Source organism: Mesoplodon mirus (genome assembly GCF_964341445.2).
Source record: "Mesoplodon mirus genome assembly, chromosome: 10".
Lineage (NCBI taxonomy): Eukaryota > Metazoa > Chordata > Mammalia > Artiodactyla > Ziphiidae > Mesoplodon > Mesoplodon mirus.
The window spans coordinates 16260070-16316265 of NC_138986.1; the positions used below are offsets into that span (position 1 = coordinate 16260070).

The window sequence follows — 56196 nt, forward strand, 5'->3', positions numbered from 1 at the left end:
AGCATCTTTTGTTAGATTTACTCCTAGCTTCTTTATCCTTTTTTTTTAGAAGAGTAATTTTATTTATCTTGTTTATTTATGTATTTATTTTTTTATGTATTTATCTATTTATTTTTGGCTGTGTTGGGTCTTTGTTGCTGTGTGCGGGCTTTCTCTAGTTGTGGCCAGTGGGGGCTTTTCTTCCATGCAGTGCGCGGGCTTCTCACTGCGGTGGCTTCTCTTTGTTGCAGAGCATGGGCTCTAGGCACGCAGGCTTCAATAGTTGTGGCTCGTAGGCTCTAGAGCACAGGCTCAGTAGTTGTGGCGCATGGGCTTAGTTGCTGCGAAGCACATGGGATCTTCCCGGACCAGGGCTTGAACCCATCTCCCCTGCATTGGCAGGCGGATTCTTAACCACTGTGCCACCAGGGATGTCCTAGCTTCTTTATCTTTTATGTTCTGTTACAAATGATACCTTAAAACATTTTTTTTCTTTTTCTTGACCTAAGAAGTTACATTTTTGACTACTCTTATATCCAGCCATTTTGCTAAAAGTCTTATATTTAAAATTTATAGGGTTTTCTTGTCTTTTTGGCCGTGCTTTGTGGCATGTGGGATCTTAGTTCCCTGACCAGGGAGGGACCCTGCACCCACCCCCTGCATTGGAAGCACGGAGTCTTAACCACTGGACCACCAGGGAAGTCCTCTTGGGTCTTTTATGTGGACAATAAGTGATAGTGGTGTTCTTATAGTGCTTGCTGGCTAAAATTTCTAGTACCATGATTAAATTGGCCTATAATCTTCCTTTTTTGTGTTGCTCTTGTCTGGATTTGATGTCCATGTTATAGAATAACTTACTGACTGTTCTCTTTTTTTTTCTATTGAAATAGAAGAGAAAGATTTAGATATCTCTTCCTTGAATATTGGATAGAAGGTGCCTATAAAATTGTCTGACATTTGTATTTCTTTTGTGAGAAAATTTAACTAATGATTAGATTTCAGTGATTATAGAATTGTTAGCCTTTCTATTTCTCTCAAGAGTTTAGTCAGCTTGGGGTTGACATATATACACTAAAATAGATAACTAATAACCTGCTGTATAAAAAAGTTAAATTAAAAAAAGTTCAGTCATTTTTGTTACTACGTCTTTCTGTGAATTTGTCATTTTCATGGAAGTTTTAAATTTATTAACATGAAGATGCTCACAGTACACGTAGTAGATTTTTTACTACCCTTTTAATTTTGTCTTACTTGGTCCTGATGTTTTAGTGTGTCCCAGAAACAGCATATAGCAAATTGGATTATATTTAATCTAATCTTAACCTTAACTGATGAGTTTAGTCCTGATTATTTACTGATATATTTGGATTTATTCCTATCACCTTGTTTTGTGCTTTCATTTTTGTTTGTTTTTGTTTTCCCTTCATTTTCCTTTGGATTAATTTAAAACATTAAAAAAAGAAAATCTAGGGACTTCCTGGTGGCGCAGTGGTTAAGAATCTGCCTGCCAATGCAGGGGACATGGGTTCGAGCCCCAGTCCAGAAAGATCCCACATGCCACGGAGCAACTAAGCCCGTGCGTCACAACTACTGAGCTTGCGCTCTAGAGCCCACGAGCTACAACTACTGAAGCCTGCGCGCCTAGAGCCCGTGCTCTGTAACAAGATAAGCCACCGCAATGAGAAGCCTGTGCACCACAATGAAGCGTAGACACTGCTCGCCGCAACTAGAGACAGCCCACGTGCAGCAACGAAGACCCAAAGCAGCCAAAAATAAATAAATAAATAAATAAAATCTACCCTCCTCCCCCCCCATCTTCTTTGTTTTGGGAAATTGCTTTTGAATTTACCATCCATACTTAAAATGTAATGGTAATATCTTCACCTTCCTCTCTAATTGAAGATCTTAGAAATCTTTAAGTTTCAATCACCCCTCTTCCAACTTTTGTGCTATAATCCTCCAGTATTTTTGTCTAAGCTTGTGATTTTTAACCTTAGCAATTAGACCTTATTGTTATTACTCTTTTTATACAGGTAGTTGTTAGATTTACCCATGTGTTAATCGTTTCTTTACTCACCATTCTTCTTGCATCTCAGATCTTCCACATAGGATGTAATTTTCCTTCTTTCTGAAACACGACATTTGATATTTCTTCAGTGACAGTCTGTTGACGGTGAACCCTTAGTTTCTGCTTATCAAAAATGTTTTTAGTTCACCTATGTTCTTTAAAGTTGACTTTCTACATACACAATTTTAAGTGGACAGTTATTTTTTTCTCAGCGCTGAAGATGTTCTACTGTCTTTCGTTATTGCTGTGAAGAAGCCCAGTGTTATTCCTAATGCCGTTACTTTGGAGGTAATGTGTCTTTTCTTTCTGGTTGCTTTTGTAGCCATTGTTGTTATATTTAGTATAAATAGTCTTTATTGACTGCACTGAGAAGATTGCATCTGCATAAGCATAAGTTGTAACATTTCACAACTTCTAAAAAGAATGTCAACAATTAGAGTGCTTACAATCACATTTAAGAAGCATATGCAACCATTTCTAAAGAAATGCTTTAACATTGTTATATTTGTTGTTATTAGTTAAACTTTTCACGTTGTAGATTCACATGCAATAGTAAGAAATAAACAGAGATGCTGGTACCCTTCACTCAGTTTCTCCCAATGGTAACATCTTGTAAAACTGTAGTACACGGACTTCCCCAACAGTCCAGTCGTTAAGACTCCATGGTTCCACTGCAGGGGGCACAGGTTCGATCCCTGGTCGGGGAACTAAGATCCCACATGCCGCACAACACAGCCAAAAAACAAACAAACAAACAAACCAAAAAAAAACTGTAGTACAATATCACAACCAGGATGTCGACGCTGACACAATGAAGACGCAGAATATTCCCATTACTACAAGGGTCCCTCCAGTTGCCCTTTTATAGCCACACCCACTGCCCTGCCTCTCCTACTACCTCCTTAACCTCTGGCAACCCATTAATCTGTTTTCAATGTCTGTAATTTTGTCATGTCAAGAATTTTATATAAATGGAATTACATAGTGTGTATCAGTTTGAGATTGGCTTCTTTGTCATTCAGCCTAATTCTCCAGAGATACTTACAGGTTGTTGCATGTATCAATAGTTAATTTGTTTTTATGGCCGGTAGTGTTTCCTGGTATGGATGTACCACAGTTTAACCATTCACCCACTGAAGGACAGTGGGTTATTCACAGTTTGGAGCTATAATGGATAAAGCTGCTATTGATTTTTGTGTGAACAGGAATCTTCATTTCTTTTGGGTAAATGCCCAGGAGTGCAATTGCTGAATCATATAGGAATTGCTTGCATAAATTTTTAACAGACTGCTAAACTGTTTTCCAGAGTGGTCATACCATTTTACATCTCCAGTGTATGGGTGATCCAGTTTCTCTGCATCATTGCCTATTTGGTGTTTTCACTATGTTTTATTTTAGCCATCTGGTAGATGTATAATGATATCTCACTGTGGTTTTAATTTGCATTACCCTAATTGCTAACGATGTTGAACATCTTTTCATGTACTCATTTTGTCATCTTCATATATCCCCGTTGGTGAAATGTCTCTTCATGGTTTTTTGCCAATTTCTAATTGGATCTTTTCTTTTTTTCTTTTTTTTCTTTTTTTTTTTTTTGCGGTACACGGGCCTCTCACTGTCGTGGCCTCTCCCATTGCGGTGCACAGGCTCCGGATGCGCAGGCTCAGTGGCCATGGCTCACGGGCCCAGCCGCTCCGTGGCATGTGGGATCTTCCTGGACCGGGGCACGAACCCGTGTCCCCTGCATCGGCAGGCGGACCCTCAACCACTGCGCCACCAGGGAAGCCCTGGATTTTTTTACTTTTAAGTTTTGAGAGTTCTTTGTATATTCTAGATACTAGGTTTTTGTTGGATATGTTGTTTGCAAATACTTTCTCCCAGGGTATTGCTTGTTTTTTCATCCTGTTAACAGGGTCTTTGCAGAACAAAAGATTTTAGTTTTATTCAAGTTCAGTTTATCAATTTTTCCTTTTATGGACCGTGCTTTTGGTGTCAAGAATAAGAATTGTCTAGCCCTGGATCCTGAAGTTTTTCTCCTACCTTTCTTTTTCTACAAGCTTTGTAGTTTTAAAATTGAAGTCTGTGATCCATTTTGAGTTAATTTTTGAGTAAGATGTAATACTTAGGTTGAGGTTCTTTTATGGATATCCACTCACTCTAGCAAGATTTGTTGAAAAGGCTCTGGCAGCTTTTAAAGGTTTTTCTTTGTCTTTGGTATTCTAGAGTTCCACTATGATGTGTCTAGGTATGGATTTTTTAAATTTATCATTCTTGGTATATAATTTCTATGTTTGATGGCTTCATACTTTTCACCATTCTGGAAACTTCTCTACCATAATATTGCCTCTCCTCTATTAATTCTGTTCTTTCCCTTTGCAATTCCAATCAGTTTTTTGTTAAACCTTCTCATTCAGTTCTTTGAATCTTAACTCTCATTTTCCATATGGTGTTTTCTGAATAATTTCTTCGGGTCTATATTCCAGGTCACTCATTCTTTCTTTCTTCCTATAAACCTAATCGGCTATTTAATCCATCCAATGAATTTTTGATTTCAGTGATTCATTTTTAGAAGTTCCATTTAATTCTTTTTCAAATTTGTGTGGTTATTTTTATTTATTTATTTTGATAGGTGAGAAGTGGATTTATTTAGAGAGAAACACTCCACAGACAGAGTTTGGGCCATCTCAGAAGGTGAGAAAAGCCTGTATGGTGGTTATTTTAAATTTTCCTTGCTTATTTATTTCCGTTCTGTTTTGTTTCCATGGTTACTTAATATTGTGTTTTTGACAATTCCAATATGTAATTTTTTTGAGAATTTGAATCTTTAGTTTTTTTCTGCTAACTCGTGCATAGTGGATTATTTTATGTGTTTCTGATGTTTTTTTAAATGGGGGATACATAATTTGGGACTCCCAAGCTATCTAAATTGAGGATGCTTTTCTCCAAAGAAGATTTATGTTTATTTTTTAGGCTCCAGGTGATGGTATCACCTGGGGCCATTTTAATTTCTTGGCTTACTATTTCCATGTGCATACATAGTGTACTTTTGAACCGCAGAATACAGTGAGAGTTTACAAAATATTAGGGAAGATAAGTCTATTATTAGGATCTATCCCCATCTCCATCATTGCAGAGCTGGGAAGATGCCTGCAGATTTTTTTTTTTTTCTAGCCTAGTCCTTCTCTGATGGTGAGCCCTTCTAATCTCCTGGCTTCATGTGGAAATCTTAGATTCAGTTTCTGAACTTTCTTTCAGGCCTAAAGCCTAGTCTTCATCAATGTCTTTCATTACTGTGGCCTGAGGCTGTTAGTCTCCAAAGCTCTACATTGAGGGCTGGTGGTTTGCTTACCATTTTGTTCATATATTTTTGATCTTGAGGAGTTTCCCCAACTGTCTTACAATCTCATCAATGCATTTAAAGTATGACTGCTGTAACTTATCTGGATTTATCTTACATGTGGATTTATCTGGCATGTGTAGGGAGAGGGGAATGTGAGTGGTTACAGTTCAGAATAGCCAGTCCACCACACTGCTAAGAGCAGATGTCTCTCCGCTAGTATACATAATCCTTAGCCACCAATAGAAGAAAACTGTAATGACATTACATAAGAAACTATCACCCTGAATATAGAAAAATAAATATTGTCCACGCAGAAGATTCTAAAATGTGGTTTGAAAGATGAATGAGCAAGAGAAATGATTGTTGACTGTGGCAGGAGTCATGAGAAGAAATAACTTCCTGATAACTAAAACTTGAATTCAATAGGTTCAGTGGGAAGAATAAAAGTAGTAAAAATTTCTGAACCTATTGTTTCAAGGAAAAACTATCCTTAATTGCAATAGCTGATATCTTAGGTATGAAAGACTCTAGTTTTAACAAAGCTATATGTATGGAAACACTGAGTCCTATTAATCAGAAAGTGTTTTTAATGGTGATGACCTCTAATTACAGTGTCCATCAAGTCGCCTTGACTAGACACAGGGCAGCCGTGGTGCTATGTTAGTATTACTAACAAGTAGGGTAGAGTGACCATGTTTCCTGCTTCTTCTGTTTTGCTTCTCTAGGTTTTAGGCGAACTCTTAAAACCAGGCTCCAGTAATATCTTACTTTTGCTTAAAAAAAAAAAGTGAGCTGTAGGTATATATTTTTATCTTTAAGAGGAAAAAAATAGTTATTTTGGGACAAAATTGCTCATTCCTTGTAACTTTGCTGTAAAGTTTCAGGTTTGATCTCCCATACCAGTTGAATTTTCAAAGATTTTGATCAGAACTATTAAAGGCTAAAAGAAGAGAAACTTTAAATAGGTCCATACTTTCACAAACGTCCTTTAGTAAATTGCTTGCTTTTTATTACTAAAAGATATATTTCATACCTATGTTTTCCACTCATCATAAAATTTTTTTAATCTTGAATTTGACATTTCTTACCCACCTAGATCGAGTCACAAAGAATGCATTACAGATAGTAAAATCGAAATCACAGAAGACTTAACTTTCAGTAGCTGTTGCTATGAAACCATGTTTTGATGGGAAATTTTAGAGAAGCTTGTGCTTCCTGTTGTTAAATGATAGAATATGGAGATCCCCTTAATTTTCAAAATTGCCCTTTTTAAAAAGCAAGTAACCTCAATTATTCCTTCTAATGGGACACTCTTTGCTCTTACCCTATCTTACCCACCCAGGACTGCTAATTAGGTTTAATTTTATCTTTGCTTCCTCTCCTATTCCTTGTGCATTGACTGGGCAGATGGGCAGAGTTTATGAGAGATGTTTTATGTGCAATTACAAGGTTGTATTGCTATTATTTATTTTACCTGGGACACTAGGATGCTCAAGATACGTAAAGAATCAAAAATATGGTAACTTACGAGCAAGAGAGCTTACATAAAACGAGAAGTTAGAAAAGTGCCTCCTTGTTGTTGTGAATCTTGAAAAAGACCACAATGACCTCTGGTTCCTGAAAAAGAGAAAAATTTTGTTTAAGTTTGTTTCCTCCAGGCAGTGGGATCTGGTGGAGAGAGCTTGGGATGCCAAGTCAGAAAACAAGTCAAAAGGCAAGAGGTGGAGGGAGAGTAATATGGTGGTCTGACTAAAGCAGAGGACTGGGAAGCAGAGAGCCTAGAAAGGCGGGAGGAGATTAAGGAAGGGAGTGAGCTGAATGCAAAACTGGGAAGCTTGGACTTGATTTGCCAGGCAGTGGAAAAGTAGAACATATTCCTAACGAAGGAAGTGGCACTGGGATAGTTGCAAAAGTTACTCTGGGAGTTGTGTATAGTTACTCAAGGGTTGGCACCAAATTCCTCAGATGGCACTGCATATGATTCATTTGTCATCTATTGACACGTAGCCCCCAATCCAGATTTACATCAAAGCAGGCTTCCCAGGGGAGACGATGCATGTACGCTGACACCTTCTGCGTTTGATATCCAAGTTGGAGCAGAACGTGGAGTGGGCCGCCCAATAAAATTTGTAAAAGTCATACTATCTTGGCGACATAATCACCCATTGGGCATTATAGAAAACAATTCAAATATCTTTGGAATGGTGGTAGATGGACATGCTTTTAGTAAAACTTTGATACGGTGTAGGGTCTGAATGGAGACCCCCTGGCTGAGGGGTGCTCACTTTGTACTGCGTTGATGGGATGTGTGCGTAGGGCTAGCCTGGAATCGTCCTGAGAACAGGCACCTCATCAGATTTGACCCGCAGGAGAGTGCCTCACCTCAGTGGGAAACTAGCCCACAGATTCTGCGATCTCAGCAGATGGCAGTAATGTTTTTTTTTTTTTTTTTTTTTTCCGTACGCGGGCCTCTCCCTGTTGTGGCCTCCCCCGTTGCGGAGCACAGGCTCCGGACGCGCAGGCTCAGCGGCCATGGCTCACGGGCCCAGCCGCTCCGCGGCATATGGGATCCTCCCAGACCGGGGCACGAACCCGTATCCCCTGCACCGGCAGGCGGACTCTCAACCACTGCGCCACCAGGGAGGCCCAGTAATGTGTTTTTAACTTTATCATAAGTGGTGTTTCATTATTATGTTGATAATTATCTACTACTCATTCTCTGAAAATAAACCAGAGACACACATTCATGGCCTTTTCCCCTAGCGTGTGCTTATGGGAAAGAATGTGACAGGCATCCCCGTAAAACCTGCTTGATCTTCAGGCTTGTCTTAGATGTCTTCTCGCTGCACACCCCCAGCATGTGTAGGCACAGGCCGTGCTGCATCATCATGTGCAGACAGCCGCTCCTCGGCCGGCCAAGCAGCCCTTGGGCGCAAGGACTCAACTCTTCCCGCTACACAGGAAGAGTGTGCTTAGCTTAGTCAGAGGTTACCACGGCTAAGAGCCCCGAGGGAAGGCATTTTGGGGACTAAGGGGTGTATTCGTTTCTTAGGGCTGCCATTACATATTACCACCAACTGGGTGGCTTAAAACAACAGAGGTTGATTCTCACAGTTCTGGAGGCTGGAAGTCCAAAGTCAAAGTGTCAGCAGGGCCGTGCTCCCTTTGAAGGACCTGGGGAAGAATCTTAACTTGCCTCTTCCTAGCTTCTGGTGCTTACAGCTGCATCACTCCAACCTCTGCTTCTCTTCACCTGGCCTTCCTCCCTGCAGCGCGTCTGTGTCTCTGTATCCAGACCTTTTCTCTTATACAGACACGAGTCATTGGATGTAGTGGCCACCCTCATCCAGTTCAACAGCATCTTAGCTTGATTACATCTGCAAAGACCCTACGTCCAAGTAAGGTCACATTCACAGATATTGGAGGTGAGGACTTGAGCATATCTTTTGGGGGGGGGCACAATTCAACCCACTGCAAGGAGTGAGGTGTTGCAAAGTTCAAGAAAAGCCTCTGCAGCACTTTGGCCAGAGGCCAGAAAAGATGCTGTTAAGAGAATATGGAGCTGAGCCTTAGGGCCCAAGTTTCTAGACGTAGAATGTGTTGCAGGTGTTCAAATGTGACCACTTACATCTGCTGTCATTAGCCCCAGAGTAGTGCTTTATCTTAACACACGTATCATCACTCATTCTATGCCCTTAACCTGGGTTCCTCACACCGTTTGATTCACGGTCTCTCTTCCTTGCAATGGCTAGAGTGTTAGACCATCTCGTATTTCCCTCAAGGCTTTTTGAGAGAGAACTACGGACTCCAGAAAAGGTGGGTTCCCCAGAGTCAACTGAAACTGTACCTGTGGTTGCAGCAGCTTTAGGGAGCTTTTCCAAAATGCCAACTTATTATAATTACATAGATGCAATCTCACGATCTAAGTAGAGACTGTCTCCAGGACCAAACACAAAGGCATTCGGGCCCTCAGTCAGCGACTCAGACACTAAACAATAGGGCAACGAATTTGGCAACCAAGGTTGGAGGAAGAATAGAGGCAGCTGGACAGTGCCCTGGAAAACCGTTACTTTTCTTACTTCTGGTTGGTAAGAAGGTCTGAGATCCTTCAAAGATTAGACGACCTTTGAAAGGCCAGGCTCTTCTCTTGATAACTTCGAGTACTCTGATACCCTCGGTTTTCCCAACCTGGTAGCTTCATGACGGCCCAGAAATGGAAATCACGACAAAACAACCCATGTATGAAAGAACATATTAATGATTCAGTTAATTGTATTTTTAAAAATGAAAATGCTTCCTAAAAAAAAAAAAAAAAAAAAAAAAAAAACTTGTTAAGTCTTTCCTGAGCTGAGTTGTTTCCCCTTGAGCCTGAGCCTCAGCCCCAGGGAGCCGGTCATGCTTCCTGTCCCTCTGAGCCTCTGCCTAGATTTCCCTCCACCTGGAATATCTCAGAGAACACAGCCTTCTCTCGGGACACTCTGGCCTATCCTTCAAAGTCACCCAAGCCCCCCTCTCCTCCACAAGGCCTTCTCTGCCCCTCATGCAGTCAGTACTTCCTCTTTGACGGAACCTCTTGCCCAGGAGTTCTGAATCAGGGGCGATTTTACCCCCAGGAGACACTTGACAATGTCTGAGCCCATTTTTAGTTGTCACCATGTGGAGGGTTGTGCTGCTGGTGTCTAGTGGGTAGAGGCCAGATGAACATCCTACCCTGCACAGGGCAGCACCCACAGCAAAGGATTATCGAGCCCATGACATCGGTGGTGCCGAGGTTGCTTTAGTCTAACGCTGCCTCACACTAACATTTACAGTGTCTCTGTCATTCTTTGTTGACAGTCATGTCACTCGGGGCAGAAACTTTGTTTAGTTGGTGTTTATGTTCTCAGCCCAGTGCACGGAGTGAAATGAAACTGAAATGAACTTAGCAATTTTTTTTTTTAGCAATGTTTTTATTGCCTTCATCCCTGCAGTTGTTTATGGTAACATCTCAGGTGGAACTCAAAGACAGTGACACATAGGTTTTAGTTAATAACAAAAATTGTTTTAAATGCACAGTTGTTTTAAATTAGATGATTGGGCTAAGCCAATAACAACTGAGGTTAGATTATTGGCTAAGCGCTAGAACAATGACAGAAGCTTCCCCACTTGCTTCTGTGTGGATAGTGGACGTACACTTCCCTGGTGATGACCCAGAGGGTTGTTCTACTTGTCTCTGTAGCCCTCTGACAGTTTTGCAGTGTTCCCTGGGTGCTAGACTTTGCCATCATAAGTTCTGGTCATCCCATCTTCATTAAAATTTGTGCTCATAATAATAACATCTAACTATTAAGCACTTACTCTATGCCAAGCACTGTTCTAAGCACTCTATGTGCATTAATTAATTTAATTATCAGGATATCCTTGTGAGATAGGTGTAATTATGATCCCCATCTTACACATGAGGAAATGGAGGCACAGGGAGGTTAAATAATTTGCTCAAGGTCACACAGCTAGTAAGTGACAGGGCAGCCTGACTTCAAGCTCATGACACCAAACTGCCTATCCTGATAAGCTTAGGCCTTTTCTCATACAATTTGTAAAAAAAAAAAAAAAAATCCAGATTATGATAAAAGATCTGATTATAAAAAATAGAAACTTACAACTTTGGAGACAATATAGGAAAATATCTTTACAATCTCAGGATAGGGAAGGATTTCTTAAACAAGATTCAAAAAGCACAAATGATGAAGGAAAAGCCAGTAGATTTGACTACATGAAAGGAAGAACATCTGCAGGCCCCAAAACATCATAAACAAAGCTAAAAAGACAAGCATTTGACTGGGAGCTGAAAGTTACAAAAGATATACATATACAAAACATATACAAAAGATAAAGGATTAGTAGGAAGAATATATGAAGGTTAATACCAATTAATAAGGAAAAGACTACACGGTAGGAAAATGGGCCATAGAGGGAAAAAAGAAGAAAACTGTACTGTCCATGAACATGTGAAAAAATCCTCAAGTTCACTAGTAATCAGGGAAATAAAAGTTAAAATAACTGTGAGAAGTGACATACCATTTCTCACACATCAGGTTGGCAATAAGCAAAAAGTCTCACAGGCTCAAATGTTCATGGGGTGACAGAGAAACAAGAACTCCCACGCGCTGCCAGCGGGGCAGTCTCTGGGGAGGAAGCTGGGTGACCTCCAGCAGGGCTGAGCCTTTGCGTGCCCTAGCTACAGACAGCTGCACCCTGTTTCAGCTCACAGAGAAAACAGATCATACAATAAAAGACTGTTCTTGGTGCTCACTGATGCTATACATAGATGGGAGGTAGCCAAGCCAGGGGTCCTGCCCTGGGTCCATCTGCAGGCTCCCAGGGTCCGGGAACCACTGAAACAGCCCATGCCATCTGCCTGCGCGTTCGTGTGTTCCTCCGTGGGGAGGGTCTGTACCCCACATTTAGGAACACTGTCTCAACACCTCCAGGCTGCTTCCTGAAAGTACAGACCTCTGTCTCTTACCACAAGGGCCAGAGTGCAGAAAAAATAGCCTCAGGGCAGACTCAGTGCCAATCTTAAACAGAGCAGAAGAAGGAAGTGTGCCACTGTTCTCCAAGTCTAATAGCTTTAGAGACATGTAGACATGGACCCAGTTACCTCTGCAAGTGGGACGCTGCTGTCCTCTTTTCAGTCTATCGTAGACAGAGTCCAGTTTGGGGTGAGTGATACGGTACCTAAAATTGTAACCTCTGGCAAGTTACAACTGGGGAGAAATAACCTAAACAGTGGTGCAAATCTTTTGGCTTCTCAGAGTGGTGGCAGCTAAGTCATTTTAGCTGTAGAGGAATCAAGGTGAGATTTCTTTAAATCAGATTATGTTATGTAAAGTCACCAGATGGTGGCTCTTTTCTTAGGAAGCCAGCTAAGTAATAATTTTTCTGGTCTACATAACATCTCCAAGATATCAGACACAGAATTCTAGGATCTCTGCCAAATACTTACTTGTCTGATAGTTGAGCAGATTCAGGCATCTTTTTGGAGAAACTGTTTGCTGCTGGCCACTGTGGTGCCTGTCCTGTGCAGAGGTGCCACTCACCTGGGGTTGATACAGATCAGGATTCATAAGTTTCACCCAGGTTCATCTTTTATTAAGTTCACAGCATGGTGGCACTTGACAATCTCCGCAGAGAATTCCTCCCTTGATGGGTTTCTATCCTGTACGTAAAAATATTGTGGCTCAGAATCCGGTATTTGGGAGAGATGGTCCAGGGAGCCCCTTTGCAGTGTGTGGCTCTGAGTTCTATAGCTTTATTTGGCTAGACAGTCAGAGAGCAAGACTCTTGGACAGCGTTAGGTCATTTCCCCACAGAAACCCTCTCCTGAGTTGAGGTGTGACAACTCTGCTTTGACGGAGGCTTCCAGTAAAGAAGGGGCATTTGACGGCCCATGCCTCTTCTGTAGGACTTGAGCTGAAGATATTGTCTGATATGTTACTTAACATAAGGACTTAGATTGCTCCTAAAATATAGTACCAGGAGAATATTTACTTCTCTTGAAAACCGTGCATGCTTTACTAGGGGTGTGGGAGCTGAGAGGCTACACGTGACCATGTAAAGAGTGCATTTTGGGGATTTCCCTGGTGGTCCAGTGGGTAAGAATCTGTGCTCCCAATGCAGGGGGCCTGGGTTCAATTCCTGGTTGGGGAACTAGACGCCACATACCTGTGGCAACCAAGAGTCCGCATGCCCCAACTAAAGATCCCTCACGCGGCAACTAAACATGCTGCAATGAAGATCCCGCAACTAAGACCTGGTGCAGCCTAAATTTAAAAAAAAAAAAAAAAAAAAAGAAAGAGTGTATTTTGGAGCCTGATGGCCCTGGGTTTCAATCCTGACTCAACCACTTACTGAGTGATCTTGGGCAGTTTAGTTACCCTTCCTCAACCTGATGACCTCATCTCAAAAATGGGAATAATAATTCCTGTGCATAGAGCTATTGTGGGGATTAGGAAACTGTGATGGAAAGTTAGCAAATATACTGCAGGGGCTGAACAAATGGCAGTTGTTTTTAGAAAATCCATTGTGCCCAAGATTTCAAAGCTATGATTAGTGTTCAAATGAAGTGACTATTTTCATCCAGGTTCTAGTACATGTTCTTTTTTTCCTTGAATGATTTCTGATTGTACTTTTATTCTTTTATTTTTTATTATTTTTTATTTTATGAATTTTCATCATTTAAAAAAAATTGAAGTATAGTTGATTTACAATGTTGTGTTAGTTTCAGGTGTTCAACAAAGTGATTCGGTTATATATATATATATATATATATATATATATATATATATATATATATATATATATATATATATATATTCAGATTCTTTTCCCTTACTGGTTATTACAAAATATTGAGTATATTCCCTGTGCTATACAGTAGGTCCTTGTTGGTTCTCTATTTTATATATAGTAGTGTGTTGATGTTAGTCCCAAACTCCTAATTTATCCCTCCCCTCCTCTGATTGTACTTTTTTAAATTTAGATGATCCATTCTATAGGTGCTTTAATATTCCGGACTGCGTCCAATCTTCTGTGGGAGACAGATGGGGAATAAATAAAGAAAAGCAGCAGAAGTCTGGTAACCTGTGACTTTATTTCCTCAGCACCAACTCCCAGGATCTAAACTCAGCTTGACCATCTGGCTGACTGTGTATTTCTGGACAAGTCACTTTAGGGGCATTGTCATTTGCTGGCAGGTGGGCTGCTGTGGGACTTGATTGTGTTCCTTCCTCTTATTCTGACCGCTGATGGGCGTCCTCCAATGCAGGAACTAACCACAGAGCTCGGGGTCTGTTGCCTGTACCTGTTGACGCTGCAGCAGGCTGGGCCGCAGGACGCTGGGGTCACAGTGTCCAGGGTCAGGCTCCTCCTGCCACAGTGAGAGAGAAGCAGCCGCACACCCCATACAGGGCTGCAGAGAGGGGAGCCCAGGGTCATATAATCCCCAACAGAGGCCAGTGCCCTGATCCTCGAGCTAGAAGGACTTTGTGACCTGCCTGGGACGCTTGTGATGGCAGGGACTTGCCCACAGCCCCCTGCACCGAGTCTCCACAGCCATGTCTGTTCTCTCCCTGCCCTGCCCCCTCTTGGCTCCTGCATGCTGTAGTTTTTGTTTTTTTTTTGCGGTACGCGGGCCTCTCACTGTTATGGCCTCTCCCGTTGTGGAGCACAGGCTCTGGACGCGCAGGCCCAGCGGCCATGGCTCACGGGCCCAGCCGCTCCGCGGCATGTGGGATCTTCCCGGACCGGGGCACGAACCCGCGTCCCCTGCATCGGCAGGCGGACTCCCAACCACTGCGCCACCAGGGAAGCCCCATGCTGTCGTTTTGTTTGTGAAGTTGTGAGCACCCACCCTCCTAAGGAGCATCTAGGTTCAGATGCTCTTGTCCTCTGGAGGCATGAGCTATGTCCACTGTCGGAGGCCAGAGAGCTCATGCTTTCGTCTGCGGCCAGCCCTGCCCTCACAGAGTGAGTTTTGCATGTGGTTGTTGGACTTGGACTCAGTGACTCATGCTGAGGCTCAGGCTTTATCTCCCTCCCTCATCTGGTTGCTTTCTTCCTTTCCTTTTTTTTTTTTCAGTGCAAAGCAGAACTACCTTTGCAGCTGAACGTGACTCTGGTGAAAGGAAGTGGCGCTTTGGCCTGAAGTGGCTCCCCGGGCCTCGGGGACACCTGGCCAGCTGAGAGGACAGCATGTGACCGCTGCTGAGGGGAGCAGAACATCCACTGTGAGGGCCCTCGACACGCCCTGCTGGTGAGTGCATGTCCCCTGGCCATCCTTCAGTGTGACAGAACGCTGTCAGACGTGGGTCCAGGGGTGGGAGGAGAGAGATGGAGCGCACGGGGAAGTGGGGGCAGGACGGGGGGCAGTTCTTGGATGCGTGGCATCCTAACAGTATCATCTCCTTCAGTTACTTTGAGGGCTCAGCGGAAAAAAATTAGGTCAGCATCTTTAGTCTCCTTTGGGTGAAATCTTGCTCATTCTAGCAAAATGGTCGTTAATGTCAAGAGGGCTTTTGTGTACCTCCCTTGAAGGGTTGTCATAGGACTGAATGAGAATTTGTCAAGTGTGAGCACCGTGTCTAGCACATAAAAAAATTCTCAGTAAGCTTTCTGTTGTTATTTTTAAAAAGAGGGCTTTTGTGGGAGAAAGATTAATGAGAGGAAACTCTTCAGTTGAAGTAAAAACTCTTGCTGTGGTCTTTGAAGATGTTTTAATTTTATGAACTCAGAAGGACTACAGCTCTCGAGCACATCTGAAACCTGTCTCCGTGCTCCTGAAAGTATCTTCTAGACTAGATGTTTTTTGGCAGGTGTCTAGTTTCCTGGCAGATCAGGAACGTTTGGCAGTGGCCCCAAATGCCGTCTCCTCTAGAGGATGACCCTGTGGGCTTCAAGAAGGCCTATGAGGACATGGAAATAAGTCTTCACCTGATGGCAGTGAATGTAATTTTGGCCAGTTCCCTGGAGCCATTAGAATGCGTGGCCATGAACCCTAAGATATGACCTCTTCTCCAGGGCCAGACGTTGCCAAGATGGGAGTGCCAACACCTGGTACGTGAATAGGTTGGGAGTAGCATTTTTTTTAACATCTTTATTGGAGTATAATTGCTTTACAATGTTGTGTTAGTTTCTGCTGTATCACAAAGTGAATTAGCTATACATATACTTATATCCCCATATCCCCTCCCTCTTGCGTCTGGGAGTGGCATTTAGTAGAGGGTTTTGTTTTAAACTTTGCTTCCGAGTTGCCCTGGGATATCGATCAGGACTGTAAATACTTGTGTGCATGCCCGAAGCAACCTACGACAGCACACAAGAGCAGGAGACAAGTTTGAGGGGAAAACGAAAGGCCAAGCTGGTCCATCCAGGCCCATAGCTACACTGTTCACAACAGCCAAAACGTAGCAGCAGCCCAGGTGCCACTTGGGTTGCTTGAGTGGATGGATGAATGGATAAACACAATGTGCTATATGCGCACAATGGAGTATTATTATTTCCTTCCTTAGAAAGGAAGGACATTCTGACACCTGCTACAACATGCATGAACCTTGAAGGCATTATGACAAATGAGATAAGCCAGTCACAGAAGGACAAATACTGTATGATTCCACTTATGTGAAGTACCTGGAGTGGTCGAATTCATAAAGACACAAAGTAGAACCGTGGTTACCAGGGGTTAAGGGAGGGGGTGGGGACTTAGTGTTTAATGGGGAGAAACTTTCCATTTTGTAAGACGAAAACGCTCTGGAGATGGATGGTGGTGATGGTTGCGTAATGCCGCTGAAATGCACTCTTAAAAATCGTTAAAATGGTAAATTTTATGACTATTTTGCCACCATTTAAAAAAATGATAATTCCGTTTTCAAAAAAAAAGGCCAGACGCAAACCACAAATCTCATAGGCTGAAGTCTTTGCCTCTCTGTGACTTCTTCAAACTCTGACAGCTTCCCTGAAGGCCTCTAGATCTGAGCTGAACCAGAAAACTTCGGTGTGGACTCTGTTTAGAACTTTCTCCTCGGCATGGTGGGTGCCTTCTGATGGGTGTCTGTGGTAGGTTTCCCTGGAGCTGGCAAAGGCGACCCAGGAACGGACTTGGGGGTCAGTGTCATGTGTTGAATGAGGGCTGGCCCTGCTCTGTGGCCGCCGAGCGGCCCTGGACTGCACCCTGTGGCGGGAATTGGGACGCCCTTGGGAGTCTAGTCTCTCCCATCCATTAGCCTTGGGATCCTGGGTACACCATCAAAACTTCTCTGTCCCTCAGCCTTGTCACCTGCAACGTGAGGAGCTCTTTCCACGCCCCAGGGACTTTGGGATTTCCCAAAGGAGACATACCAGCAGGCACTTGTAACTAGAAAACACAGTGCCCATGTGAGCTGCTGTTTCTCTAACAGCTCTTATCCCTCTCATTTTCTCAGTCTCCTGTTTCTCATTTATTTTTTTCCTTAGGGGCTCTTCCAGCCAGAGGTTACAGCCTTTTTGGCCCAGAGCCCCTCCCTCTGGATTGGCTGATTCTAGAAGACCTGATCTGACCCCCGTTGTTCCACTTGTGAGGTGCCCCTCCCCCCCCTTTCCTGCTGTTCTGTCAGGTCCTGAACCCACCTCCACAGCCTTGACACTGAGCACAGAGCAGCTGTGCCACACTGACCGTTGTCAGAGCTCAGGAGACTTGGGAAGAGTTTCCAAGTGTTACTAATCATCTGTGCTGTTTGTGACTTCCAGTCAAGACTGAGGAAGAAAATGAAGATGAAATTGTTCATACTTTCAGGTCTTAAAAATAGAAAGGAAAAAGTAGCTTCTGGCACTGATGCAGCTCAAGGGCCGTCACAGCTGAAGGGGGAGGGCTGTGACCTGAGGCTGCGGAGAGCAGCCTCCCACCCCCGTGTTCTCCCTTATTTGGAAATTTTATGAGGAAACGAAGTTATTTTAAAGTCTCAAGGGGGGGAAAAAAGCCTCTGAAGTAGGTGAATTCTTGCAGTTGATTTCGTGTAAAAACAGCCCTCCTGTCCCACACATAGCCTTTCAGAAGTCTGCTCAGAAAAGGAGCCCTGTTGAAACTTGAGGGTTCTGTGGGGAGCTGCCAAGGTCAGGGTCCCACTCCCTCTCCCCCGCCCCAGGGGAAAGGGCCAAGTTTTTTCAGTTTGAAAATGTTCATGTTTCTGTCATACCAGAACGCAAAGTCACAAAACAAATGTGGACTCTTCCTCGTAGCTGTTACTTGGTGACCCAAGAGAAGTCACCTGACGCAGTCGTATTTTGGGTTTTCCATTTCTGTGATGGCAAGGTGTTGCCTCCGTCCTGAACACAACTCTAAGCAACCCATTATTTTGGGCATCTACTTACGGTCAGTCTCTGCCATTTAGTAGCTGTATAGCCTTTACTCTGTACCACTCTGAACCTCAGTTTCTTCATCTGTGAGAAGGCAGTACTTTTATCTACCCTGTCTAACCACCAGGGATGATGGGAAGTTCAAGTAAGGGTCTCCACAAGAAAGCGACGTGGAAACGAAGAACAACGTGAATACAGACTTTTACGTTCGTGTTGCCTGTACTGTCTTTCTTCTCTTTCCTTTTCTCTCGTCTGTGTTCCCTCCCTCTTTTCTTTCTTCCACCCGTCCTCTCAAGCCTCCCCTCTCTCTCTCTTCCAAACCCAAATAAGTGCTACAGAGCAGGCGTAAGCAGGGAGGGGTGGAGCTGGGAGCCACTGGGGCCACCAGGACTGGGAAGGCTTCTCGGAGGAGGTGACGGTGGGGTTCGGTCTGGTGGAGGAGGGGCAGGCGCTGTGCAGTGGGAAGAGCCCGAGGGGAGGCCTCCGGGCCTGAGAGACCAGGGTCTTTCAGGGACAGTGAACAATCCCTGGTGTGAGGCTGGCCTGCGGGGCGGGTGAGTGTCCCCTTCCTCCGTGGACATTGGGCCAAAGCTGGACCCCGGCCCAAGGGAACAACCTTTCTGAGAGAAAAGGACTGGCCACTGGTCAGGGAAAAGGTGAGACTGGACTAGAGGTACGTGGCCATCGAGACTGGAGAAGGAGTTGCAGCCATTGTGAGGGGGCCTTGCCTCTCATGCTGAAGGGTTTGACACCCACGATTAAGGACCCCAGAGAAATTTTGCTTATGTGGGCTATAGCCATCTATGCATATGTACCTTATTAGGAACTAAAGCTATGAAATTTTAAAATATTCATTTATTTTAAAATCAGAATAAACCAATTATATTAATATGAATGATGTATTTTATGAAAAAGAACTCTATTTTCCAAAACCCCCAAAATTTGTAAGAAGACTGGCACTGATTTACATTTTTTCAAATCTCTTTAATAGCCAGCTTAATAGAAGACCACTTGCTTCTCATATCTGCTTCCACATTCAAGCTGTCACAATATCACAAGGACACGTAGCCTCTGGGATACTTTATGGTACGCTCATGAGAGGATGAGAGTGAAAAAAACCCAAATTACACCTAAGCATGATTATGGAAATAGTTTTTACCTTAAAGACTCCCTGAAAGGGTCTTGGGCTCCCCCTGGACCCCACTTTGAGAACCACTGAAGCGGGCTCAGCAAATGCCTGGTGAGTGACAGCATTGTGAGTTCCCACAGCACTTTATCAGATAGCCTGCAGGGCATTTATCTCCTAGACTTACAGCTCTGTGTGCCTGGTGCTTAGCAAGAGGTCTGAGCCAGAAGTGCAGTTGTGCGCTCATGGATGTAGGGGCTGGTGGAGGGCCTGAGGGGGACGGAAGATGGCCTGGGCAGGGCCCTGACATTGAACAAGGGAGCAGAGGCTAAGGAAAGAGCTGGAAAGACGTAGCAGGAGACCCAGGCCAAGTTGTACAACCTAAGGGAGAAGAGAGTTCCAAGAAGGAGATGGTCCAAAACGTTTGGATTTAAAAATCACAAGGAAGGGAGCGGTCCACAGAGTCAAAAGTCGCAGAGAGTTTGCCTACGGCGAGGAGTGTGAAGGTGCTGTTGGATTTGGCAGTGAGGATGTCACGGTGACCTTGGGGGCAGTTTTGGCGTTGCAGCAGTCAGTGGGCCAGGTGGGTGGGAGCTGACCCGTGGAGGCTGCAGCAGAGACCTCTCCATCCAGGAGGCTGGCTCACAAATGCCCTTGACCTGCCAGCCCCAGGCATTGTGAGTCCTGCTCGGGTTCCAGCACCACAGGGAGAGACCCTGCAGGAGAGGGGGCGGCCATGCTGGGAACCCAGAAGAGAGAACGTTGCGGAGGATTCCAACAGGAGACTAGGAGCTGAGGATAAAGAACCTGTGATACTGAGAAGAGGATGAGGTGAAACGATAGCTGTGTGTGAATATGCGCTGAGCACGAAGTGTAACAGGGAAAGATCGAAGACCATCTACATTTCCGTCATGTGGCATATGGATAAACACCATTCATTCATTCATTCATTCAACAAATATGCATTGGGAGTCAGCTGTGCCAGGCACTGTCCTAAATGCTGGGGTTACGGTGGGCAGCAGAACAGGTAAACCGGCAGGGAAAGCTTTCCAAAATGCCTTTTTAGTAAGAAAAGTAAGTTGCTAAACAATAAGTCCAGAATGATACTATTTATGTGAAAACAACCTCCCTTAAACAGTATATGTGTGTATCTATTAGATATGCAAGTAAGTGCATAGAAAAAACTCTAGAAGGAGCCAGGAGAGGCAAGTGGGATTTGGGGTATGTATGAAGAGACTTTATATCTTTTTATTTGCTATACTTCTACATTGCTTCAATTTTTCACACTCAATATATTTTCATGATTATTTCTATATTTTAAAAGGTTTTTTGAAAGATGTAGGTCTCTGTGAGTAGAAAAGAGAGAGGGACCCAGTCTGTCCAGAGCGTTCCCTTTGGCTCAGTCATCTTTTTCTTGTAAACGTCTGTCAGGCTGCAGCCCACTGCCCAACACTACCCCAGAGGTGTAGGCCAGGCAGTGATGGCTGCGTGGAAAGGATCAAGTTTGGGTTAGGACCTTCTATTTTAGAGGCTCAGTACGATCTGAGTTAATTACTAGGGGAAGCTGTGCCAGTGCACAGAGCTGAATTTTGGTCAGAGCGTTGTGTTTCTGGGAATAGAATTCACCAAGGGGCGTATTCCCCTATTTAAGCCGAGGAGCTGTATTAGTTTGCCAGGACTGCCATGACAAAATACCACAGACTTGGTATTTATTTTATGTACGTATAATATGTATACAATCGGCCCTCCATATCCTCGAATTCAACCAATTGTGGATTCAAAATATTCGAAAACAAATCCCAGAAATTTCCCAGACCCAGGCCCTGGAAGGCTGAGCCCCTTACCTGCTCTGGCCCTGGAGAAGCTGTCCCCACACCTGTCCTCCTTCCTGGCCTGGTGGGGCCTGGCTGAGGGGCAAGACTGACCCACGGAGGAAGGGGGAATCTATACCTGCTGCTGCTTCCTCTGTCTTGGCTCACTCCCATTCCCCCTGAACAGCTAACCAAACTCAAAGAGTTCCCAAAGCCTGAGACCTGAGCCATTCAAGCAAAACTTAAATTTCCCACGCCCTGGCAACTATTTACATGGCATTACATTGCATTATAAGTAATCTAGAGAGGCTTTAAACTGTACCGGTGGATATGCTTAGGTTGTATGCAAATACTAAGGCATTTTATATAAGGGACTTGAGCATCCACAGAGTTTGGTATCTGCAGGGGTCCTGGAGCCTGCCCCCCGCCCCCAATACCCAGGGATGACTTTATAGGTGTATTTTTAAAAATTTAATGTATTATTATAATTATTATTACTATTATTATTATCATCACCTCCTCACAGTTCAGGTGGCCAGAAGCCTGAGGTCACAGTGTCGGTAGGGCTGGTTTCTTCTGAGGCCTCTCTCCTTAGCTGGTAGATGGCCTTTTTTCCCCTGTGCTTTCGCATGGCCTTCCCTCTGTACCCAACTGTGTCCAAATCTCCTCTTCTTATGTGGACACCAGTCTTATCGCATTAGGGCCCACTCCACTGACCTCCTTTTACCTTAATCACCTCTTTAAAGACCCTATCTCCAAACAGTCACATACTGGGGGGCTGGGGGATGGGCTTCAACATATGAATTTGGTGGGGGGAGACAATTCAGCCATAGCAGAGCCTCAAAAACATTTCTTTGGCCTGTGCACAAATGTCCCCAGGGCTGGGTGGCCTGCTCAGCGGCTGTGGGGACCGGACGTGGGGTGAAGGCCTGGGAGAATCACTAGTGCAGGCCCCGTGATAGCATCGCGGCTCTTCAAGCTCGCTGAGCCACTGCAACTCCTCAGGGGACCAGGCCCTGACGTGACTTCCTGACAGAGAAGCGGGGGGGGGGTGAGGGCACCCATAATTCACCTCCTCTGCCCAGGAAACACCTGATGGATGCCTTTTCTCTCTAGCTCATGCCGGTAGAGCTCTGCCAGGAGGAGGCCGGCGGCAGGACCCTCGCGGGGGCCCAGCTGGCACAGCATGGAGCGCTCGAGCAAGATGGAGTTCTTCCAGAAGCTGGGCTACGGCCGGGAGGATGTGGTCAGGGTGCTGGGCAAGCTGGGCGAGGACGCCCTGGTCAACGACGTGCTCCAGGAGCTGATCCAGACGGGCAGCCGGCCCAGCGCCCACGAGGGCAGCACCGCGCCCCTGCTCGTTCCCAGGGGCTCCTGTGGGAACCCCGACTCTGCCCAGCGCGGGCTGGGGGCGGACCCGGACGAGGACAGAGGAGGCCCAGCCAGTTCCTTGCGACCCATAGTCATCGACGGCAGCAACGTGGCAATGAGGTAGCTTCTTCGTCCCCTAGCCGCGGGCGGGCGGGGGGAACTGTCCCTCTTCTCGGTGGGTCTGTCCGAGGAGCTTTGGAGCCCATGGATGGGGCTTGGAATCCCCATTCCATCCCTCAGTAGCTGTGCGGCCTTCACCAAGTCAGTTAACCCCTCTGAGCCTCGCTTCCTCCACCTGTGACGTCGGTCTGCAACCTCCGTAGAAGGTGATTGCAAGAACTGGAGCTGCACAGAAATGCCTAGGGCACAGTGTTCAACAAACGGCAGCTCTTATCGTACTAACTCGGGGATAATCGGGGAAGAGTCCAGAGCTGGGCCTTGGTGCGCACGGCTTCCTGTCTGGGGTCTGTCCCTGACCCGCTGTGTGACTCTGGGAAAGCCGGGGTGTCTCAAGCTTCCTCCTCTGTGACACGGGTCAAGAGAGAACTCTTGACTCCCCTCAAGGTTCTGAGAAGCAGAGGGGAAGACGTCGTCCTTGAACTGCTCTGGAAGCCCTCTGCTGGGGGCTGGGAGCCGTGCTGCTGGCAGCCCCGGTGGTGTGGCTCCCTAGCTGGGCGCGGGAGCTGTGCTTGGGGCCCCTGAGCTCTAGAGGCAGTGTTCTGGTGGTGTATTGGCATCTTCGTGTGTTTCGGTGGTGAGAGCATCGCGCCCGCCTCATCTTTCCTGGAGAGGCCAAGTGCAGCTGAGAGAGAAGCTCTGTAGCCTCACCCACACTCCGCACCGGGCACGGAGGAGGCTTTGCCCTAACCAGCGCGTTAGTTTACTGTTTGGCTTAGCTGCAGCCCAGCAAAGGGCAGAGCCATAGGAAGTCGGTCACTCACAACTACAAATAGACGCACGACCCTTTCCGAAAGCTGAGCCACGGTGGGTGGAGGAGAGCGGCGTTATCGGCGCTGAATGTGTCAACAGGGTATTCTTTGGCTGACAGGCTGAGTGGTTTTCCCTGAAAATTCGGGCTCGCTTTTTTGTTTGTTTGTTTGTTTGTTTGTTTTTAAAAGGATCTTTTTTTTTTTTAGATGTTGGGGGTAGGAGTTTATTAATTAATTAATTTATTTTGGCTGTGTTGGGTCTTCGTTTCTGCGCGAGGGCTTTCTCTAGTTGTTGCAAGCGGTGGCCACTCTTCATCGCGGTGCGCGGGCCTCTCACTATCACGGCCTCTCTTGTTGCGGAGCACAGGCTCCAGACGCGCAGGCTCAGTAGTTGTGGCTCACGGGCCTAGTTGCTCCACGGCATGTGGGATCTTCCCAGACCAGGGCTCACTGCGCCACCAGGGGAGCCCTGTTTGTTTGTTTTTAAATTTAAAAAATAATTTATTCATTTATTATTTGGTTGCGCCGGGTCTTAGTTGCAGCAGGTAGGCTCCTTAGTTGCGGCATGCATGTGGGATCTATAGTTCCCTGACCAGGGATCGAACCTGGCCCCCTTGCAGTGGGTGGGGGGGGGGTGTCTTAATCACTGCGCCACCAGGAAAGTCCCTGGGCTCACTTTGGATTGGGCACTGCAGGACAGAAGTGTGGAAAGGTGAACTCAAGATGGCCCAGGCGTGGGGGCTGTTCCAATATGCCCTGCTTGGTGTGTAGGACAAGTTCATTCAAGCGTTCATTCAAGTTTTAGCCAGCCAGGTCTCCCTGGGCTTGATTATGTCAATAGGCAGTGGAGCCCTGCCTTTTCCCTGGGGCCTAGGAGCTGGTCCTTCGGTCTCTAAAGCATTCTCACACATGCTCTGTGGAGGCACCAGATAGGCGAGACTCTGAAATCCTGCTTAATTCAAGATCTCTGAGTGAGTTAAAGGGATTTTTTAGAATCCAGTAGGTTCTGAGCATCCTAGGAAGAAAGTCTGCTGGGTTCTGAGAGGGGGCCTGGCCTCTGCCTGGTCTGGATGAGGCATCTCTTCCTCTGGACATCAGTAGAAAGACATGGGTTACATGTAAAGATTTTTTCGATATGGACCATTTTTAAAGTCTTTATTGAATTTGTTACAATATTGCTTCTGTTTTGGTTTTTTGACTGTGAGGCATGTGAGATCTTAGCTCCCCTACCAGGGATCGAACCCGCACCCCCTGCATTGGAAGGCAAAATCTTAACCACTGGACCACCAAGGAAGTCCCTGGCTTGTATTTAAAGTAAGATGATAGTGCTTAAATCGAAGACCCTTCCGGTCCCAAGGTTATGTGAGCTCTCCGATTCCAGATCAGAAGAGCAGAAAGGCTGCAGGTGCTACAGGAAAGCATTCTCTCTTTGGGGACCAGACTTTTTTTTTTTTTTTTTTTTTTACTATTTGTTTATTTATTTGGCTGCACTAGGTCTCAGCTGCGGCACGCAGGATCTTCGTTGCCGTGTGTGTTCTGGCGTGTGGGATCTTCTTAGTTGCGGCATGCCAACTCCCAGTTGCGGCAAGTGGGATCTAGTTCCCCGACTAGGGATCGAAACCAGGCCCCCTGCACTAGGAGCACAGAGTCTTAGCCGCTGGACCACCAAGGAGGCCCTAGGGACCAGACGCTTTTTAGGAATGACTACAATAGGGTGATGGTAGAGGGTTTTCTTTTGATGAAAGTCTCTGTTGCTGCTTGGAATTTACATTTAAACCACGTCCTCTATTTGCACATGACCTAGACGTGTTCTGGGTAAATCCATTTAGTCCCACCCGGCCCTCACCTCCTACGATTGTAATTAGTCTGTGGCTTACAAATGGAAACCATCTCTCAGGCTTATTATTAAGAATGTGTCAGAACATGAATTCTTTCAGACTTGTGCTGCCTAAAAAGCACCTCAGATACCTAGAACACATGTATTTGTGTGTGTTCTCAGGGTGTGTACGTACATATATGCACATATACACAAACATCCCCTCCCCTGCCCCCCTGCATCTCCTTAGTTAGGAACAAAAAGAGAAATTTCACAGCTCCCCGATGGTGGGACTTAATTTGTTCAAGGGCACGTCTGGGAGGGAGTTGGGGTCTGATGTTCAGATCCACCCCCGCTCCTTCTCCTACAATAACACCTCCTGTGTCCTCCAGCCAGAGTTCCAAGAGGACCCCTGACCTCAGGCTCTGCCAGATCCTCGTTTGCAGAGGATAGCTCCCAGTGTGAGGCGCACCTTTAGAGGGGCCGGATTATTGAAACCCAGCATGGTGTCTACTTGTTATCTGCTGACCTCAAAACTCGGTTAAGCTCAGAAACATGGTTTCTGAAAATTCTCCTTCGCGGAGGTTTTGTAGTCTCGTAGGCATTGCCATTCTCTGTTTCTGAAGATGCTGCTGCTTCCTGTGCTGTCTGGTCCTGGAAGGAGTGGGGAGGAGCCTAAAAGACAGGTCGGGATGCATGTGCTTTCTGCCCTGAGCAGGTGAGAAGTGTGTCTTCTGTTGGCAGCAGCATCCTGTAGGGTGCCTGTTGCCGACTTCCCGACTGTGGCTTTGTCCCCTGGAGCCTGGACTGTGTCTGCCTTTGCTCACAGAGAACGAGAGCCTGACCTTTCAGCCATGTTTTGTTTTTCTTATTATCTTTGGGAAGTTGTGTTTCAGTGGATCTTTAAAGACCAAAAAAATCTGTATTCGTTTCTATTGCTGCTCTGTCAAAATTGCCACACACATGTAGTGATTTAAAACAGCACAAATGTATTGTCTCGTAGTTCTGGAGGTCAGAAGTCTGGCCTGGGTCTCCCCAGGTTGAAATTAAGGTGTCGGCAGAGCTGTGTTCCTTTCTGGAAGCTCGAGGGGATGATATGTTTTTTTGCCTTTTCCAGCTTCTGGAGACCACCTCCATTCCTTAGCTCATAGCCCCTTCCATTTTCAAAGCCAGCAGTGGCCTGAAATGATTTACAAGAAGTGGAATCTGTATACATATATTGGTTCCCTTGGGAGAAGATCCACAGCTTCCAATAACTACTTAGAAGGTCTGTGATCCCCAAAACATAAAGAACCACTGATGTAGAATGAGCAGTTCTAGATAATGTCATGCTTTATGGGAAGGCGCTAAGCCTCTCCATTAGCACAGAGAATGTGAGAGGGGGTCATCTGTCCTTGCCTCTGACCATCTGAGTCGAGAGAGGAAAAAGCACAGGAAGGGCCTAGAAGGGCTTGGCCAAGGTCAACACTGGCTCCATCAGACCCTGGCCTCCATCCTTGTGCTCTGACCATACCATCACTCTAGAAGTTTCCATGGGCTCCTCTCCCCAGAGCCTCAGAATGTGTAGCCCAAGTCTATTTGTAGTGGCTGAACCCAGTAGGCCTGGGGTGGCTGCTCTCTGGAGATGGGCAGTGAGGGTCACTGGCCAAGTGCTTTTTAAAATAAGTGGGAATGTATTGGTTCGGAGCACACATCTTGTTCAAGTCATTTCAAAAGGACCATACGACCCAATTCCAAGAACCTCCCATCTCCTCACTGTAACAACACAAGGAGTCTATTTGGTTCTTACAAGCAGGAGCAGTGGCTCCATTTATCATTTCCTAAGTGGTGGGTCAACTTCAATGTGAATTCTAAGTTGCAGTGGCGGGCGTGTAAGATTGGGACCCGGGAAGCAGACCTCATGCTCGTCCGTAGTTTTGCTGAAATCCTTGTATTTCACGTAGGAAGCTAGGGAGGTCAGAAGCAGGGGACAGAACATAGGGCTTAGAGTCCGAAGATCTGAGTTCTGACCTCTAGCCTAGGGCTGCCCAATAGAGCGGCTCCCTGTGAGGATGGAAAGTTCTTTACCCGCATTATGGTGGTCCATATGGTGGCCGCTTGCTACATGGGGCTGCCAAGCACTGGAAATGTGGCTGGCGTGGCAGAGGAGCTGAATTTCCAGTTTTATTTCTTTTGAATTAACTTGAAGTGTAAATAGCCACATGTGCTGAGTGTCTGCATAATGGACGGTACAGCTGTAGCTCCTCAGCTTACCTACTGTGTGACCTCCGCATGAGTCACCTGACCTTTTTTTAAAAAATTGTTTTTAAATTTAATTTTTTTATACAGCAGGTTCTTATTAGTTATATGTTTTATACACATTAGTGTATACATGTCAATCCCAATCTCCCAGTTCATCCCACTACCCCACCCCCCGCTTTCCCCCCTTGGTGTCCATACGTTTGTTCTCTACATCTGTGTCTCTATTTCTGCCCTGCAAACCGGTTCATCTGAACCATTTTTCTAGGTTCCACACATATGCGTTACTATACGATATTTGTTTTTCTCTTCCTGACTTACTTCACTCTGTATGACAGTCTCTAGGTCCATCCACATCTCTACAAATGACCCAATTTCACTCCTTTTTATGGCTGAGTAATATTCCATTGTATATATGTACCACATCTTCTTTATCCATTCATCTGTCGATGGGCATTTAGGTTGCTTCCATGACCTGGCTATTGTAAATAGAGTCACCTGACTTTTCTGAGCCCTGTTTATACAGTTAAGAGGTTGGACTGAATAATAATAATCTTATGTAGTTTTCCATCTCTAACATTCTAGGATGCAGGGTGATTATTTTATGCATGTGTGAAAGAAATAAATGCATTTTTCTCATAAAGGGATGTCTCTTCTCCTGCAGAGGTTCAGAGAGAGTAAGTAACTTGCCAGAGGTCCCAGAGCAGTAAGTGCCAGGCTCTGGATTCAGGGCTCTTTCCATGTCCCCAGCACTGTGTATCTTTGGGCTGCTAATGCCATGTATCTTTGGTCTCAGAGCGGGAGACCCTGACCCCATAGGCTTTTATTCCGGGGCCAGAGCCTGCCTGTGCTGCCCAAAGTCCTCCCCAGGCACGATGAGCTCCAGACGTGCCCGCTGCAGACAGGACACGCTAGACCCCCCTCCCTCACCAGGGGCCAGGATGCCCCTCCTGCAGCTGCCAGTCTGTTGGGAACCCTCAGAAGGTCACATGTGCATTGAATGGTGGCTCTGCTTGACCAGCAGCACAGAGACGGATTTTCAGGCACAGTCCCTACACCTTCAGGGGTGTGTGCGTACGCGTATGTGCAGGAAAGAGGAAGCTGTGAGCTGAGCACTGGAATCGCTGTACACTTGGCCTTAAGAAAAATGTCCAGAAGGTCTTAAAAAGGTGACTTCCGTTGAACGCACGTGACCAGCTGCACCGTGGTGTTTGGGAAGAATGTTGTTTCTCGCTGCCGACTCTTGCCAACATTTTCTTGCCTGGCAAACCCACACATACCCACATGTACTGACAAGTCCCAGTGGTGTATGTTCTGTAGGCAAATTTAGGAAAGGAGTGAGCTGAAGGCTTTCAGCCTGGGGAAAAACCACCTGATAATTTCACATCCTCTTACTGGCCTTGACAAGGGTTTCATTTGAATGTTTCCTCATTTGGGGATGTACAGGGTTTTTTGTTTGACTTGTTGTTGTTTACCTTTTTAAACTCTTAAAAACCTTAACAGAATCTTGCGTATTCTGGAGAAACAAACCTTCAGTGATGAGAGAGCTGAGGTTGGCAATGGGAGGTTTTCATCAGGCCCCTCTCAGTGGGTGTAGGGGGCACACTCCCGGGCTGGGGGTCCAACCTGCCTCTCAGCCTCTGAATGGACTCCAACCAACGTTGGCCTTGGGTTCCTACCTAAGTCTGCACCCATTTCTCCTTTTATGAGATGAGGGAGCACCCTCTCTCAGAGGTCACCCCCATCTCCTCACAGACCTGAGCTGGGGAGATCTCTTGGTGGAAGGGCTAGAAACTCCAGGTTCAGAGTGTTTGCAGTTTAACCCCAAGTAAGAAACAGAGTCAGTCAGTGTTGGGCTGACTGACACCTCACACTCCAAAGGAATCACCGCTTGTCTTTCCTTTCGTCCCACCCCCAAACCACCGCCTCGCTCTTCATAAGACCGTCTGCTGGTTTCTGCAGAGACTTCTTGGACGACAGTTAACGATACAGGGGCCTTCACTTAGATTGTCAGTTAGTGTAAATGGCTACGCACTGATGGTGGCTGCCCAGGCACACTTCGTCGGGCAGGATTTGCCTCAGGCACCTACCCACTTCCGTTACCAGCTCCCTTTGTTCAAATCCTACCACTCCTGTTTCCTTTTCCCGGGGCCTGGCGCTCAGCTCTCTGATAAACTGGTTCTCAGTGGCTGTTAATAAGCGCTGAGGTCCCTCCCCCAGCTCGAGCATTTTAACAGCTGGTAATTTTTTTTTTTTTTTTGCGGTACGCGGGCCTCTCACTGTTGTGGCCTCTCCCGTTGCGGAGCACAGGCTCTGGACGTGCAGGCTCAGCGGCCATGGCTCACGGGCCCAGCCGCTCCACGGCATGTGGGATCTTCCCAGACCAGGGCACGAACCCGTGTCTCCTGCATCGGCAGGCGGACTCAACCACTGCACCACCAGGGAAGCCCAACAGCTGGTAATTTTTTAAAGTTTTGACTGGAGCACAGTTGATTTACAGTGTTGTGGACAGGTGGTGATTTTTGCTCCGAAGGAGCTGCTGTCTGGGTCCCAGGAGCAGAGACTGGAGCGGGGCAGGAATAAATGCAGATGGGAAGGAAGAGTTTGCAGCCCAACAGATTAGGCTCTGAGATCCACTGAGAGATCAGCGAGCCAGCACATGGCTTTGCTTTAGTTTCCTCAAGGGTGAAATGGGGCCAAGGTCACTTCCTCAAGGGCTTCTTGCAATGATTAAATTAGGCACATGTGCAAAGTGGTCAGATACACAGGTCTCTGTTAAGACTGAGCTCCAAGAAGCTTGGGTGAGGTCTGCCTCGTTCACTGCTCCCCAGGCCCCCAGCACAGCGCCCTGCTGACGGAGACGTTCACAGCTGCATGCTGAGCGGGTGGAGGAGAAGCCCAGGGGAAGGGGTGCCTCTGGCTAACGTTCTTCCCATTTGTACGTGGGGTGTGGGCTTCCAGGGTGACTGCTGAACTTTATTACCTGACTGAGAGCTCTGACATCTCCTAGAAACAGAGCCCCACGTGGTGAGGGGGTGACCCCTGCTTGTGGCATCAACCCTGCCATTGCTCAGGGCTTTCTGTGGCCAGGACTATGGCAGCCATGATGGGGTTTTGAGGTTGGTAAAAAAAAGACATGGCAAGGACTGAACATAGATAATCTTCACATTTCTAGAGACCAGAAGGCTCATGAGGCTGGGGTCGAGTGTGTGCACAATGGTGGACCTGAATGAAAAGTCCTCCATTCCAGAGAGACCAACTTAGGGGTGCTCAGGGCCAGTCCCCAACCTCCTTGTGCCTGGAATTCAGGCTGGAAGAGAGGGCACTTCTGAGGGAGAGAGGGAAGATACTGGCTGCACTGATGGGAAGATGTACACTCCCTCCATCTTCCACTGGTCTGGGGGATACGTATCTGTCCTTTGGAGCCTCTTGGTTGGGGGTCTGCCATCTTGGAGTCCTGTATCAGAGAGGCCGTGGGGCCAGTTTCTGCTGCATGATGCTGATGGTGGCCCCATTCCTCAGCTCTTCTCTTCCTGAATCTCTGCACCTCCAACCGCCTCCCCTCCACCTGCCTCCAGAGTCTCTGGAACTTGTCACCCTGCTCACCATTGCCCACTCACAGGGATAGGGTGCCTGATGCCTCTGATGGGTGTGTGATTTATACCTCCCAACCCCCGCCCCAAATCACACACCCATCAAAGGCATCAGGGATGGAAAGTTGGCTTTTGAACAGTTAAAGACAGATAGGTAGTCACAGAAAAGAGAGCAATCAAGAAACAAATTTTAGGGACTTCCCTGGTGATCCAGTGGTTAAGACTCCACGCTCGCAATGCAGGGGGCCCGGGTTCTATCCCTGGTCGGGGAACTAAGGTCCTGCAACCCGCATGCCACATAGCACGCCAGAGAAACAAATTTTTTTTTTTTTTTTTTGCGGTACGCGGGCCTCTCACTGCTGTGGCCTCTCCCATTGCGGAGCACAGGCTCCGGACACGCAGGCTCAGCGGCCATGGCTCACGAGCCCAGCTGCTCTGCAGCATGTGGGATCTTCCCAGACTGGGGCACGAACCCGTGTCCCTTGTATCGGCAGGTAGACTCTCAACCACTGCACCACCAGGGAAGCCCAGAGAAACAAATTTTAAAAGAATTGTGGCAACGATATGTTTTCTTGAGAATGGACTGTGGGCAGACTTTGCTGTGGCCAAGAGACACGTGCTCAGTGGCGGGGTGGGAGTGTGGGTGTCATCAGATGTCCACATCACTGCTACAGTGTGCACAGAACACAGACCTTATTTTCTATGATAGATGAAATCTCTTCGCCACCTTTTAGGTAGTGGGAAGGAGCAAACTTTACACTTGCCGGTCTGGGATAGCTCAGTGTCTTCTGTCTCCTGGAGGACTCAGGCTTCGTGTTTCCTCTCCCTTGCCCTGCTCCTCTCCCAAATGACATCTGGAGGCTTTTGAGACCTGGTGGTGTCTGGCAGAGGGGTCTGGGACGCTCACCGGGCTCCTCTGCAGAGCAGTGGGCTGGCCTGGCTTCCGGAATGGTCAACAGAGAGGGTCTTCGGTCCCATTTGGCCTTTTGGGGAACCATGCTGGCTTAAAGTGCTGTCCATTCACAGGCTGCACGAAATCCTCCAGGCCTGGGGAAGCAAGGGATCCAGGGGTGTTGCTTCCGGTTCACCTATCCGCCACTTTCCTCCACGGCAGCCCTGCAGCCCTGCGGGAGGCTGCACCCGCTGAAACCAGGATTTCTCTGAGAGGCTTGCGACAGGCCCAGGCTGTGCTGAGAGACAAGCTTTCAGCCTCCTGTTCACATCCATCGTGGTGTTGCCAGCCCTCCCGTCCCCTCATGGCTCAGCGAGTGGGGCAGGCCTGGGGGTCAGGGTAAGGACGCTGTGAGTGGCCCCTCATTCTCCCTCCGTCTCCTTGTTTTGCAACTTCTGCTGAGGCCAATGGGACTAGCTTTCCATTTCCTCTTCCTTTTCACCACAGACGGCCCCATTGATTTTTTTAAAAATAACTTTATTTATTTGTTTGTTTTTGTCTGTGTTGTGTCTTCGTTGCTGCACATGGGCTTTCTCTAGTTGTGGAGAGTGGGGGCTGCTGTTTGTTGCGGTGTGCGGGCTTCTCATTGTGGTGGCTTCTCTTGTTGCGGAGCACGGCTCTAGGTGCATGGGCTTCGGTAGTTGTGGCATGTGGGCTTCAGTAGTTGTGGCTCGTGGGCTCTAGAGTGCAGGCTCGGTAGTTGTGGTACACGGGCTTAGTTGATCCGTGGCATGTGGGATCTTCCTGAGCCAGGGATTGAACCTGTGTCACCTGCATTGGCAGGTGGATTCTTTTATTTTGTGTGTTTTTTTTTTACTATTACCATTTTTATTAAACACTCTTCTTAAAAACATTCTAGTCTAACTAAAAATACTGAATTAGAAATAAGGGGTATTAACTGTAGGAAAAGAAGATATAAAAGTAGTATTATTGCTGTAATAATTAAAACAATATATTACTTGAGAACAAAAACCACCAACCATTGAAGAAGAAATGCCCCAGAAATAGACCCTTGACTACATAAGAAAGTAATATAAGATGAAGAAAGGGCCACCAGTCAATGGGAAAGAAATTGGGTTATTCAATCAATTGTGTACAGAAACCAACTATCTACTTTGAAAGAAAAAAAATTGCTTAGAGCTACATGTTACATTCTACCACAAAACAAATTCTAAAATACTAAAAAGATAAATATGAAAAACAGTCATGAAACTAAAGAAAACAAAGCTGATTATTTATCATATCCTGGAATCAGTAATAATGTTCTAAACTCAGTTTTAAAAAAAAGAAACTGCAAAGAAAAAGATTGGTACACTTAAATATGAAAAAATCTGAAAGTTCTGCATATCAAGAATTGTAAAATTACATGTCCAACAAAACTAGAAAAAACATTGGCAATAATATGACGAAAGCTTAATATCATTAATAGGTAAATGTTTTTACAAGTAAAAGAAAAACAGACATCCCCAAAGATACACAGTAGAAAAATAAGCAAAGAACGTGAATAGAAAATTCACAGAGAAAAAACAATAGCTAATGAACATATTTTTTTTTAACGTTCAATCTCATCAGTAATCAAAAAATGCAAATTAAAGCAAGATTTCATTATTTGCCAATGAAATTACCAAACTGTTGAAATGACGCAGTACTCTAATACACCACTGGTGGGAATGTGAATTGGTACAATCTCTCCGTAAGATAATTTAGCAATATGTATCAACACCCTTAATAAAAGTACTCTGTTCTTTGACCTAGTAATTCTAATTTGAGGGAATCTATCCTCACGACATAATTTTGAAATACAAGTAGAGTTTTATGCACAAAGGTGTTAACTATGTCATTATTTATAATGGCAGAAGACTGGGAATAACCTAAATGTTCAGTAATAATGGATTAAGTAGATAATGTAATTCTACATGATGAGATTACATTCACTACAAACTTTTTTTTAAACATCTTTATTGGAGTATAATTGCTTTACAATGGTGTGTTAGTTTCTGCTTTATAACAAAGCGAATCAGCTATACATATACATATATCCCCATATCTCCTCCCTCTTGCGTCTCCCTCCCTCCCACCCTCCCTATCCCACCCCTCTAGGTGGACACAAAGCACCAAGCTGATCTCCCCATGCTATGCGGCTGCTTCCCACTAGCTATCTATTTTACATTTGGTAGTGTATATATGTCCATGCCACTCTCTCACTTCGTCCCAGCTTACCCTTCCCCCTCCCCATGTCCTCAAGTCCATTCTCTACAACAGTGTCTTTATTCCTGTCCTGGCAGGCGGATTCTTAACCACTGTGCCACCAGGGAAGTCCCCCTGTTGATATTTTCTCCTTACTGTTTGCATAAGCCTCACAGCTCAGCGACAACGGCCAAAGGGCTATTATCTCTAAGCTGGAAGACCCTACAGATCTAGGGGGGTGAGGCCTGGTTCCTGATACGTCGCTGGAGCTACAGGAATCTAGAGTTCTCTTGAATCTCCACAAAGCCCAACTTCTAACACCATTGATTAGCATTTCTTTTTTTTTTTTAAAGAATTAATGACTTCTTACCATATGGTGTCACATAGTAAGACTTCATGATGTTTTCTTTTTTTTTTAATTTTATTTATTTATTTATGGCTGTGTTGGGTCTTCGTTTCTGTGCGCAGGCTTTCTCTAGTTGTGGCAAGCGGAGGCCACTCTTCATCGCAGTGTGCAGGCTCAGTAGTTGTGGCTCACGGGCCCACTTGCTCCACGGCGTGTGGGATCCTCTCAGTCCAGGGCTCAAACCTGTGTCCCCTGCATTGGCAGGCAGATTCTCAACCACTGCGCCACCAGGGAAGCCCCTGATTAGCATTTCTAAGACTCCCTTTTTTACTTTATAAACCTGGACCTATCCTAATCCTCTCTGAGAAAGTAGTGGAAGAAGCCACACACAAGAGAAGGCACAAATGTGAAGATCTGATGTGTTAGCCTTGCCTGGATGTGGAGAGGATGTGAGAGTCACGGGGACCCTTGGCTCTCTAAGCACCCAGCCTGCCCCTCCCACCTCCCCTCGGCCTGCTCCACGGGTTGCAGCCGCACTGTCCTCTTTTCAGTCCCTAGACACGCAAGCCTTTCCTGCACCAGTGTCCTTCCAGCCAACCCTTCCCTGTGCCTGGGCTGCTTCTCTTCCGGCTGCTCGTAAGACCTGTTTCTTCTCAGTCATTCATTTCTTCAGCATGTTTTTGTTGAGCCCTTACCAATTATCAGGCACCACCATGCTAGGTGCTGGGAATGACGGGCAGCCACAGGAACCTGTGCTCTAGAAAGGGGGAGGCCCAATTCATCCCGTGGGGGAGGGTGCATGTCCAACTGTGATAAGTGCCAGGAAGGACGAGGATGGTGCTGTGAGGACTCCTAACAGGGGAATCTGACGGGGTTTAGAGGCGAGGGGATGCTTTTCCTGAGGAAGTGACGATGAAGCCGAAGGAGGAATGGACTGGGCTGAGAGGAGTGGAATAGTTGGTGCAAAGGCCCTGTGATGGGAGTGAAGGGAGATGCATGGTCAGGGCAAAGGGCTGAGGGAGTGCCGGTGGCTGGGTGGAAGTGGTGAGCAGGGGGTGAGCTAGTCTTGAGGCCAGGCCATGGCCGAGTCCCACTGAGTCTGTATTCTCGGTATCTCAAATCTATGTACCTGTCTCCCTCTCCAGCAAAATGCTGCTGACCTCCACCGATGAAGTCTGAGGGATGTTTTCAGGCTTCACTGGCCCCTCAGGGCAGCATTTGGCTGCCTTCCTCCTGAGGCTTCCATGGTGCAGCCTCTTCTGCTTTACCCACTTCTCTTTTTTTTTTTTTTTTTTTTTTTTTTTTTTTTTTTTTTTGCGGTACGCGGGCCTCTCACTGTTGTGGCCTCTCCCGTTGCGGAGCACAGGCTCCGGACACGCAGGCTCAGCGGCCATGGCTCACGGGCCCAGCCGCTCTGCGGCATGTGGGATCTTCCCAGACCAGGGCACGAACCCGTGTCCCCTGCATTGGCAGGCGGACTCCCAACCACTGCGCCACCAGGGAAGCCCCTCCCTTCTCTTCTGAGAGATGCCTTTGTTTCTTTCGTTGGTTGTCCTGCTCTACCTGCAACCAGCTGCTCAGTTCCAGGGCTTCTCCAGGTCCAGCCCTTGGATGCTCACTCTCTGTCCAGGCAATTCTCTCCAACTGGTGCTTAAACAGATGACTCACATGTTTTGTCACCAGCCCTCTCTTCTGAACCCTAGCTGTTTATTTAATATTTCCACTTAGAGGTCAGCAAGCCTCCTCCCAACTCACCATGTGTCCACGACCAAACTCAGGATCATTTTCTTTAAATCCTGTCTTCCTCCCAAACAGGGTCTGTCTCAGGGAGCCCTCCATCCCCTTATACAAGTCAGAAGTCTCCTCAGTGCCTTTTTCCCTATCACCCCTGTACCCAGTCAAGCACCACATTCTGGAGATACTACCTTCTAACTATCTCTCAAGTTCACCTACTCTTCACCACCACCAGCTGGGTCCAGGTCACCATCAGGTTTTGCTTTGATGACTACAACTGCTTCTTAATTGGTGTCCCCCCTACTCTGCATCCTTCCAACTTAGTGTCCTCTCTGCTGCCAGGTTGAACTCTTTGAAACATACATCAGATCACATCTCATCACATCACATTTACCCCCAGTCTTAAAATCCTAAAATCCTTCTACGGCTTCCCATGCTTCTTTGGAGTAGACAGATCTTCTAGCTCCTAAGACCCTTGCCTGGTCTTTTTTTAAAAAATTTATTTATTCTATTTATGTATTTGGCTGCTCTGGCTCTTAGTTGCGGCACGCGAGATCTTCGTTGTGACATGCGAGATGTTTAGTTGCAGCATGCGGGATCCAGTTCCCTGACTAGGGATCGAACCTGGGCCCCCTGCATTGGGAGCACAGAGTCTTAGCCACTGGACCACCAGGGAAGTCCCCCTGCCTGGTCTTGAGCCTCCTCGCACACTACTCTCTCCTTCCTGCCTCCATTGGTGGATGATTACAGTGGAATTTGTGGGGCACACTGGCCTCCTTACTTGGACTTGGGAAGACCAATATCACCTTGACAACCCTCTCTTGATCCATATTAGCTTCAGTTAATAAGAGGATCTTGTCCATTAATCCTTGGAATGCACTCCCCTTGGAGCCCGAGACCCTCTACATATGATCACAAGCTAATTGGTTCCAATTAAGGGATATATTTTGTGCAAAGAATGACCTATTTTCAAAATGCAGGTTTGCCTGTTTCCCTTTGATTATGAGACTATGATCCAGGCTATTCCCAGGAAAAGTCACTCTTGAGGAACCCTTCCTGTTTCTCTGCAGATGTCTTTGTTTTCTCATTGTAGTCATGGAAATAAAGAAGCCTTCTCTTGCCGGGGAATCCAGCTGGCTGTGGACTGGTTCAGGGACAGAGGACACACCTACATCAAAGTTTTTGTCCCCTCCTGGAGGAAAGAGCCACCAAGATCTGATACCCCGATTAGAGGTATGCTGGGGCAGGTACATTCTCAAGAGGTACTGTACACCTTTCCTCCATGGTACTCCTGAAAATCACAGCCAATTATCTGCTTACCGTTTGTTTGATAACGTCTGTCTTCCTCACTGGACTATAAGCTCCATGAAAGCACTGACTATGAGTGTTCCCTGCCAGAGCCCCATCACCTAGCGTAACAGCTGGCATATAGCAGGTGCTCAATAAATAGTTGTTGATAGATAAATGAACAGAGTATTTACTCTTTTAGTGTGAAAGATTAAGTTCCAAAAATAATAGAATCTTATAACTTTTAACACTCTGCAGAAAGATTGGGTCTGCATCCCACCCCTAGTAGAATACAGGAACTGAAAGAGGCATCCATTCGGTCCAGTGATATTTACTAACTGAATATCTAGTTCAATCTCTTCATTTAAAAAAAAAACAAAGGAAACCGAGACCCAGGGAATTTTTTATTATTAATTCTTATATCAGCTAGGAATATTTTCAGCTACAAATAATAGGACAGGTGGTTTAAATAAACAGGGTTTTTTGTTTGTTTGACTTTCTTATAAGAAGAAGTCACATGCTAAGGCACTGTTGGTATCATGTCAGCCAAGTCCGCAATGTTGGGGCCGACCTCTTCGTGATCCTGGCAGGTTTCATTGACTTTTTCTTCCAGCCTTTTAACCAAATGTTGTTGGTTTTGTTTTCCGTTCTATCAGTGGTTACCAATTGCTTCTTCTTCTCTTTCTGATTCTATTTTTTAAGTAAAACGCTATTCTTGTTTTACAGATACGGTATCTCTTTGACTATTCCTATACTAATACAGACTTCTAAAAAGTTCTCTGAAGTTCCATGAATCATATTTATTTTTTCTGGGGTCAGTCCTCTTTGTTCATCTCTCTCTCTCTCTTTGTGCTGTTAAATCTTCTTCTCAAAAGTCTGGTGATCCTTTGCTTGTCAGTGTTTACTTGTGAAAAAAGAACCAGATTGGTTAAATACATAGCTGTGCAGTTGCCATGGGCTCCCTCTCCTGGTATTTGGATCTTTCCCTAAAAGGTAGGGCTGACCATTGGATGTGCTGATCAGGAGAGTTCACTTCAGCACACCCTGCGCAGAGCAGGCAGGCAGCTGGACGCCTCTGCCCACCACACGTTCCAGTGCCACGAGGATGATGGTCTTACTTTAGGAGGTCAAAGGCCACATGGGAACCTCCTCCTTCCTAGTTATATCTTCACTTCCCATACAGCGATAGGGACCGAAAAGGGTGGATGCAGCGACCCCGTGGTAGCCCTTCAGTTAATAATCCGACTTCTGCTGACTCGCCACTCCTGCTGGAGAGCACTGGGACTTTGCAGGGAGCAGGCTCTACCTTCTCTGCAGCCTCCAGGCACATTCTGGGCTGTGGTTCCCTTTGTACTGTAGGATCAATGTGATCCTACCTGCTTTCTTGCTTGCTTTTTTTTTTTTTTTGCCCCGTGGCATGTGGGATCTTAGTTCACCGACCAGGGATCAAACCCAAACCCCCTGCATTGGAAGCATGGAGTCTTAACCACTGGACCGCCAGGGAAGTCTCTGATCCGACCTGCTTTCTGTCTTCCTAAAATTTGTCAAAATCCTGGGTTTGCTGCTGTCCCCAAGCCCTTTTTTTTTTTTTTTTTTTTTTTTCAGTACGTGGGCCTCTCACTGCTGTGGCCTCTCCCGTTGCGGAGCACAGGCTCCGGACACACAGGCTCAGTGGCCATGGCTCACGGGCCCAGCCGCTCCACGGCATGTGGGATCTTCCCGCACCGGGGCACGTACCCGTGTCCCCTGCATCGGCAGGCGGACTCTCAACCACTGCGCCACCAGGGAAGCCCCCCAAGCCCATTTTTAATGTGTTTATGGATTCCCTACCCCTTCTGTACTGCTTCCTTTCTCTTTCAGTGGGATTATGAGAAGGAGCGGGGGATGAACACTTGTGTTCATCATGGACCAGTTGTCCCAGATTATTCTTTATGGTCTGAACATGGAGAATGGTGGCTCTCAACAGCTGTGCAATATTGTGCAATATATACTGTGCGATACATAATGGGTAAAGAGTAGGGAATTCACTTTGGGGTAGGGAAGAATTTTTAAACAAGCCACAACAAATGCAGAGAGACAGCGGAAAGAGTCATAAATTTGCCTACATTACAGTAAAAGCTTCTGTTCATTAGCCGATACCACAAACACAAGAAAATGAAAAGACAAGCCTCAACCTGGGGGAGGCCATATATCACATATCCCTGATGAAGGATTCCTGTTGGAATCTATAAGGAACTTATCCAAATTAATAAGACCAAGACAAAGGACAAATATATAGAAAAACATGCTAAGGCATGAATAGGCCTTTGATAGAAGAGAAAACACAAATGGCCAATAAACATATGAAGAGATGCTCAGTTGTATTAGTAACCAGAGAAATGCAAAATAAAATCACAACAAGAGGCCACTTTACACCCACCAGATTGGGAAAAATTTAAAAACCTGCAAATGCCAAGTGCTGGCAAGGTTGCCTTAGATGCTGTGTTGGGTAGTTAACTTGATATAACTACTTTGGAAAGTAATGCAGCATTACCTTGTAAAGTGCCTTTCCCTACAACTCAGCAATATCACTCCTTAAGACAGACCCTAGAGAAACCCTTGTCCTTCTGTAGCAGGAGACTTCTGTGCAAAACTGACCATCATGACATGGCCACACCTCATGCACACAATGCTCAATGAGGAAAGAAGTTGCCCAAGAATATGTGTAAAGTCTGGAGGCTCATAATCACATTGGAAATTGTCCTTTTGAAGGGTACATATATATGCATTAAAAAAATACAATCAAGGGAATTATAAACACAAAGTTCTCAAAGTTGGGTTATCTTAAAGGGAGTGGAGGGAGATGCAAACTTCGAGGGGCAATGGGGGCTTCAAAGCACAGGCCGTGTTCTATTTCTCAAAGGGAGTACCGCACACAGGGCATTTAACTAATGAATTGTAGTTTTAAATTGAAGTATAATTGACTTACAGTATTGTATTAATTTCAGATGTACAACATAGTGATTCTGTTGCAGGAAAAATGGGGCACAAGAGGATAGTCATGTCCGAGGTCTTGAGTGAGTCCCTGGGACACACTACCAAGTGAGAGTCCTTGGCTTTGGGCAGGAAAGAATTCTAGAGTGAACCATAGTGAAGTGAAAGCAGGTTTATTTAGAGAGCTACACACTCCATAGACAGAGTGTGGGCCATCTCAGAGGGGGAGGGCCGGCCCTGCGATACGGAGTGGTTAGCTTTTATGGGCTGGGCTAACGAGTGGGAGGAATATTCTGTCTTGGAGAAGGGGCAGGGGTTTCTAGAAATTGGGGCACCCCTACTTTTTGGCCTTCTATGGTTAGCCTTGGATCTGTCATGGTGCCTGTCATAGTGTCATTTAGCTAATGCATTACAATAAGGGTATAATGAGGCTCAAGGTCTAGGGAAGTCTAATCTTCGGCCATCTTGCGCCTAGTAGGTTCTAACCAGTTTTTGTGGTATCCCGTTCTTCTTAATGGTTGTGTCATTCTTTCAGTAGTTGTACCCTGTCTCCTTCCTTCCTGTCTCAATTCGAGATTTTTATACATTACAAAATGATCACCACACACACGGCATTTAAAAAAAATTCTTCTTTTTACCATACATGCATTATGCACTTTTAAAAGGTCTGGGAACCATGTCATATAGGAAAGGACTGAGACATGGGGGACGAATATGCTAATAATCTTCCACATGTGGATTAACTGTTTCGTGTGGAAGGGATTTCTTTTGTCTATGAAGGCAAAAGTAAGATCAAAGAGTAGGCCATCCAGGGATGCAGATTTTAGCTCCTGTTAAGAGACCTTGTAATGTCTCCCGGGACACACTCCCTCCTCCCAGGCTTCTTGGGGGCGCCCCCCACATGCGCTGGTCCAGCCGCCCCACAGATGCTGTGGTGCAGGTGCAGGTATCATCCTCCTCATCTTATAAGTGCAAAACCTGATGTTCAGAGAGGGGTGAGAAACCCGAGAGCCGGAGCTGAGAGCGGAACGCACGCTGCAGATTCCTCATCCCGGCCTCTGCGTGACATTCTTGTGTCCCTCAGAGCTGTCAGTTGTGGGCTGCTCCGTCCTGAAGGTGTCCCAGCAGACTCCTGTGTCATGGGTGGGGGGGGTTCTCCGCTAAGGGCCCCGGCGGCACTCTTCCAGGTGGATGCGGGGCTCCTGGTAACTCCTAAGTGCCGGGATTCTAGTTAAAATAGGGATGTCTTTCTCCAGAAGAAGGCCTCTGTGTCCACCGTGGGAGGGGCACGGGGCAGGTAACCGTCACAAGGACAAGAGCTGTGGCTTCACTCTTCCTTCCAAAGTGTGTCTCCCTGGCTGGGCACCATCCTCGGGACTCCTGTCATGACGCAGGCAGGACAGAAGCCAACAGCCCACTTGACCTCAGGCTGCTGGCAAATTCCTATCGAGACCTCCCTGCTCCTTGCCTGCTGGGCTGGGCCATAGGGGAGAGGGGGAGGGGGAGGGGGGAGAGGGGGGAGGGGGGAGGGGGAGGGAGGCGGGGACGGGGGGAGGGGCGAGCTGATCGGAGAGGAGCCCTGAGCTGCTCCGGAGTTCAGGGCGGCTCTGCGGGTGGAGCGTCCGTCCGAGGAAGCGCCTCATGCGGCCCCCGCCCTGCGGCCCCCAGAGCAGCACGTGCTGGAGGAGCTGGAGCGGCAGGCGGTGCTGGTGTACACGCCGTCCCGCAAGGTGAGCGGCAGGCGCGTGTCCTGCTACGACGACCGCTACGTCGTGAAGGTGGCCTACGAGCAGGACGGGGTCATCGTCTCCAACGACAACTACCGCGACCTGCAGAGCGAGAACCCCGAGTGGAAGTGGTTCATCGAGCAGAGGCTGCTCATGTTCTCCTTCGTCAATGACCGGTGCGTGGGGCCCGTGGGGTCCTGGGGCGGGTAGGGGGCGGGGCGGTGACGGGGCCCCCGCGGGGCTTAGTCACGGGCTCAGAGCCCCCTGCCGCGGGCCGCCCGCGCCCCTTCCCCGCCGCACATCTCTCTGCTGGCCCTCTCTGTCTCCTCTCTTTCGTAACCAGATTTCCCCCACGGGGCTGTCTTGTCCCAACTGTCCTGTGACCTTTCTGTTCCCGCGCCCACATCCAGCTGAGCCAGCACCCAGTTGCCTGATGAGTGGGCCAAGCATGGCCCTGGGGGGACCTTTCTTTTGTTTTTATTTTTGAAGAATTTAACATTTCAAATAAGAGCACTGGAACTGTCATCCTCGGGTGAGTCTGAACTTCGTTGCACTCCCTTTCACTTATTTTACGCTTCTGTCTTTTTTTTTCAAAGTTTTGAATTACGGATGGGAGTGGGCAACATCGCCTTTTCTTTGGGGCTGTAAAGATCTTGGAACTGTCTCTGTCTTATACGTCTTGGTTGACACTTTCAAGAGAATCTGATGGGTTCATCTGTCCCCTAGGGTGTTTCTCCTGGGTTGGGTCCCCCCTGGACCAACCAGCTACAGTGAAAGCAGGACGAAGTCAGGGTCACAAAGCACAGAGCAGTTAGCAGGTGCTGGGTGAGGGCCCCTAGACGGAGCTGAGGTGGGCAGGATGCGATGGCTGGTCCACTGCCCGCGTCCTCAGGCATGCTGAAGAGCCTGGCAAGGGGGGCACGGTCACAGGGTGGGACAAGATGGGGAGGGCACAGCAGGCTGGGATGTCACTCCCATTCCAATTTCTGTTCCAGGCACGATAGCTCGGTCCTCACTCTGGGCTCTCTCACTGGCTTTTAGGAATGTGGTTTGGGACAAGCTCCCCAACTCTGTGAGGGCAGGGACTGTATGTGTCTTATCTGCCACAGCTCCAGCCAGCCTGGCGCATTATAGGCACCCAGTGACTAGTGGTAGATTACTGAGGGAGTGAGTGTGAATGGCTGCAGAGGCCACGTGGCCGCTGTATCAGGCCACCTGCACACGGCAGACCAGCTCCTGACCCTGGAGCCTGCGGGGCTGTGTGTGTGGTGGAAAAGGGCTAGGGCTCTGGGAGCAGCAGATGAGGTTTCAAACTGAGGTTCTGCCGTTTACGGGCTGTGCGTGGTGAGGAAAGCTCTCAACTTGACTGGGCTGAATGTTCTTCACCTTGAGTACTCTGCCCTTGGATTACTCACACTTACCTCTGAGATGGTCGTGAGGACCAGAGCGGACTGTGCCCCTAGCGGTAGCGGTTGTTCTCAGGCCAGGCCAGGTGCCTCCAGGGCATACTGCTGCTCCCACTACCCCTTGGCCCACAGCCAGGGAAGCAGAGGCACCCTCCTGAGCCCCGGGGCGGATGGTCACAGCAGCTGCCCCGCAGTACCCCCCATGGTCATTTCCACATTCAGAAGGCTGATGGCTCCCTCTCTCTGGCTCAGGCCCGGAGGAATCTGGCAAGGCTGGCACCATCGGATCCAGAAAATCCTCACTGAGGTCTGATGGATCATGGCCGCCTCTGACCTGGTGACAGCCTGGGGTCCAGGCCAAGTCGTCTTGACACACTGGCCTCTGCTCAGGGCCTGCCCGAAGGTCCCCCGACTGCCAGAGGGCAGAGCCTGCCACCTGCCTGTGGGCAAGGACGCTCACCCTGTGCCCAGGGCACGTCCATAGGGCCCTCTTGGCCCAGCTCCCGGCTGTGAGGCCCGGGAAAGAGCAGGAGGTGAAGCCTTTGGGAACTTTTAATAACTGCCCTGGGTGGCTCCCCAGATTCTTGGTCAGGGCCCAACTCTGAGAAGCCGGCTGTGTAGCTGGGATCTGAGCCACGGAGGCTACCCGGGACCAGGGATCACCCAGCTTGGGGCCGGCCTGGTGGATGTGGTCTGCACAGTGGGACCCCAGCGTGACCCTTGACATTAAGGGGGAAACCAGCCCATAAAAACAAGCCCCCGATTAGAATCCACTCCCTCTCTAGTGGAACCTTTGTGTGACCTGGAAGTGCCCCCTGGGAACGAAAGTATTCATATGAGAAGTGGATTGTGCTGAACGAGGGAGTTTTCCTTCTGAGGAACGTTGTTTTCCCTTTTGAGCTGCGGGCATGGAGGATGCATTCCCTTCCTCCTCAGACCAATGCCAGGGAAGGGGAGGGGCAGGCGGGGGGCAGGGTGGTGTCAGAGAGTGACAAAGTGACCCCCGCCCACAGTTTGCAGAGGAGGGTGGAGCCTGCGCTGAGCCCTGGGGCTGTGTGTGCCTCCGCACCTGTGTGCAGGCTGCACCCGGATCCGCTTCTTCATTGACCCACCAGCTGGCGTTTTGAACTCTGTTAATTTTCATCCCCAACCTGAGAGGCCCAGAGCTGTGGGGCAACACAGGAGAAATGGAGCTCCCAGGACCAGAGAGCCGGGCCCCCCGGAGGTCTCCAGCCTTCTGTTGAGGACATTGGAATGCAGCTTAGAGTCGCTTTCAGACTAGGTCCCAGGGGAGACCTAGTGCAATTATGCTTCCACTTTAGTGGATAAAAATGATCTGGGAAGTTGTTAAAATGCAGATTCCTGAACAACTTGAGGTTATGATTAAGCAGGTCTGGTGTGAAGCCCGGAGCCTGCATGTTTCCAGGAGTTGCTAAGTGATTCTGGCATTGCTGACTCAGCAGGAGAAAAACTTGGACAAGGCCCAGGGGCTGCTGTCCTGGGATCTGTCAGTGCTGTGCTCTGTGCGGGTCAGTGTGGAGGAAGGTTGTGCTGCTCTAACACGCTGTGACAACCCCTGGTTGGGAGAAAGAGTCCTGGTGCTGCCAGCGGCGAGTCTCCGTGGGCCTTGCAGTCACTCCCCTGTGCTTCTTTTCCAGGTTCATGCCTCCTGATGACCCCCTGGGCCGTCGGGGACCCACCCTGAGCAACTTCCTGAGCAGGAAGCCAAAGCCCCCAGAGCCGTCCTGGCAACACTGCCCCTATGGTGGGTAGCGCCCCATGCCTAGTGGGCCCTGTTCAGGTCAGAAGCACTGGCTGGGTGGTCAGCAGCCTGGGCTCTAGCCTGGGTTCTGCCCTTAATCAGCTGTGTGATCCTGGGGAGGTAACTTAACCTCTCTGGATGGCAGTTTCCTGACAGGGTTATTGTAATGAGGAACTGCCATCCTCGACCCCTGTTGCATGCGGTTTGTGAGGGCTGGATGGAGGGAGGGGTCACACACAGAGCAAAGCCACATCCAGGGAGCAGGGATGCTGTATGCACTCCACGCTCTCCTTTCTCAGTCCCTCCCTTGGCACCTTGTGCCCACATCCTGCCCCACAGTCTTACCTAAACCCGTACCTACCCTTAGGGACTTTGGTTGGTGCTATCCATTAAGAATTAAGGATTCGGGGCTTCCCTGGTGGCGCAGTGGTTGAGAGTCCACCTGCAGATGCAGGGGACACGAGTTCATGCCCCGGTCTGGGAAGATCCCACATGCCGCGGAGCGGCTGGGCCCGTGAGCCATGGCCGCTGAGCCTGCGCCTCCGGAGCCTGTGCTCCGCAACGGGAGAGGCCACAACAGTGAGAGGCCTGCATACCGCAAAAAAAAAAAAAAAAAAAAAAAAAAAAAAAGAATTAAGGATTCTATCCCAGGGCCCTCCAGGGACGCCCGCTTTCTGGCCAGCTCTTTCACTAGCTTGCTTTGGGCAAGTTATTTAATGTCCCCAGGCCTCGTTTTTTGTGCCTATAGAAGTTTAAGGTGCCGTAAGTGACATTCAGAGTCATTTCTTGTTAGAATTAAGGTAATCACACACACATTCGGCTGGCCCATCCTGTTCCCTTCCACTCTCAGAAGGGTCCTGGTTTGGATGATAAGTTATTGATCACCTCTGTTAAAACAGTCTGTAAGGGGAGGGCAATGATTAGCACAAGGGATGTGGACAATGGGGTAAACTGAGTCAGCACTGGAGGCACAATCCTATGTCATGAACACCCACCCCCAACCCCCCGCCACTAGGTTGGCGGGATCCACAGCGTCTCTGGGGAAGTGGAGGCTGAAGGTCATTGGATCCAGAGATTTGGTCTCAGCCCCTGGTCATGGGAACTTCCAGACAACAGTCCCCATGCGCTGGGTGGGTAACACTGGGGTACCGTGTCCAGTGGAAAATACCACGAGGAGTAGGGTGCTGCACCCTCATTCGTCCTGCGTACGCCCCAGGGCACTTCTCCCCACCTCGTCCCGCCCCAAACCTGACAAGTCTGCAGCAGGCCCGGGGGCCTTCCCGGAGGAATCTCCACCGAGAAAGGCCGCGCGGGGCGGGCACTGCCCGGACCACACCGGGCCTCCCCACCCAGGGTCTCTCACCAGGAGCCCTCTCCCCCTGCCCCGCCCCTTCCAGGCAAGAAATGCACCTACGGCATCAAGTGCAAGTTCTACCACCCGGAGAGGCCGCACCACGCGCAGCTGGCTGTGGCCGATGAGCTCCGCGCGCAAACGCTGGCCTGGCGGGGCGCGGGCAGCGAGGGGGCGCAGCGGTGGGGCGCGCGGGCGGCCGACGTGGCGACTCTCGGAGGCGGCTTCTCGCGGCTCGTCCTCAGCGACGACCCGGGGCCCCGCCGCGCGCCCTCTCGGGGACCCGGCAGCGGCCGCGCGCCCAGGCCGCCCTGTTCCGACTGGGTGGCGTCCGGGCCCGCGCCGTCCCCGCCAGCGCCGCCCGGCCTCCAGAGCCCCCGGAGCCCGCCGGGCCTACGGGGTGGGTACCGCCCCGGCGCCCCGCAGAGTGACCGGCGCCCCTCGCGCCAGCAGCCCGCCGACCCGTGGGCCCTTCCTCCAGGGGCCGGCTGGCTCCCGGGCCGCTCGGCCTGGGTGGGGTCGCGCCGGGATGAAGACGCCCTCGGTGGGGCTTTGGGGTCCGCGCCCCAGGCTGCCGCCCCCGAGGTGGACTCGCGCGCCAGGGCGCGCACCGTGCTCTGCAGCACCTTCCCGCCCCACCAGGTGGACAGCGTCATGGCCCTGTTCCCCGAGCTCTCCGACATCGCCAGGCTCATCCTCCTCATCCAGAGATTCCAGAGGTCCGGTGCGCCCGTGGGGAAGCCCTGAGGAGCTCGTCGAGGCCACCACATGTGATGTCCCAGTCTTGCCTTGCGACCCCACTGGGCTGGTGGCCGTGGTCAGCCTGCACCTGGGCTGGCCCACCCCCTTTCCTTTAAAGATGGTACGTTCCCTGGAGGAGGCCAGCTTCCGCACCCTCTGCGGTGCCCACGGTGGCACTTGGTGACCTTCCCTGACCACACAGGGGCTGCTGCTGGAGGTCCGTGTTCTGCAGAATAAGGTTGCCTTCCGTAGAGGGAGTGGTTTCTCGTGCCTAAGACTACAAAGGCCCACTAGGGCTCCAAGGGTTTGTCCAGAACACTCCATGGCTGTTTTGGTCCAGCTACAACTGGGAGCCACAAGTGGGTCCCAAGATCAATTTAGTGGGTGACACCCGAAATAGAGTGGAAGAGAGACACACCCCACATAATCAGGCTAAGTGGGAAACTCTCCTTTGTTAGCTACAGGTGTGCCTGTGTACCCTTGGCGGCCATGTGAACTGAATGTGGGCCATGGCCAAAAGGTGGAAAACTGGTAAATGGCCTTGAATTTCATTACATCAAATCACATTTTAAATAGGTAGTCAGTTGGCCGGTGCAGATGTTGGCATCAGGAGGTTTTCACAGGAGCTGTTTCTAACCTCTTGAGGGGAGCCCAGTTCTAGCCTCCACGTGTGGGCTCCACTTGTCACTCTGAGATTACAGGGCTGTGCTGGTCTATGGGGGTGTGGCAGGGGCATCTGGCCGGGGCCCTCACACCCTTCACACACGCACACCACACACAGGCACACGGCACACACACACACACACACACGCCCCTTGACTCAGGGCTAAGCGTCCCTGTTTTTCAGCCGTCCATCACGGCAGTTTCCAGCCCAGGCCCTATACTGGCCGAGCCTTCTGAGCTACCCCTCACAGCTGAGCCCAAGCCCTGTGAGTCAGGACTTTTGCTCAGAAACCTCTGGGGGGTTGGTCAGAGCTGGAGTGAGCCTCAGTCATGGAGGTTTCTCGCCACCTTCAACCATGGCTGTCTCTCCTAGCTAACTACTGCTTTGAATGTTGGGGGGAAGGGGCCCACTCATTTGCAAAGGACAAGAGATGAGACAGTGCTGCCAGGATGCGGGCCCTGAGTCCTCAGGGGCCCTGGCATCTTTGGGTGGCGTCCACCCATTCATTCAGGGTTATGAGTCCAGCTCACAGATCTTGGCTGGTTTGTTCATGAGGAGAGTGTGAGGTACCTCCCAGTGGAAAACCAGCTCCCAACCCAGGCAAGCCTCCTGCAGACTGGCAAGCGCTCCCTGTGGGCACGGCTGGCACAGCCCAGTGCTCCCCCCCCACCCCGGGAGAATCTGCTCCTGCCCCCTTCAATGGGGTAAATGCTTCCTTTGGAGATACAGAGACCTTGTGTCCCCTCTGAGCCCTTTCATCTTTTTAAACCAGATTCTTAGTGTGGCTTAGGTCAGATCTCTTCCTCACCTCTTTTTTTTCCCCAAAGATGACACCCACAATTGTATCTTAATACTTTGGGACTGCAGTCCTGAAGAAGATCCACTCTTTCTAGGCAAATTGGATTCCCCTCATGGTGGTGTGTTTTTTTTTTCTTTTGACAAGACAAGCTTTATGTTAGAGCTGCTTTTGTCTCTTGGGTCTGTGTCCTGACTTGGAATCGTTGCATTGCTGATTTACAGTTAGAAGTGTTTAAACTGCTTCCTTTGAGGACAAGTTTGAGTTTTAGTAAGCTGTAAAGCTATTTTATTTGGTGCACTGTGATTAAGACAAGCACAAAAATAAGTGAAGAAACAACACATTTCAATGTAATCCCCTTTGGAATTTTTTCCAAAGTCTTGGTATGTCTTTGTGACACAAAACATGAATGGGATGGGGGTGAATGAAATGTTCCTAGTTGCATAACTATTACTGTGCTCCAAAAATACATCACTTTTACCCACACCTGGACTCTCCATTGTCAAATTGTATGTCAGTTTCTCTTATGTCGCTTTTCCCCCCTGAGGGCGGTTTTCTCACGTTAAATATTGTGGGTGTGAAGGCTGAGGTTATGGCTGCTTTATTCAGTGTTATTCCCCCCTTGGGGGAGGTGGGGAGAGGGCTGGAATTCACCTTTTCCAGGAGAAGCAGCGAAGCCCAAGGCAAGGACGTGCCTCTGCTGGCCGTTCAGCAGGCTGTACCCGAGGACACAGGCAGAGTCCTCCGTCACTCAGATCTGAGGCTCCCAGTGCTGGACTGTTGTTTACTATGCGGTGTAGCTTCCTCAGAGGCCTCTGGAAGGTGGTTTGAGACACAGTTGCAGAATGTTGGGGGTTGAGGGCTAGAAGCAAGAGAAGCCACTCACGTAGGCATTGTTCCAGATCAAGTGAATCCCTGCTCTCAGGATTTTACACAGACCTCAGATGGGGAGCAAATAGACAACTCCCAGCTGGCACGGGTATGGCTCCCTGCCTCTGGGAAAAAAGCCTCCTGTGGGAGAGAAGAGCATAGGCGAGGGGGTGAGTGGAAGTGTTATTAAGCAGTGGGTGATGGGGGAGGGGGCCCTGGGAACTGGAGCAACGAAGTGGAATCGCAGATCCCACCATGAGGGAACGCATGGAGCCAGGACCCTGTGCAAAATTAACTCGTGGGGCCCTATGTAAAATCAAATAGCAGGGCTCCTTGTTCAAAAGTGATAAAGAATTTAAGACGTTGGCAGCTGAGCATTGAAACAAGCATGGGGCCCTTCTAAGTGCCCACCTCTGATGCAAGAGACTGAAGAGGAGAAGTCGGGGGGATTGGGCAAACTACACACTGGATTGGCCGCTTCCAAGTGAGTACCAGATGGACGTAGGGGTGGCTCTAACAGGGCAGCAGGCATGCTCATTTGTATCAGGCAGGTGTTTTTTTTGCTTTTTTTTTTTTTTGCGGTACGCGGGCCTCTCGCTGCTGTGGCCTCTCCCGTTGCGGAGCACAGGCGCCGGACGTGCAGGCTCAGCGGCCATGGCTCACGGGCCCAGCCGCTCCGCGGCATGTGGGATCTTCCCGGACCGGGGCACGAACCCGTGTCCCCTGCATCGGCAGGCGGACTCTCAGCCACTGCGCCACCAGGGAACCCCATAAATTTATTTATTTATTTATTTATTTATGGCTGTGTTGGGTCTTCCTTTCTGTGCGAGGGCTTTCTCCAGTTGCGGCGAGCGGGGGCCACTCTTCATCGCGGTGCGCGGGCCTCTCACTGTCGCGGAGCACAGGCTCCAGACGCGCAGGCTCAGTAGTTGTGGCTCACGGGCTTAGTTGCTCCGCAGCATGTGGGATCTTCCTAGACCAGGGCTCGAGCCCGTGTCCCCTGCATTGACAGGCAGATTCCCAACAACTGCGCCACCAGGGAAACCCCAGGCAAGGTGGTTTTTTACAAGCAAGGCTCACAAACCAAATGGCAGGAGGCCAGGATGGAGACAGCTGTGGGTTTAATGAATTTAGGGGCTTGAACCCTGTCAGGACTCTCTCATCTATTTTCTTCTATATGTGTGATTATCCTCTCCCTTAAGATTTTCCCTGCACTGTGAAAGCCATTCTGTTGGCAGACAGGCACATATCCTTCTGGCTAAAGGACTCAAGAGGCAGCCTCGGAAAAATCCTGGGAAGAATTCTGATTGGCCTGGCTTGAATCGTGTGTCCATCCCAACCAGTTGCTGTGAGGTTCTACCATTGGTTCACTGGGTCTTAGGTGCACACTTTTTATCAGCTCACACCTGAACCCAGGTAGTTTGTGGGGAGTTGGGGATGGTGAGTGGTTCCCTCAAAGAAGTGGGGACAGTGTCCAGGCAGACAAGACAAATGCCCCATGCACAGCAAAGCCAATCTACTGACACTGGGCTGTGGGGAAGGAAAGTACAGCATTTATTGCTTGGAGCCAGGCAAGGAGAATGGGCAGCTGGTGCTCAAAAGACCTGAGCTCCCCAATGGCTTTCAGGCAAGGGTTTTCAAAGGCGACATCAAGGCTGAGGGTTGCACAGTACATGGACAGTTTTGGTTTTTTTTTAAGAAGATGTTGGGGTAGGAGTTTATTAATTAATTTATTTATTTTTGCTGTATTGGGTCTCATTTTTGTGCAAGGGCTTTCTCCAGTTGTGGCAAGCGGGGGCCACTCTTCATTGCGGTGCGTGGGCCTCTCATTATCGAGGCCTTTCTTGTTGCGGAGCACAGGCTCCAGACGCGCAGGCTCAGTAGTCGTGGCCCACGGGCCTAGGTGCTCCGCGGCATGTGGGATCCTCCCAGACCAGGGCTCGAACCCGTGTCCCCTGCATTAGCAGGCAGGTTCTCAACCACTGCGCCACCAGGGAAGCCCCCATAGACAGTTTTTTGATTGGTTGGTGGTGAGGTAACAGTGTGATGTTTCAGCAATCTCAATCATCAACCTTCTGGTCCAACCAGTCTAGGGTCTATGTGTTTATGGTCAGCCATTTTCACTTGGTGGGGTCCTGGCTTCTGTAAAAACAACTAAAAATGTGAGTCAGAAGTTTATCTATCTCCCTCAAGGAGAAACTCGGAGCCTTGTGATTCTTTTATGGCTGGCCTATTATTTAGGTTATTATTACTTTTTTGCTTGACTGCTTTTCCTTTGTTTCTGCTTTTTTATTTCTCTAATCATTAACTGCTTGGGTCTGTCCTTTGGAACTCAGGGAAGGCCTGGGAGACTAAAGCTTTTTCTACAAGCAAGAAATGGGGAACACAGGGGGTCTGTCACTGGGGAAGGTCCCTGTGCACCAGGACTTAGGACGTCCCCACCCTCCTCCACCCCCAACACTGGCTGCACCCGAGAAAGGAGCTGCTGTGTTTGTTCACTTCCCCCACATCCACAGACAGCAGATGGCAGAGCTTTCTGTGGGAAGCAGTTGGGAGGCCCTGCTGCTACAGCACCCGAGGTACCATTGTGTTCATCTTGCCGGTCCTGGGACTGCGGCCAGATGAGCACTTAGGTGGGAAGCCTCCAAAACCCCTGCGGGGGAGGAAGTGCCTCCCCAGAGTCAAAGGTGACCTGGTTCCCTTTCAGTCACTTCTGAGCTGATGCCCTCAGGAAGCCTCGGGATCATGGCAGCTCAGCCCAGCAGCTGGCAGCCAGGCTGAAAATGAGGGGCTGCGGGCCTGACCCAGCTGGGGAATTACTTTGTTCTGAACTCCTGGGGAAACAACATCACCTAGGTGTCCTCGTGGAGGAATGACACACCTATCCCCATGACAGAAACAGGAAAGGTGCTGGGTAGATAGAGGCAAATGGGCACGGCTCTCAGAAAGCAGCTGAATACTGTACTTATTGACTAGCCAACTGACTGACAGACACTGGCTGACTGACCATGATTGGTGGATTGACTGATACTGAGAGACACTGACAGGCTGATAGGCTGACTGACTGACACTGGCTGACGGATAAGATGGAAAGTGTGGTCAGCTCCTGTAGCTGTGGGGAGAGGTTACTCAAATAGGATTTGAAAACCACAACAGTTTTGACTTTATCTGAACTCACCTTACTCTTGTCTTAAATCAAGCGCATGCTTGACTAAAACAAGCCCTATTAAACCTCCAACGTTCAGTTTCACCGATGCCATTCCTGATGAGGCAGGTTATGGAGGCATTTTTTTCTCCAAAGGAAGAATGGGAACGTCTCTCCTTGCAGCAGTGATTTCTCCCAAGCAGGCCCTTTTCTCTCTCTCTGACTGTTTTTAGCCCCTATTTGCTCAGAACCCCTGCTTCACACGAAATCACCTGCTCAGCAGTCCTCTGGGCGCCGTGTTTTGCTCAATCATGACGCCTTTGCTCTGCCACCGCCCTTGACCTCTTGTCCCCCACCCCTGCCCTCAAACCTCCCCAGCCTTCATGCTTCCTCCACAAAGCCTGCCCGGCCGTCCCAGCACCTTCTGCTCAGATGGGGTTCTGCTGTCCTTTCAGGGGCTGGACGTTTCCCGTCTGCTGCACGGCGCCCTGGCTCTGAATGGTGATTGGCGGCTCATCATTGAACTCTTTCCCTGTATTCAGACTGGACGTCCCCAACAAGACCACACACACTTGGAGGGTTGGGACTCTGTCTTTAACCTTGTCTCTCCATCAGTCCTGAGGCCAGGCAGTCGAGGCCAGAGAGGTTACAGAAACAAAACGGTCCCTAATCCCAATGGTTAAGACCCCAGAGCTCGTTTCCCCACTGGGCTCTGTGTCCGTTGTAGGTTGGCTGGGGCTGTGCGTGCACAGACCGCTCTCAATTGGGCACAGATGCTTAAAACTCCTCCCAGGCTCATCACTACTCACGTTTCATTGGCCAAAACAAGTGACATGATGACACCTAACTCCCCAGGGGCAGGAAAATGCAATTCTACTGTTTGTCTGCATATGGTAGGCATATTTGTAGAACAGCACTATGACAATTTGCCTGCAGTGGCTTAGAGAGAAATGTTTGTTGACTGAAAACCTCAGTGGAAGGAATGAATTAAATGAAGCATGGTACATCCATTTAATAGAACACTGTAAGCCACTGAAATGGTATCGTAGGAAGATGCTGATGACATAGAAAATGTTGAGCATACAGTATGAAGTAGAAAAGTAGATTATAAAGAGAATGTACCATATGATCTCTCTTTTTTGTGTAAAAAATGCATATTACATTTATAGAAAAGAACCAAAGGAAATTTACTAGAAGTTCAAGAGAATATATCCAGGTGGGGGGATTATGGTCACAGGTGACCCTCTCCCCCTTTTGGTCGCTACAGTTTTCTAAATCTTCTATAGCTAATAACTTTGGTAACAAGAAAACAATTTCTTGCTAAACAATGCTGCCTTTAAAAAAATAATAAAAGTACACATTCATTATAAAAGATTGAGAAAATTCAGGCATCTTGAATTGACATCTGATAACCCCAAGGTGTAGATCCTTCCAGATCTCTTTCCATACATGCATATTTAATTGAAAGAGGATCCTCATGGGCTAGGGCCCAGGTCACACCTGGCTGATGTCAGTGACATCACAGTCCAGGTGAGCAAAGCCTCACGCTGGTTCCACTGCCAGAGCATCTCGTGCCGGCCCTGGATCCCGGGAAGGTTGAAGGATCTGAATAGGCCCCACCCAAGCTCTATGTCTGCCGGCTGCAGTGGCTGTTGCATGAAGACCTTTTGGCACCCTGGGCCACGAACCCTCACATCTGGGATCATGCTATTGTGGGGCAAAGGGGGCAGCCCTCACTGTCCAGCTGATCGCCTGGGAGAGGAGGAAGATGGACATTTCCCAATCTCTGTTTGTGTTCTTTGAGTTGATTCAGCTCCAGGGAATTTTTCTGGCCAAGGCATTTTTAAAATAACTCTTCACAAACTATTTGGTGCAAATACAGTTGATTTGTGGCTCTGCTGACCTTTGATTTGTTGGCAAGTCCCTGCCTGGGGCCCTGGGGAAATTTCCCTTCGCTTGTTTACCAAGAGTGGTTTAGGAGCTGCAGTGCCAAGAAGGGGTCCCTAGCGCTTCCACCCCAGGACCTGACCGCGTGGCCCCTGCCCTCAGGGCTCACACCCTGGTCGGAGCTCAGCCTCATATCTCACATGGAGAGGCAGCTGTCCTTTGGACTCCCTGGACCACGTCGCTCACAGTCTCCGGCTTTTAACCCCTTTCCAGAAGCCCCCGAGGAGATTCCCAGCATGGTGCATCTCACCGTACGGCTGCCGCCTGCAGCTCCGCTTCGTCCCCGGCGTCTTCCACACCTGCTCTTTCCTCGCTGGGAGCTGAGCCACACGACTTCGTATTGATTCTGATGGGTCAGCTCATTACGGAGTCTGGGAGCACAGCCAGGGCCTGTGGTGCCCATGGACTCCGGTGGCTCGGGCCTCTTTCTTGGGGCCTGTAGGTGAGGGCTGTGCTGGAGCCATTGTGGCTGGTGGACCAGACGTGGTGCTTTCCCATCAGGATGGAGCTGGAAGGAAACTCCCAGGGACTCCCTTCCTGGGAGGCTCGCTCAAGGCCCAGGGGAGCTTTCGGCCCCAGGACCCTTCCGGGCAGGGACCGATAGTTCTCTCCTTTGCAAAGGAGAAAGCATGGCTGTCTGCTGGGACCTCTGGGGACATGGAGGCCATAAAGAGTGGACAGAAGCTTCGGGAAGGTGGGAGGAGCTTCTTTCGGGCCCACCGTGTGGCTGCAGCAGTTTGCTTAAGTCAGTGACCACTTTCATCACAGGGACAGACGGTCATGTGGAAAACTGCGCAGTCCTCACTGAAGGAGTGAGGGGAGCTGGGGTCGGAGGGCACCTTGACGAGGGCTGGACAACAGGTAGCAAAGACCAAATTGCTCCTGGTGCAGGGGCTGCCATCCCCTGTGATTTAAGGGAGGCTCCAAACAGCTCCAGAGAACAGAACAGAAAACAAAACCAGACGAAACCCTGTTTAGGACAGCTGATTGTTGACAAAGGTGCAAAGGCAATTCAGTGGAGAAAGGATAGTTTTTTAAACAAATGGTGTTAGAGCAATTGAATGTCCATGTACAAACCAAATCAAAAAAAATCTCAAACTCAGATCATTTTCTGAACTTGTGCCATATACAAAAATTAAGTCAAAATGGGCTGTAGACCTACATGTAAAA

At 48.5% G+C, this 56196-nt stretch overlaps 1 protein-coding gene across 1 annotated transcript; it reads left to right on the plus strand.

Moving 5' to 3' along the window:
- Positions 1-4456: 4456 nt before the first annotated feature.
- Positions 4457-49517, plus strand: ZC3H12D (zinc finger CCCH-type containing 12D). The gene is made up of 7 exons (XM_082633817.1): positions 4457-4738; positions 15007-15180; positions 22308-22682; positions 37451-37590; positions 42286-42520; positions 45409-45515; positions 46910-49517. Exons 3-7 carry the CDS (start codon positions 22378-22380, stop codon positions 47608-47610), a joined length of 1488 nt encoding a protein of 495 aa, XP_082489943.1. The 5' UTR covers positions 4457-4738; positions 15007-15180; positions 22308-22377; the 3' UTR covers positions 47611-49517.
- The last annotated feature ends 6679 nt before the right edge of the window (positions 49518-56196 follow it).

What these genes read in the sequence shown, in the direction of transcription:
- ZC3H12D (XM_082633817.1), top strand. Translation starts at nt 22,378, where the DNA reads ATGGAGCGCTCGAGCAAGATGGAGTTCTTCCAGAAGCTGGGCTACGGC. An exon ending in GGCAGCAACGTGGCAATGAG is followed by an intron (nt 22,683 to 37,450) that starts GTAGCTTCTTCG and finishes TTCTCATTGTAG; the next exon opens with TCATGGAAATAAAGAAGCCT. An exon ending in ATCTGATACCCCGATTAGAG is followed by an intron (nt 37,591 to 42,285) that starts GTATGCTGGGGC and finishes TGCGGCCCCCAG; the next exon opens with AGCAGCACGTGCTGGAGGAG.